This window comes from Alosa sapidissima, chromosome 9 (assembly GCF_018492685.1).
Source record: "Alosa sapidissima isolate fAloSap1 chromosome 9, fAloSap1.pri, whole genome shotgun sequence".
In the NCBI taxonomy this organism is placed as follows: Eukaryota; Metazoa; Chordata; class Actinopteri; order Clupeiformes; family Clupeidae; genus Alosa; species Alosa sapidissima.
The window spans coordinates 24,665,672-24,737,760 of NC_055965.1; the positions used below are offsets into that span (position 1 = coordinate 24,665,672).

Below are 72,089 nucleotides of genomic sequence, written 5' to 3' on the forward strand. Positions count from 1 at the left end.
TTTCAACTTCTGTCAGAAAGACGTTGAGATTGGTGTAGCAACGTAGCATAGGCTGTTGTTAAAGTTAGCGATATTGGACAGAAATATAGACATAATGAGTTCATTTGATGAAGAATACGTGCAGTTTGAGCCATCTTGATCGACAAAAGGTGAAGCAAATAGGCATACTTTATCAGTATAGCAAAGGCTATGTGAATAACTAAATAGTTGAATTAAATGCTCCTAAACTGGGCTGGTGCGTTTTGTCGAGTTCAGAGACAAAAGCAGTGTTTGACATGGTAATGCTTTCTTTTAAGAAACGTTCAGTTGCCTGATCAGTAGGCCTAGTCTGTGTCCACAGGGTTTAACATGTAATGTGAACACTGTTCACACAACTTTATTGGTTGGTTAAACACACTAGCACAATGCCACAATCTGTAAGTATCCTATGCTGCAGGTTAAAACTATTAAAACCAATTTTACAAATTAAATAGTCTACCCTACCCAAGTTTATTTATTAACTGGTTTGGTTCAACACATATTCAGACTTATCTTATTCAGACTCAATCTAATAGTCTACTATGAAGTGTCCTTTAGGCCTATGAAATCTTCAGAAATGTCTGATAACTTCAGGCATAAAGAAAGAAAGAAAGCTTTGAAGAAAACTCATGTAGATTACTGAGGAGGAGAGGAGGGCCAGGCTGAAGCATGTTGCCAAACAGTGCAAGTGGGCCCCTTCACACTTAGGCCCAAGCCAAAAAGAAGAAATAATAAGTATTTTTTTGTAAAAATTAGTCATTTTGTAGTTTGTTTTCTTTATAAATCTCTGGTTTTAGGCAACTTCATACTCCATAGAAGCTATGCACTATTGGCAACAATGTCACTCACTCGCGCTTGTTTTGCTATGAAACGGCCATTTCCCTCTTCGAGCGCCCCTCTCACCTTTTTCACCCCTGACCCGTTTTCATGCCTGTATGTATTATCATCTGATATTGTAGTTGCTGTCAAAAGTAAAGCACAAGTGATGCACTTTGTAACCGAATCATATACCTTTACCTGAATTAGAAAAAACAAAATGAAGTACTGTAACAAAAGCACATAATCTGGGATCAGGTCAGATTTTATTTGATTCAAAAAAATAAATGGGCTATGTTATAACTGTTGATTTTTTTTCTTTTTGTCTTCATCATGCAAATGTATAATGTAGAATTGTATCTCTAACAATGTGTGAGCTTTAGTACTCATAAAATGAACAACTGAATAAATGCTACTCCCTTACATGTATACTGGTGTCTGTTTTTCAGAAATAATCTGTAAAAATCCATGAGGTGCTGACTTCGGATTATTCCTTTTTAGCTGAAACAACATCTTTATCAACATAGTGGACACTTCACAATTACATAATGAAAGACTAAATATGTGGCTCTCCAGCAATCTCACGTTCACAGCAAATGACATGTACATGTCTGAACTTGACTTCTACTTCTGTGTGTTCATTCGGTTACACTTTACTTGACAGTGTCAACATAAGAGTGACATGACACTGTCATGAACGTGTCATAAACAAGTCATAATTGTTTATGACATAACACTTCTATTATTAAGTGACATTCGGTTTTTGTCATAACAAGTTAGGGTTAGGATTAGGGTTAGAGGTTAGGATTGGGGTTAGGATTCATGTGTCATGACAGTATCATGTCACTCTTATGTCGATACATGGGAAGGACAGACAGCATGGACGAAAGAAGAAGGGACATGTGTGTATAACTGCTGGCTCAGTTCAAGACTTCAGCAGCAGGTGTCAGATCTACTATTTCCCAGCAGAACAAATTATTTATATCCGTCAAAGTAGAGTAGAGAGCACAACCATTTGCATGTACAGTCTTACTTTTGTCCAAGACCAAACCTATATATTTAAATATTAGTTTTGCTAATGGACTTGTAGCTCCTAGTCTTACATTCCTTTCTCTGTAAACGAAAGACAAGAGGGCAGCATACTATTACAGCAGGATCTGGAAAACACCTGTAAAGGGCACATCAAGAGACCACGCCTAGTAAAAATGTGCACATTGCTGAGTTATCAAAGTCATCTCTCTTTTTCCCCATGTCCAAACCCAATTAATCTTATTTTAGTTATTGTACTGTGCATTATAAAATGCTGACTTAACACTCTGGTCTTGTCTCTGGTTCATCATTTTGAGTTTCATTTCTGTGGAAGTCAGTTGACTAATGCACAATACTTCTACTCAGTGATTTAACACAGTTGTTCAGTTGTTGAGAGAGGCAATATAATATAATCTTTGAAGTGTGTGTGTGTGTGTGTGTGTGTGTGTGTGTGTGTGTGTAAGAGGAAATTAAACTGAGACGGGAGGCTGAGAGGGAGGTGCTTGTGCATGTACAGGCAGTGGTGGAATGTAACGAAGTACAAATACGTAAATACAAATAAGTAAATATTCCACGTATTTGTACTTTACTTAAGTAGAATTTATAGTGCATACTTTTGACTTTTACTTCGTTACATTTTACAGCAATTATCTGTACTTTTACTCCGCTACATTTTTACAACACCATCGTTCCTTTTTACGATACATTTTATGATCAGATTTGTTTTCTCTCTGACATGCACAAGTGATGCACTTTGTAACCGAATCATATACCTTTACCTGAATTAGAAAAAACAAAATGAAGTACTGTAACAAAAGCACATAATCTGGGATCAGGTCAGATTTTATTTGATTCAAAAAAATGAATGGGCTATGTTATAACTGTTGATTTTTTTTCTTTTTGTCTTCATCATGCAAATGTATAATGTAGAATTGTATCTCTAACAATGTGTGAGCTTTAGTACTCATAAAATGAACAACTGAATAAATGCTACTCCCTTACATGTATACTGGTGTCTGTTTTTCAGAAATAATCTGTAAAAATCCATGAGGTGCTGACTTCGGATTATTCCTTTTTAGCTGAAACAACATCTTTATCAACATAGTGGACACTTCACAATTACATAATGAAAGACTAAATATGTGGCTCTCCAGCAATCTCACGTTCACAGCAAATGACATGTACATGTCTGAACTTGACTTCTACTTCTGTGTGTTCATTCGGTTACACTTTACTTGACAGTGTCAACATAAGAGTGACATGACACTGTCATGAACGTGTCATAAACAAGTCATAATTGTTTATGACATAACACTTCTATTATTAAGTGACATTCGGTTTTTGTCATAACAAGTTAGGGTTAGGATTAGGGTTAGAGGTTAGGATTGGGGTTAGGATTCATGTGTCATGACAGTATCATGTCACTCTTATGTCGATACATGGGAAGGACAGACAGCATGGACGAAAGAAGAAGGGACATGTGTGTATAACTGCTGGCTCAGTTCAAGACTTCAGCAGCAGGTGTCAGATCTACTATTTCCCAGCAGAACAAATTATTTATATCCGTCAAAGTAGAGTAGAGAGCACAACCATTTGCATGTACAGTCTTACTTTTGTCCAAGACCAAACCTATATATTTAAATATTAGTTTTGCTAATGGGCTTGTAGCTCTTAGTCTTACATTCCTTTCTCTGTAAACGAAAGACAAGAGGGCAGCATACTATTACAGCAGGATCTGGAAAACACCTGTAAAGGGCACATCAAGAGACCACGCCTAGTAAAAATGTGCACATTGCTGAGTTATCAAAGTCATCTCTCTTTTTCCCCATGTCCAAACCCAATTAATCTTATTTTAGTTATTGTACTGTGCATTATAAAATGCTGACTTAACACTCTGGTCTTGTCTCTGGTTCATCATTTTGAGTTTCATTTCTGTGGAAGTCAGTTGACTAATGCACAATACTTCTACTCAGTGATTTAACACAGTTGTTCAGTTGTTGAGAGAGGCAATATAATATAATCTTTGAAGTGTGTGTGTGTGTGTGTGTGTGTGTAAGAGGAAATTAAACTGAGACGGGAGGCTGAGAGGGAGGTGCTTGTGCATGTACAGGCAGTGGTGGAATGTAACGAAGTACAAATACGAAGTACAAATACTTCGTTACTGTACTTAAGTAAATATTCCACGTATTTGTACTTTACTTAAGTAGAATTTATAGTGCATACTTTTGACTTTTACTTCGTTACATTTTACAGCAATTATCTGTACTTTTACTCCGCTACATTTTTACAACACCATCGTTCCTTTTTACGATACATTTTATGATCAGATTTGTTTTCTCTCTGACAAACACGTTTGTTTTACCAGGGGGCGGGGTTGCTACCACAGGTTCTGGAGCGCTACGTGCCCAGCTTCTAAATCTTTGAAACATAAGCTTCTAGTCTAGACCAGGCAAAGCGTGAGCTTGTAGCCATCTGCATTCGGTAGGCTATGTTCACCAAACCCATGGCTACACTGGACATGCAACTGTGTTCTGTGCCTTTCTCTGTCTGTTATCTGCAGCGTTAGGGCCTCCTCTCCGATGAGATTGCTATCCGCGGATCAGCGAAGTTACAGGCTATGCCCATGCTTCTGTCACACGTCTGATCATTTGCGGCACAAATAAATGGTAGACTATTATAGAACCGCTGGCCGGAAAAAAAACGTAGCATTTTCCAGATTAGAAAATATTTCTTAATTGTGTGTGATCAAATAAAGAGGCATAGCCTACAATTGGGGGGGGGGGGGGGTAGAAATGTGAGCGCTCATTCAATGTCTATGTGCGTCTGCGCAAGTGAAACTGAACCTAATCATAAAGACACCTTTCTCAGCAACTTTTCTGTTCAATCAGCAGAATTGGCATTACGATCCACCCGACGTTTCCCTGGTCTACCCCGTTAAACTTCAGGCTCTCGTGTTTTGCTGAATGATATACTCAGCAGATCACCCTAGTAGATAACCAGAATTAGTCTCTAGAATTGTAGGTCAGAATGTAAACTGGGCCACAGATGGCACAATTGCATTAGCTTAAAACTATCTAGTCGAATATAGCCTAACCTAAAACTAGCTTAATTAAAATGCCACAGCCATACTATTTTTTCTTTTAGAATATAGATATTAAGAGAATAAATCATTATGCAAATACTTTTACTTTTAATACTTAAAGTACATTTAAAAGCAGGTACTTTTTACTTTTACTTAAGTAGGGTTGTCATTGTGGTACTTTTACTTTTACTAAAGTAAATATTTCTCTGTGTATTTGTACTTTTACTTAAGTACTGAGATTCAGTACTTCCTCCACCACTGTGTACAGGTAAAGTTGATGTGACTGAAAGGCATATGCCACAGAGATTCAGGAACTCACTGAAGATCAGTCGGAGAGAAGACACACGAAGATGAAAGACATCATGGTCTGGTTGATGCTGCTGTGGACAATGCCTCTGCTATCTGCAGGCAATCAATTAACACGTAAGAGAGAATTTTTTAACCTATTTTGTTGTTTGTTAATTTAATATGAACTATCATTATTATTATTATTATTATTAATGAGATAATTTGTCATGATATTTCCTTGATGCGTCTGTATGACATTGTCATAATACAGAAAGTAATTTATTTTTTTGTTGCAGGGGCAAAAGCAGGAGCAGCTGCAGGGGGTGTCAAGGGTATATACACAGGAGCAAAAGAGGGATACAGCCATGGGGGTGCACGTGGAGGAGCAGCGGGTGGAAGAGCTGGAGGAATAGCTGGAATAAAATCAGATGAAAAATGGGCTAACAGATGGGCTGGCGAAATTCTCGGAAGTGTCATTGATGACATCACAGGACTAGGTGGAACGATTGGAGAAACAGTGGGTGAATGTACTAGAAGGGAGACTGACAAACTTCTCAGAATTGTAGTAGGGACATGGAATGAAGGGGTTGCAGGATATGTGCAGGATGTTTCACTGGGAATGCTGTTATTGGAAAAGGAATTAAGGGGTTGCAGGATATGTGCAGGATGTTTCACTGGGAATGCTGTTATTGTTGTTATGATGAGACACCTCTGTCCAATTGTTCTCATCGCATTATTATTTGCAAATGATCGCAGTTTGTGTCACTGAACAATATCTTATATTTTTCTGTTTGGAAGAAATTTCAAACTTGAAAAAGTGCATCACATGAACCATTCATCATGAACCCTTTTCTTGAAATAGAAAAACAAAAACAAGTACTAACTAAAGCACATGGGATATGGGATCTGATTTGTTTTCATTAATAGAATAAGGCAGTGATTAAAGTTATAATTGTTGATTTTTTTATATTCATCATACAATTTAGAATCTTAGAATCTAAACGTGAGCTTAAAGCACTCCGGTTTTTACATTCGATTACTTGGACCCCATTATTCTCCATACAACCCCACACACCAGCCGTTGGTGCTGTTCAGGAAAATCCATTGTGACAAAATGAACCAACTTCTGTGTAGCCTAATAATTTGTGTCGCCAGTGTGTGGGGGCAAACAACATTTCCACTTGGGATGTGTAGCCATGTCGGGGCCAATGTGCGCACCCCTTAAGTCTACAGTACTTATGGAATTAACAACTGAATAAATGTGTCAGGTGCCAATGTGCGCACCCCTTAAGTCTACAGTACTTATGGAATTAACAACTTAATAAATGTATAGACTTCTCCCTTACATGCATACTGGTGTTTTTTTTTTTTTTCTTCAGAACTAATCTTAAAAAAGGGTCAATGAAGGGTTGACTTATTTAAAATAATTGAACCATATCTGTATTAGCTTCCTCCTATGGCTGAAACAACATACTGTTAAAAGTTGAAGAGAAATTTAAAGAGGATTACCGGTAACTGTCATGTGCGGAGACAATACGCGTGACTACCATATAGGTTGCACTCATCGAACTGCCGGTTTATTTCAGCGTGTACGTATGACATCACAGGGGTGCCACTACGGTGGCCCATACATTCACATATCACTACATTGCCCCCCCTTAAGTTGTTGAGGAATCTCTTGAATTACCTAGGACAACTGGTATAATTTCCAATAACATAGTGAAACCACAATAACTAGGATTTTGGGGTAGACTGCCCGCCATCCACAGCAACGTAGGGATTATTCTGCCCTCGATAGTTGCTGCTCTTATTACTCTCAACAGTTCGAACAGTCCATGGGTGTTTTACTTCGGCAACAGCCATACAGTCTTTTCCCACAGTTCCATGTCATAACCCAAGAGAGGATCATTTATAATAACTGTATGTCAGCAGAAAACAGTCGAATCAATCAATAACAATATCAAAACAATCATCAATAACAATATCAATACTGTCAACTTAGTAACATGTACAAACTGTGTCCTTTCACAAAAAAACCCACCTATTTTTTTTTCTTTTTCAAACAAGCGTAAAACGGCAGGCCTGAAAGTGTCTCTATACCTGTACGGGAGTCTAACCTCACGGCCTCTGGAAGTCACCTGTAGCCCACCGTGCGTTAGTGTATGTGGGGATCAGTGTTGGGAACGTTACTTAAAAAAAGTAATTAGTTATAGTTACTCACTACTTGTTCCAAAAAGTAACTGAGTTAGTAACTGAATTACTCTATGATCAGAGAAACTCGTTACCAGGGAAAGTAACTATTTGCGTTAGTTACAAAAAAAAAGTTGATATATGTCAAAGATTTTGGATTTTTTGGGCAGTTTTGAGCCGCCAGTTGAAATGAGTAGAACAGGTGTTTGTAGCAATATTTATTAGATAGATAGATAGATAGATGGAGAGATAGATACTTTATTGATCCCCAAGGGGAAATTCAAGATATTGCACATCGACAGACCTAGTTGACTTCAGCCTGTGTCATAGGTTTTTGTTGTGAGGCAGAAATATCTAGCTTTTGCTGCTTGGAGGACTTTGCTCCGAGTCCTTCTTTGCTAGTGGATGGCGAGCTATCATCTATGGTGGAGGTATCGGTGTTTTTGGCCACTAGCTTTAGATGCGTGTGCGAGATGCTTCATTAAATTAGAGATGCTTTATTAAATTCGCTCCTGGACATAATGTACACATTACATGCACATTCTTGCCTTGATGAATATGAAGTAGTGCTTATATCTCCACCTTGAAAAGGCCAACTTTTCGGATTGCTCCTGACCTCTGCTGTTTCTCGAATCTCTATTTTAGCGGTTGCGTGTGTGTGTGTGGCACGTGTGCTGGCAAGTGTGTAAAAACACTGGCTCTGATTGGCTATTATGAAACATGACTCTGCCTTAGCCAATCATAATCGCTTATGTCGTTATTAACCCACCTCCTCACTAGCTGTGAGCCAGGGTGCGTTTGGATTACGCAGTTTATTCAATCAGTGCATAGTAACACACTGCATTTAACGTCCAGTAACGTTAACGGCATTGTAACGACGGGAAAAGTAATTAGTTAGATTACCCCGTTAGTGAAAAAATAACGTTGTTACCTAACGCCGTTCTTTTAAACGGCGTTATTCCAAACACTGGTGGGGATGCATTCTCCATGGCGCGGTCTGGTCTGGTGGCTTGTCGCAGAGGGCAGAACTGGCTGCAGGGGACAGCTCACTTGGCAGTGGTGTAGGTCTATCGGCCTGCAGCTCCTGTTGGTCAGGCAGATCTGAAGCCTCTGGCACAGCCTGTAGGTGACGGCGATTGCGACGCAGCACTGCACCGCTGTCCATCTTCACCAGATAGGGGCTATTTGCACGGCAATGACTTTGGCAGGAGTTTTCCACCCCTTCTCCCCATCAATCTTGACTCTGACGTCCTCGACCCTGATGGAGTGGTGGAAGTGGACATGCGGAGTGGCGGCGGTCATAATAGAACTGGTAGGATGACTTCGCCTGTGCATCTCTTTCCTGAACCAGCTGTCTATCAACAGGGGCAGGCTGTAGCTTCTCTTCCCACATGGGAAGTGTAGTTCTGATACGTCTCCCAGTCATGAGCTGAGCTGGGCTCACACCGGTCGCTGCACTGGGGGTAGCTCTGCAGAGCAAGATGTGGATCGGGCTGTTTCAGGATGTGCTTGGCCGTCTGAACAGCCCGTTCTGCAGCACCGTTCGCCTGGGGATAGTGGGGACTAGTTGTGGTGTGGACAAAGCCATACTTCTCACTGAAGTCTTTGAACTCCCCAGATGTGAACTGTGTGCCGTTGTCAATCACCAGTTCAAGTGGTATTCCCCATCTCACGAACGTGCCTTTGAGCCTATTAATAACTTTAACACTTGATGTGGAGGAAAGATGAACTATTTCGAGGTCTCTTGAGTAATAGTCCGTGACTACTAGGTTATTCTGTTTCTCCAGTTCGCAGAGGTCCGCTGCAACGCGCTGCCATGGGCCCTCTGGTAGGGCTGTGGTGAGTAGTGGCTCACGCCGCTGAGTGGGTCTGTTTTCAATGCAGAATCGGCATGTCGAGACTTTCAGTGTTCTCACCACTGATGCGTGGCCACCAAACTGACATCCTTGCTCGCGCACGGCACCTGGTTAGGCCCTGGTCTCCTTCATGGATCCGCTCCAGCATGGCAGATCTTGGCACCGCTGGAATGACGATCCTATCCTGATAAAGCACTAGCCCATATATTTCGGAGAGGTGAGCCCTAGCAGAAAAATAAGGCTGTAGAGACGGAAGCACCCGTGACTTGGGTGGCCATCCATTCCTGATAAAGGCTATGATCTGTGGCAGCTCGCTGTCATGCCGAGTAGCCATGCGGATCTCTCTGAGTCTTTGCGATGAGCTCGTGTATCACATTTCTCTTCGGCACAAAGTGCTCGTGAAACTTTTCAATTACTATGTCATAGTTCATTTCAGGCCTTACTTCATCGTCGTCTACAAGGGTGTCAAATACAAACGACTCGTAGATAGCCTCTGCATCCTTTCCCATCGCATACAGAAGGGTGTTCACCTGTACTTCGCCACTGTCACGGTCCAGTTTCGTCGCCACTCGATAACAATCAAAACGACGGCACCACATCAGACATTCACCAGGACGGGTGAAATCGAACTTCTCAGTAGGTCCTAACTTTGCCATTCTCACTTATCGATTGGTAAATCGGTCACTTCTGACACCATGTCATGTGCGGAGACAATACGCGTGACTACCATATAGGTTGCACCAGACGGGCTCTGGTTGCACTCAACTGCCGGTTTATTTCAACGTGTACGTATGACATCACAGGGGTGCCACTACGGTGGCCCATACATTCACATATCACTACAGTAACCAATTTGGTTAAATCGGTTGACACCAGACCCTTAGGATGATTTCCAGGGAGGAAAATGTAATCTTGGTTAAAAAATTACTTATAACTCATTGCCATTACTTCGCAACTGAGCCAATAGCAGTTATGGGCAGCCAGTAATAACATTAGTCAAGTCAAGTCAAGTCAGTTCTATTGGTATAGCGCATCTAACATGCACAGAGTAGGGTAGACTGAGTACAGTTGACATGTGTACAGTTGAGACACCTTAAATATCTTGCTTGCACAGCAACCCCAAGTTGTGATTTTTGCTATGCACATGCGTATTAGTGCCCTCTTTGATCATGGCAAATTTGAACGACAAAAGTATCTCCCATCCAAGGATATCGGCACATGTTTTTTTCCAAAGTAAGAATTTCACTTCACCATGCACCTTCGACAATGAATAGCTCATTACACTTATGTTACTGTTAAACGTAACTGGTATCATTACAAACATTATTCTGTGTCCTAAAAACTGGCATATTTTATGGCATTGTGTCATGTAAGGTCGTTGCAAAATCTAGAGAAATGTGTGAGGTGGTCAGCGGGGTACAATTGAGACACACATTGGATTGTGTTAGGCTACTTGAACATTCCATTTGTAGGCTACTGTTCGCTATCTGTTCCTGTGTCACATTTTGTTCATGATGTATTCCTTTTAACCAACGCTAATTTAAATGAAATGAATGAATTTGAACTACACACACTTTGCAATTGCTATGTTTTTATTTATTAAACTTTCCAACTAACGGTTAGTTAACATACATCATTAAAGATGGGTGTCTCAACTGTACCAGGTGGGTGTCTCAACTGTACTCTATAGGGTACAGTTGAGACACAGTCAAGACAAAAAATGCACCTTATGTTTATGAGCTAATTGTGGAAAATATAAACTACTTATGGGTATTATTGATTTATAATATTTTAGTCTACAAGCTAAGGAAATGGCATGTGGAATGTTGTGTGGAAAATCACTTCTTTTCAGTATCTATTTTTTGTTTGATTTTGTGTGGGCAAAAAGTGTCTCAACTGTACTCAGTCTACCCTACAGAACATTAGCACGGCATGGCCGAAGGAAGTGGAGACAATTAGTCTGGAATGCTTTGGGTTGCACGCCACATACAAAAATGCGCTATATAAATGTATAGTGGCGCAGTTCAGAAAATCACCACTAGGCGACACCTGTGGTATACCTGTGGCTTAAAAGCGCCATCTTTAGGTCACTGGAAAAAGGTCACTGGATTTTATATGAGAAGGAGGCGCTGTTGTATAATTTGCTGTGAGATTTTTATCTCTCTTATCATAGCATATCTTATTGTAACTTTTTAGCAGAGCATTTGAATTTAAATGTATACACATAATTAGAAACAAAGTGAAACAATTAATCTACAGTAGCCTAAGTGTCAGGTCAGACATGTCCTTGTGCTATTGCTCGTCTAGGGATTAATATCTCTCAGCATGGTTTAAATTACGGTGGACTTACTTATCATCCCCAAAAGGGATGAAAATAATAGTTTGGGGGGTACTGAAAAAATGTAATAAAATGTAATGTTATCCAATATTGCATGTAATTAAATGCAGTATTACCATCACATACCAACAATTCAGGATATAATCTAATGAAATGCGATTTTCAAACCCTCACCATTGGGCTGTACCATTATCTGGTACGTTCAGACTGTGTTCGTTGCTATAATATAATACTGACAAATTAAAACAAATGCACAGTGTAGACTGCAAAAGCCTGATATGCGTATGGGTTAACAAGCGGTGGCCAACTGGCCATTTGTCTAATATTTCACTGCCTTTGTAACATAGTGATGGCCAACCTTATTAACTTCCTTTCTTCCACTCAGCGGCCACGACCATCGCTGCTGCTTAGCTTAAAAATCAGGCCTACAATCACATGCCATAGGAGGAGTTCCATAGATATACTGACATGGGGAAAGGTTTAATGAGGCGATTTATCATTTTGTGCATTAATGTCTTAACAAGAGGGAGTCCCCTCCATAATTGCAACGTTACCTGCAGTTTGTTTGAAACGCTACGTGAACATATAATAATAATAATCAATTGGACCTGAAATGTCTTTCCTCGTTGCCATTATTAGAGATCAGCCTTTCTTAAACATTGTGATCACCTCATAAAATCTGTACCTTCAAGAATTTATACACTCTAAAAAATGTTGGGTTAAAAATGACCCAAATATAACCCAGCCGCTGGTTAACTATTGGACCAACACCACATTGAGTTATCCTAACCCAATGGTCTGGGTACATTATTAAACCCAGCAGATTGGGTATGATTCTAACCCAAAACACTGGGTTATATCAACACAACGTTAGTTAAATTGGCACAATAGACTGGGTAAAGGTAACCAATGTGCTGGGTTATAACTATATAAATGTTGAGTAAAATTCACACAGTATATTGGGTATAGATTCAACCCAAACCACTGGGTTATATCAACAGAACTGCTAGTTAAAATAACCAGTTGTCGGGTTTTCTAAACCAAGTATTTGGGTTGCATTGAGAGAAAATGGGCAACAAATAGCCATGCAATGAAATAAAACAGTTCGACATAATTATTTATTTGACAGTTTACTTTATTTTTGAATGGATAGTGTGGTGATTTTATCTAGACATAATAACTTGTGTGTGTGCATACTGGTTTATTAGAAGCATGCTGGTTTATTAGAAAACATTCCATCTTATAGGATATTGTTTATGCAACTGTTATGCAACATTTACTGGAAGTCATGAGACTGAGCGGTCAGAGACTAAGAGTGAAACTGAGGAGGAATGGCAGTGAAAGTAAAACCAAACAGGGCTGAGAAGAAGTGGAGGGGTTTACAAGAAAAGGAGGCAGAACCAAAAGTGAAAGTACACATAGAACCAAAACACATACTCTGCCTGGCAACAGATTACACATAGGACCTGGTCACATGTGTTCTGCCTAGTAACACACATTTTTTAATGTTTAGATGAGAAGGGTTTTCCACCAATATCTCAAGTTCCAAAACGTTCTGATTGGCTAAAAAGGGATAGGAACGCCTCCCAGGCCCCTGAGAGCATAAAAGAAAGAGCTCAGACACACTCAGACAGGGTTGCCAGATTGGGCGGTTTCCCGCCCAATTGGGCGGTTTTGCAATCTATTTTGCGGGCAAAAATGGGTTTGGGCGGGTGTATAAAAATTGGGCTGGTTTCGGATCAGTTCGGCGGGTTTTTGTAGCCGAAACAAAGGCACTTCAGACCCTTCTTCCAGCGACCGTCTCTGGTCAGCAGGCAGCAGTCTCTCACTCACTCACTCACACACCCTCTGGCTGACGTGCCCCCCTAAACTCACAACAGACACTCAGCTCACGTCACCTTATGTATCGAAACATGCATTCTAGCCATATAAATGGCATAGTGCATGGTATTTCCATAACCGCGAGATATGCGCTTCACAATGACCGCAATTAGTTGTTAGATATTCACAGCAGACAGTAAAGCCCAGCAGTAATTTATCCAAATTAAAACATATTTCAAGTACCATTCATGATGTTGTCAAATATTGAAGTTGTGGGAAGTTTAAGCTGTATGTTTCTTTCGTCCCCCATGTCGTTTCATTTATCCCGGTCTGGAGGGACGAATGAAACAAAACGCATGTTCGATTTCTCCTTAAATAAATCCTGAATGGTTTTGTTCAGAGCTGAAAATGCAACTGTATTTGACAGAGGACCGATGTAGTTTGCTTGTGACAAAATATTAGCTTTCAGTGTTTTACGATGTCTTTGTAAATTACGTTTAATTAAAAAGTGTTTCAGTCCGGTTCTCCCCTACTCTGGCGCAGACCGCCATTCAAACACACAGCTCGCGGGGTTTTCAAACTTAGCTAGCTGACTGACAATGTCAATATGCCAAAGTGGGCAAAGAGCATTTTGTCATTACAGTCAATCTCTTCATGAATGTGCACACTGCTGAAAGATTACCTACGAGACAGGATGGACTTACCCCTTCTTTCAGGGTTGATGGAGGTGCGCAGGTCTTGCGCGAATGGCTTGACATAGGACTACGGCCCACGTTCCGTCCAGCCCGACAGTTGTTGAGGAAGTTTGACAAAGCCTAGGCCTACTAGAACTTTTTAATTATTTTTAGGCCTAATAACAATTGCTCAAAGCGATTTTCACGAAGGGCCTAGGGCCATAGGCCTATGTTTTTTGTGTAGAGATGGCCCATGCATGAACGTTCTGCTTCTGCAAAGAGCGCACTGACACCCCTGTTCGTTCAACGCGACTTTCAAGAAAACTAGGATTAACTGCCTGTCAGGTAGGCCTACTAATTGTTCTAAATTACAGGTGTCAAACTCAAGTTTGCCTTTAGCCTATATCTGGCGTATGAAAATATTTTTTGCGTGTAGTTGCCATGCATGGACGCACTGCTTCTGCAAAGAGCGCACTGACACTGTCCTAAATAGCCTATTCAGCGCGATTTTCATGAAAACTCTAGGCCTAACTGCCTGTCTCAGGGAATATATAGCGCCTAGGTAGGCTATTAATTAATTGTTCTAAATCACAGGTGTCAGACTCAAGTTTAACTCAAGCCTTTAGCCTACATTTGGGGTAGGCCTATGAAAATATTTTTTGTGTAGCCTACAGTTGGCCCACCAGTTATGAACGCACTGCATCTGCAAAGAGTCGACACTCTTCATATATCCACTCAATGTTTTTATGTTAGGCTAGCCTACTGAATGCTTTTGTTCCAAGCGTCTATTGACACTAAACAGACAGATTAATAGTCTATGTTTAGCCTACTGCATTATTTTCCGTAACATAAGCTTATAGAATAATAGTCTGACGTCCGTGTAGCCTACTTTTGCGTTCATTTGATTGAATATTGTTTCTGAAATTGGATAGGCTAAGTCGAAAAATGGGTCATTTTAAAGCTTGTTAATGATTTTAATGTGTTTAAATGAGAAACAAGCAAAAGCAAATTTGGGCGGTTTTTTGTGCATTCTCGCGGTTTTTGACGAGGTTTTGGGCTGGAAAACCTTGCTGGCATCTGGCAACACTGCACTCAGATCAGATCTCATCGGGGTAGCAGCTGCCACTCATCACTCTATTGCCTGACGGTCCAGTCCTGACGCTGTTTGGATTGTATTATCACTGCAATACGGTGAATAAAGGATCAACAGTCTTCAGCTTCTTTCGTCTTGGTGTTCTCCTTCGGGTCTTTGACATCAGAGTGCTAGTTGGATTGGAGGTTCGGGAAAGTGGATAGTTTTTCCACGACAATAGCCTACTCTAAAAGCAGCATCAGCATGTGATAAGTTACTTCCATGAAGACAGCTAGATTCCACGGTCCATTTGGGAGTCAGCCCTGTCAATCAAAGAAAGAAAAAGAGTAAATTAATCACTGCTATTGACAGAACTTTAGATCAAGACTTTCACAAACCATGATCAGTGAATGATGTTGACAAACTTTAAAAATTCGGAGACAAAATATTAGCGCAACACACTCGGAAACCATGACCACCTCATGGAGTTGTTTAACAGCAGACTGACAAACATACGTTCAGTAATATTAACGTTAGTGGCAGTGATAGTTCTACCGTTAGCTAGCTCATGTTAACACATTCAGTTAGTTAAATTCAAGTTGTCTGTAACGTTAATGTTACCACCAAAAACCACCCAGTAAGTTACATGGCTATAATATGAAGCTACCCTGAATGAATTAATATGTTGTTTGGCATGATGATTACCGTACGTAAAGAGACTACTTCGACTGTATACATTAGCTGACACACATGCTGCACTAACACGAAGCATTTGTTAGAGCTAGAAGCTAGCATACCAACCATCTGCTAACGTTAACCTAGCCAGCTGTTGGTATGCTAATTTTAGTTCTTTGTAAAAGTTTGTTTTGTTTCTGTTCAGCAGTTCATACCCAGTCAACACAGAACTATGTTTTAAAGAGTCTGTCTTTGTGTAGATTTAACATTAACATGAGCAGTAATTGTAAGACTGTAAATTAATGTTAGCTAACGTTAGCTGGCTTGAATGTCACAATTCTTAACCTGCTTAGGCTGAACGAAATTAGAATATCCATTCATATCACGAACTGGGTGTAGGCTACTTTTAAAATCCGTCTGAATAATAATAATAAAAAAGTTAAAAGCAGATACATACCTTCCAAAATCGCCTGATTTCCACTGCATGTTGAAAGCTGCTGGACTGCATGGACGGTTGAAAGAATAACGATTTCCCCCGAACTCTCAAATAACTATGCAGCTGTGTTAAAGTTACCCTGGTGCTGAGTAGTGTGCTCACGTCAGGTGGGGGAGAGGAGGGGCGCTGTCCTAAACTATCAACCCAACAAGCTGGGTTACAGAAAATAACCCAACATGAGTAAAAACAACCCCACACAATGACCCAACAGTTTCAACTCAGCGTTTGGGTTGAGAAAATAACCCAGCATTTTTTAGAGTGTATGTACGCATATTTAATAAGATATTGCCATCATTTGCATTTTTTTTAGGCAAAGTGTAATACAAAAAGTATTTCTCTTATCTGGTAGAAATGTATGGGGATATCTATAAAGGGTGGGGGGAGTCCCATTCACCTGTAGTGTGATAATAGTGTCATCTGTTGTGGTCATTTTCAGGACTTTCGTCCCGGGTAGAGATTTTGGCACACATCCCATGTTGTTCAATGGGGTCATATTAGTCTATCTATAACAGATATTCTCCGCTAAATGAAGTGCATAGAAATCTTACGCAGGACCTATAGACTATCAAGTAGCCTGGGGGAGACCGGGGACAGTTGCAACGCTTTTTGCATTTGGCTCTGTTACTCAGAGACGGTTTGGATTAGACAAACCAATTTTTTATACAATACACTTACATATGTCTGTTAATAGTCTAAACCATTTAAAGATAATTACAGAATCTACATTTTTCACAATTTGCATTTGAATGTAAGGAGTCAGATGTTGCAACTGACCCCGGGCCCGGGGACAGTTGCAACATTGTTTGGGGATGGTTGCAACATGTTAAAAATACAATATATTACAATATATGTCAGTGCAGCAAAATTATTATTTTTGTATGTAAATACAAGTTATGTAAGTTATAATAATATTACAGTGTTATTTATTCACCAGCTTTGATTAGATGACAATTATAGATTTGTCTATAGCAGATGTCAAATATTGAAATTGATATAAAATACAGTAGGACTTTAGTGACAGTTGTTGCAACTGTCCCCTTTCCTGTCAGCCATGATAAAACCTCGTGCTAGCTAAACAAGGGGACCTTGACACATGCTAACCATAGTAGCTTAAAGTTAACATATCACTCATTTAAATCATATAAGTTTGAGCTGAATCACAAAAACAGTGACAGCAGTTTAACAGAAACAAAGCTCAAGAAAATAAATACTTTCAAAAACAGTTTTTTCACAATAAATCCTGGAGCAGTTCAGGAATCTCCTTGCTTTTTCTCTGCTAAGGGGGGCATCCAACTGAGCATATGCAGTGTGAGTGTCATCACTCTACCTTGTTTCTGATTGGAGAAAATTGACATGTTGCAACCATCCCCTGTTGCAACTGTCCCCGCGGTCTCCCCTATATGAGGCAATCTCTCCAGCTAAAACCGCAAGTAGCCTAAACTGCAATCTGCCATGCAGACAAATAGCATACTGTCGTCCTCCACGGTAAGTTGAACAACGCTACTCAAAAAATGAAGGTATTATGTTAGGTAGCCGAAGTAAGCGGATAACAAAGTAACACATTTTGGTGTTGGCTAAATAGCTCTATTTCTAAAATCACTTGAGTTTCGCTAGTCATATTTTTTAACAAGCAACATGTATATCTGTTAGAAATGTGCACTGGAAGTTTGTTTGTAGGCCTACTGTTCTTGTACAATTCTAGCCTAACCTGCCCCATATGCGGGTAGTTGTAACACTCATGCAAAAGGCTGTTTTTAATTAAATGAATTTAATAAATGTATCTGAATGTGTATGATAGGATAGTATCTGACTATTTATGATACATACCAGTAAATTATGAACTAACAACAGATGTGTCTCGAATATTGACTTTATTTTCCATACGGAGATAACGAGCAACATGCGCCAATCAGGGTGTCCGCGGGGTTTTAAAAAGTATTAAAAAGTGATGAATCAAAATTGGCAAATCTAAGGCCATTAAAAGTGCTAAATGTGGTCTCAGAGGTATTATTTTTTCCAAATTAGGTATTATTTTTTCAGATGTCCTATTGTGATTGAAATTCTATCTGCTTAAGTTCGCGTTAGTTCGTTTAAATGTGGGCTTTAGCATATCTGGGCACATGATCAAAGATCTTTCGTCTCCGTCTCAACTTATGTTTGATGCTGACGTCATATTCAGTGGTCGTTCGGCATCATCTCAGAACACTGCGCGCTCGGCAGAAGTGGCTGGCTTAGCCTACGTTTTATTTTAGACTTGCTTCAAGGCATATCTTCAACGACTGGACAACCACCGTCGTCTTCATGGGCAAATGCAAGTTTTCTGATAGCTGGGTGGGCGACCCAGCGTTTAAGGACTGGCTCAGGCCTGTAGTAGGGAATAACAGGCATTGCACATTTTATGTAGTTTGTTTTATTTTTATTTACTTAGTGAAATAAATATGTGCAATATGTTGTCAACATCAGTGAGTCTCTAAATCTATTCTTTTTTGTATGTTATATAGGTCAAAATCTGTGTAAATAATAGAAAGGTCGCTGATTAACACTTGCACACTTGCAATTCAGTGTCGTGATGGTTTTAAAAACAATTCTGAAGGTATAAAAAAGGTATTAAAAAGTAGTAAATTGTATTACAAAGATGATACAAGATAAGTGTCAGTGAGCTGCAACCACAACTCAGTAACCTATAATCGAAAGACAAATACCACCTGTTGCTTTAGCTACGTGAAAACACGATACTGACTGAACATTTGTGGAACATCTTATAGTAATGTGGTTAAATGACTGATAGCGTCGGCGGGGGCGGGGTAGTGCACATATTAAATCATACCGTTACCGAGATAGATCACATGGGTGCTCTAAATTTGAATGAAACACCCACGTTGTTTTGGGGATGATCATCATTTGTTTTGTGTGTTCAGATGCCCTGTGTTAACAAAGTCATGGAGCCTCATGATAGATCATTTGACCACAAACACAACAGGAGGGTAGCGTGTCACCAAAGGGTGGAGGAGGAGTGTGCGCAGTCTAAAGGTTTCTGGCCAGACAAAATATGTTACATGAAGCCAGTGTACAGTAACTAATTTAGCCAACAGTTAACAGGATCTAGTGACAACTGTGTGAACTGTGTTATCATAACTTCCACTGTTTCAGTTAGATTGCTGGCATCTCACACTTTACAAACAGGCCTAGCCTACATATCTGAACAGTTGCTGTTTTCAGGTTTCAAAGAGATGATCAAATACAGCTCTGGGTGGCCTATATCAATGTCAAACATGACATTGTAAGCACAAATGATGACATAATACATTAGTCTGACCTCGGGGTCTATGTTGTTGATGTATTAACATAGGCTATTGTCAGTAGGCTAAATAAAAAAACAAAAACAAAAAAACATGTGGATTGAACAGCATTTAACACACAAGGGCTAACACAGAGGGTGGTGGATCTGTAACACCAGCATGTAGCCTACTATCACAATATATTCCTTTTACATCTATGTAGTGAAGACACTGACACAAACTTGACAAATTGGAAGTTTTAGTCATTTTTCTACTGCACCTGATGACTGTAGCATACAAATACTTTACAATTACTGTAAGATCAGCTCGCACTATTTATCAATGTTCAGAGATTGCTCAGTAAACCCATTTTATACACTTATTCAACTTTTTAGTTAAAAAGACATGGCATACAGAACACTGAAGTTAATCGTCTCATCAATAAACAAAAGCTATTGTTTGCTTTCCTTCGTCAATCAGGGCTGCCTGAACGAAAGCCAAATAATGAGCACAATCCCAGACGTCTTGATAAAGGCTCTAGATCGTCTTGGTTCATTTCACTTCAGAAGGTTCAAGCACAACCTGTGGAGTCATGGTCCCATCGCCAGGCAGAGACTGGAAGAGGCTACAGTGGAGGACACAGTGGACATGCTGGTGGAGGCTTACACCAAGCCTAACTGTGGCAGTGTGGTGTCCAACATCTTGAGGAACATGAACTTCAATCAGCTGGCTACAGACCTGGAGAGGGCCCTCAGATTTGGTAAGTTACTCTTACATAGTAGTAGGATGCTTTGGTAAATTACTCTTACACAGTAGTATGATGCTTTAGGGATGCAATTGGTTAAAGGAACCGTATGTAAGAAATGTATTTCAAATAATCATAAAATGGCCCTGATATGTCACTAGACATTAAGAAATCATGTTCATTTTAAATACTTATATCACTGACAACAGTAGTCCGGCCAGGATATTGTCATATAAAAAGTGAAGTTGCAGCCCTCAACTGATGTTGATGTTGTCATGTTGTGTTTTGGCCTGATGTGTCACCCTCCACCTATCTACTAATCACAAAGTTACAGTGGCGGACATTACTTGAGTACATTTACTCAATTACTGTACTTAAGTCGCTTTGTCATGTATCTGTACTTTACTTGACTATTTCAATTTTGTTAAACTTTTTACTTTTACTCCAGTACATTTTCTAGGCCAAATATTTTACTTTTTACTCCAATACATTTTGTGACAGCTGAAGTACAGCTGAAGTTCCTTTTGGAAAAAAGACTGTCCAAATACATGTGTACTTTCCATTAAGCGAGCTATAGGCTTTAAATAATGATCTTGCCTAAGCTATGTTATTGTTATATCCACTATTTACTGTACCTTGTTGACCCCTTTTCACAACATTGATGTTACCATAACTAGCCTCATGACGCCATCGAGCAAATGATGATAGACAATCTGACTATCAAACACATAAGAGAACGTCTTGATTTGGTCTGAAAGTGTAAAGCATTCAGCAAAGCAAAAAGTGGTTACTCTGAAGTATCTAAGATATCACATTAGTTTGTTTTTAGTTCTTTCTACATACAACAATTCTTAGTTGATTTTGTCCTTGAATGAAGGAGAAAGGCTCAATGAATGCCTATGTCTGTGCAGAATCATTTTAACAATAGCAAATGCAACTGTACTGTATTAGTCATAATACATTTCAGGACTTTTACTTTCGATACTTAAGTACATTTGAAGGCAAGTACTTTTGTACTTCCACTCAAGTGGAAATGTAAAAGGAGGACTTCTACTTTTACTAGAGTAACATTTAACCATGTGTATCTCTACTTTCACTCAAGTACAGAATTTGTGTACTTCGTCCACCACTGCAAAGTCAGTAGTGTTTTGGCATCCGGGTTGCCAGCTCTGCCAGTCAGAGGGGAGGGGAAACCCCGCTCTACAGTAATTTGAAAGTGATTGTAGTACCAGTTTTGGCCACAATCTTACATACAGTTCCTTTAAGTCTGCATCATTACACTTTCGACTGCATCACCTCAGAATTGATTTCTGATTCAGTCATATGAGAAACCCATATGGAACTTATCATTTTAAAGTTATTTTTTTATTTTTTAGGTCTATAGTTTACATACATTATTGAACAGTAACTGAAACACATGGCTACATAACCAGCACATGTAAACAAACCCAAAGCAATCATGAAAAAAGATTATCGCCTAAAGCAAAAAGTAAAATATTTTGGCAACAATTAATTGAGACCAAATTGAGCTATTGATGACATATAAGCTGACTCATGTAAACAATTTGACCCATTTAAAAAAAAGCAACTTTTGGTTTTCGGTTTTAAATATTGTAATCACTCATACAGTAATATGAGCACTGTTCATTTTGTGCTCAACATAATGTTTACGGAATGTGTCTATTCGTACCCCTGGTACGAATAGCCTTGGCCACACAACTGGGCTATTCACACCCTGTTACATAACAACAAAAACATGTTGCTCGCGTGCCCAAAAAAACATGGCCGACATTCGTTTTTTCGTCAGCAGAAAGTGAAGAATTCTGAACGGTTTCAGCACTAATATCTGTTCAAATTAAAGTTGAGATGGAAAAGTTGTGTTTATTTTCATAACCTTTGTTCAGTGAACACATACAACCGTCAGTTTGTTAGCTAACAGAAATTTCGTGAATTTGACGTTCAGGCCTATAAACTATAAGTTTACCTGCAAACCTCAACTTCACGTTGAAGCAGATAGTGCAGTGGTCACAGGTAAGGGCTGGCACGCGGGAGACCGGGGTTCGATTCCTGTGTGATGCATTTTGGGTGAGTGTGCATGTGTACCAACATCTCTGGAGAGAAGGCGCGCAATTTGAACAAGAAATCGGTTCTCAAACGGAAGTTTTGATTGCAACAATTAGCTAGTTCATGCACCAGGGTGTAAATAGCATGCAGTACTATAAACACCCGGGTACGAATAGCATCCACTTCTAACTGTACATTGATGCAAACAGCATACCTTATTCAGAGTGTCTATTACACAGCTGAGCTATTCACACTCAGTTATGTAACAACAAAAAAACATGTTGCTTGTTAAAAAAATAAATAAATAAATTTAAAAAAAATAAAAAAAAAAAAATATATATATATATATATGTATATATATATATATATATATATATATTATTACATTGTGTGATCAATATGCCAGATTAAATGCACAGGGGTGCAAATAGCATACACTGATATTTGTACCAGACGAGGTAGGCCTACTAATAGAACACATTGCTGTGTGCACCGGGGTAGAATAGCATACATTGATATTTGTACCAGACGGGGTACTAATAGGACACATTGCTGTGTGCACCGGGGTACGAATAGCATACATAGATATTTGTACCAGACAGGGATAGAACACATTGCTGTGTGCACCGGGGTACGAATAGAATTCACTTCTTATTGCACCAGGGTACGAATAGCATACACTGCTAATTGTACCAGGGGTGCAAATAGCCTTACCCTAATGTTTATGTGAAATATGTTGGACAAGCTGGATGAGAGCTTTAAAACTATTTGAGAACCATTTTTCTGTTTCTATTTAAAATTGATATAAATTTAGGGAGATATGTCAAGTTAAAGTTCACTTAGCTCAGCACTCTCTTAATAACAAAACACATGCAGTTTCAGTTCCATGGGTTTCTTACAAACAGAAACTGAATTCGCAATCCAAGTTGTATTCAAATCTGTGACAAATGCAATTCAAAATGATTTGGCACAAACATTTTCGTTTCGTTTGAGATCTCCGAAATTGCTATAGTTACAGATATTATGTTAAAGAAAGGGCAAACTTTATTGTATGTTAAATCACTTTAATCTTAATCTCATAATCTCCTTAAATTCAAATCAACATGGTGTATCGGGCTAATAGTATCTCCTTCTATTTCCACCCTGTCTATGTCTTTCTCTTCACGTCCTCTCCTCTCTTCTCTCTCAGGAAGTGGCGGGTTGTGTTCCTCAGCTTTCTCTCAGAGAGACTGTTTCAGCCTTGAGGATTCTGCTTCCTGTAGCAGTGTCCTGCAGCCATTAAGCTTTGACGTCCCAAGACATGTTACAGGTGATCTTGCCTGCTTGTGCATTATAAATGGAACAGAAAAACCTCAAAGTCGACAGTACCGCAAGATACGTTTCTGCTTTTCTTTCTTTGTATGTGTCATATCGGCCACTGAATGCTCAGATTTCCCTTGGATTAAGTAACGTCTATCTATCTATATATTTATCTATCTATATAGGTCTGTCTACAAAATACAGAGTACAGGGTTTGATGGTCAACATTTTTGACATAATAATTGACTGGGTCCTGGAGGATTCCTATCACCATAGAGTGGAGACACATGTATCATATGTTCCTCTCAATTTTTCACAATTCCACTAAGGTACTAGTGACCCAATCATAAATGTTAATTCATTTTTTGAATCCTCCTTTTTAAGACTGAACAACAGCAAAGCTATTGTCAGATTCAGCAAATATGTCCTCAATGTCCTGTGTTGGTGTCTTCTCTGTGTGTGCACTGGGAAAAAAAACTTGGTACTAAAACACAGTACTGGCTTTGTAGACGCAACAGTGGCTCTGACAGGACCATGCACTGTTCCAGCCAATCAACCGGTTATTTCAGGAGGGGAGGGGTTAAGTGTGTGATTGGCTGTTGAACTCAAATAGTAGGAACTTTTTGTTAGTATCATAAAGTGTGATCTTAAAGGAAAATTCCGGTATTTAGCACTTTGAGTCCCTTTTCTGGTTTGTTTTGGATGAACTAGAGTGGTGGACACCGAAAATTTTGATGATTGGTCCTGTCTCAACTTTTCTGACTCGTTTTGAATCGCCTTTGACTAGTCAGAGTGGCTGCCTACAGGCATGCTCAAACATGTCCTAAAACAACCCTTAACATTCGTTTTCAAAACTGTGCAACTCACCGAGTGGTTAGTGTTCGTTGATTATTAAAATCAAATATATCGGCGCAATGTATGATTTCCAGCCGTCTTATTTGCTATTGTGGAACTATTTTTTCAGACACCTCACAACTGCGTATAAACTTCCGCTCAATATTTGAGCCTGAAGCATAGACGGTGGTGCAGTAATATCAACGTGCAATGAGTCTTCAACAGAAATCAATGGGATTTTACAAAATGCCAAATAAAACACGACAGAAACTGTATTTCGCTACGCTACTTGTTTTGGAACATCAACGAACACCACCAACCACTCGGTGAGTTGCACAGTTTTGAAAACGAAACGAAAGGGTTGTTTTGGGACATGTTTGAGCATGCCTGTAGGCAGCCACTCTGACTAGTCAAAGGCGATTCAAAACGAGTCAGAAAAGTCGAGACAGGACCAATCGTCAAAATTTCGGTGTCCACCACTCTAGTTCATCCAAAACAAACCAGAAAAGGGACTCAAAGTGCTAAATACCGGAATTTTCCTTTAAGCATGTCAATAACAAGCACACACATATCTTTGGCCATCTCACCAACATAGGGGCTCCTGAGTTGAGGATTGTGATGGTGGGCAAAACCGGAGCCGGCAAGAGCGCCACCGGAAACACCATCCTGGGCGGCAGCGGAGGCCATTTCCTCGTCGAATTCTCTCCCGAGTCGGTGACGGCAACCTGTGAGCGGAAGAACGGCGAGGTGTGTGGTCGGCCGGTCGCCGTGGTCGACACTCCTGGCCTGTTCGACACGGCACTGCCCACCAGTGAGGTGAAGAACGAGATCCAGAGGTGTGTGGAGATGTCCGTCCCGGGGCCGCACGCCTTCCTGCTGGTCATCAGCCTTACAAACAGGTTCACGGCAGAGGAGAGGAGCACGGTCAAATGGGTTCAGGAGAACTTTGGGCCAGGAGCATCCAGATACACCATTGTGCTTTTTACCAGCGGCGACCGCTTGAAGGGCACCATTGAAAATTTTCTTGCCTGCAGTGCCCCGCTGACGGAACTCGTTTGTAGTTGTGACAACCGATACCACGTGCTCAATAACGAGGAGACGTTCGATCGGAGTCAGGTGGCTGCCCTGCTGGAGAAGATTGAAGCCATGGTAAGAGATAACGGAGGGAGGTACTACACCAACGAAATGTACAAAGAGGCCCAGAGGAGGATGAGGGAGAAGGAGAAGGAGAAAAAGAGACAGATGGACAAAATACAAGAGGGGATCAAGTCCAAACAAAATTGGAAAGACTTTATGGATTCCACAAAAAACCTTGGGGTGTTTTTTATCGATAAAGCGAAAGAGGAGGGAATGAATGATGGGACAGCAGCCTTGTTCAGCAGCGGGTTTGCTTTGGCCGACCGTGTGGTAGAGGACTGCGACAAAGAGATAGAGAAATTGAGGAAAAAGGAAAAACTTTTAAAGTAAAGTGGAAAAATTGATAAATTTGTCCACAAAGCTGATGAAAAGGGAACAGAATTAGCTAATTACTATAACTAACTAATGATAACAATATTATTGTTAATAATAATAACTATATTACTATAACTATAACTAATATTATGGACTATTAGGCGAGGATCACATCAGCCAGTGGCAAGCAGCAGCGGCAAACGTAACGCAACGCTCAGACCATAATAAGTTATATCTCGTTCCTAAGCAGGAGTGTGCGGTCCATATGGGCAGGTGGGGCAGCGAACTACCTGAAGCATCCTCCACAAAAAATAGTTCCTCAGTAAATCATTGCTCCAAGTCTACTTTTAATAATGTGATTGTCACATTAATTATCTATAGTTTCTGTAGGCTTTCCAACTATTTTTGGTCTATTGACATCAACTTTTGGATGATGGTGGCGATTCTCGTTGAGTTTAATGTGTCATGCAATGTTGGGGCAGGGCACCTCGACGATCGCATTCCTCAATAAATTATCGCATAACCCTGGCGGCTTCAATAAGGATTGCAATCTGCGCTAAAAGACGCCTGTATGGTCGTAAAGTAGTCTGCCCCATGGTCATATTCTAGAACTAGCCTACTCAAATTATTCCGCCAGTTATAAATTAGGCCTATCGTTTCATTTCAAGATGCAGAAATGGCGAGTAGTGTTGCACCTGTTAACTGTGTTGAGTTTCTGTTTAAAAAAACTATTTGAGAGGTTGAAATTAGAAGATACGTTAGCTAACCCTGGTGTCTTCCTTGGTTTAGTAGCTAGCTTCTAGTGGATTTAATAGCATCTTTTGACAGCGCAAAAACGAGAAGGCAACGGTGTTCAAAGGTATGGCATAGGCTGCTGCATTCAGAATGAGCTATCAATATAGCCTAGTTTCTACAGCGAGTGGTCAGACAATTATCCATAACACCCAACTGTCTTGAGTTGCAGTTATAAAACCCAACTACTTAAAAATATTAGATAGTTAGCAGGCCAGACAGAACACAAAAAAAAAATAGTTTTGTTTACCCATAGCAACAACGTTGCTATGCTTCGCTGGTTTAACGTGATGAGAATGGGGCAAACTTAACTGATGGGTTACTGATCTACAATTCTGACTGTGACATGATTTAAGCATACCGCAAAGTCCTTTAAAATATGTCATTTTAATGTAGCCCAAAATGATAGGCTATTAAAAAAAGTCAGACTTTCTGCCCTACCAAAATGTATGGTCACCGCACGCTACAGTTCCTAAGCAACACAAACGGTTTGTCAATTGAATACACTCGCGTTGTTAAACCAAGTTCAACGCTCAGCTTGTTCAACGCTAGTGTTACGCCAGTGTTGCCACCGTTAGGCTGCCGAACCATAGAGAACAATAGGAAACCTGTCGCTTGCCGCTGGCTAATGTGATCCCCGCCTTATGACTAGATTACTGAGAGAGCGACATCGAAAAATTTAACAAAAAGAATAGCTCAAAATTATACCCACGACATGTTACCTCGAACCTAAACACATGAGATTGGGGGAAAAGAGTGGTTTTTTTTTTCAGAACTGTTTTTCAGATTGGGCTGAAAAGTTTGGAAAGTTTTGGCTACACTGAAATCTCAACTGAAGCAGTAAGTAGTGTATACAGATCAAAAAGTGTTGAAAAAAAGTTGAAGTAGAAGTACAGTTGTAGGCTTTTTGTGTTTATTCAGATGAAGGACAGTGAAGAGTGACAGGAAGCGAGTGGGAGAGCGAGATAAGGGTTTTATCAGGAAATTACTGCGGGACTGCGGGATCCACTTCAGTTGCATGTCCAGGTGTACCCTGGCCATTTCATTGACATTTCCTGACTAAATGAATCCATGTGCCACAACCATTGTTCACGGTAGAGTTGTCTAGGTTTAATCATGTGGAATGGCTGAATCCAAAACTGTTATTTTACAAGTTTCTAAATTCAGTGTCAACCACTATACAGTATACAGTATATAAAAGTACAGATATATAGTATACACTACTTTATGATTTCTATAGAAGTTCTATGATAGTGTTTCTCAGTGGGGGGAGGGGGTGGGGTTGAAAACATAACCTTCTTGGTGGAGGATCTGTTACAGATATGGGGGAATGCAAAAGTGTTATTTCATGTTACGTTTTAGCTTATTAGAGTTTTTTAGATACTTTAGCGTCAGACTGATCAATCAGGTCATTATTTTGAACTTATTATTGATTAAATCTTCACTCTTTTACAAAGCTGTAGAAGTACAATTGTGGGCTTTTTATGTTTATTCAGATGAAGGACAGTGAAGAATGACAGGAAGCGAGTGGGAGAGCGAGATTAGGGTGTTAACAGGAAATGACCGCAGGAGGGACCTCTGTGGGCACATGACCCAGACTTTGCTACGTGTGCTGCAGACACGTGTGCATCAGCTCCCCCTGTTTTTTTATAAAATGTCCCCGGCAGTGGTGTAGTCTACATGATATTATCATTTGAGGTTGATTACAGTATACCCACTACAGCTAACTAGACTACACCACTGGTCTCCGGCACATACATACATGATTAAACCTAGACAACTCTACCGTGCACAATGATTGTGGCACATGGACTCATTTTGTCAGGAAATGCCAATGTAACAGCCAGGATACACCCGGACATGCAACGGAAGTGGAACGTTCCTGGAGCATATGCTGCAACATTTAGCTTCCACTTAGAGTCAATGTAACAGGCCGATGTAAGCAATTTTTTTTCTCGGCTTGAGGTGCTACTCAAAAAAGATCTTCAGGGTTGGCAGGTCTGTATAGATATATATTATATACTACTTTATGACTTCTATAGTAGTTCTGTGGTAGTACAAAGTAGTAGTTTTTCTCAGTGGGGGGAGTGTTTGGGGTTGAAAACATAACCTCCTTGGTGGAGGATCTGTTACAGATATAGGGGAAATGCAAAAGTGTTGTTTTATGTCATGTTTCAGTTTATTGGAGTTCTTATAGTGTCAGTGCTGTCAGACTCATCAATCAGGTAATTATTTTGAACTCATTATTGTTTACTTCACTATTTTACACAGCTGGCTGGCTTTCTTGACACGCACACACACATTTGCTGCTCATTTGGCAATGCTATAAATGGCACCTACTGCTGTTACTGCTTTTGTTCATAGTATATTTACTATATTTGCTCATGTATGCCTTGATTCAATAAAACTGGTTTTCCATGATTTTGCTGACTGACAAATGCCTTTTTTTGATTAAAAAGAGTTGTGTTTTTGGGGAGAGAAAAAATGTTGGAGATTTATTCATTGGGGTGGGCTTGATCACTTTAATAGAGTGCAGCCTGTATCAACTTTACAATAGAAATAAATAACTACAGTTATGTCCTGTGACTTATAACTTCATCACAGGGAAAGAGCAAATAAGGACAACAGTGATTGGACTACATTGTAGTCACGACAACATCCTGTTTCCACAGCAGTGGACCTCCACCCAGCTACATTTCAGCCCACACAGTCTACTCTACATATAGTATGCCAACCTGGTGCCCATGCACCATCTAGTGGTAACATCACAAACTACCCAAATAAATAATGAGCTAAAACTACTCATCCATTTATAAAATGAACTAAACATAAACTAAAACTAAAGAATAACTGACAACACATGCATTATTTTTTAATCATCATATACATTCATATATTAAAGGTACGGTCCATCATCACAAGACTTTACGCCAAGCAGACCTCTTACTGTGTGTATGTATACACACTACTAAAAAATTAAGGGAACACTTACAGTTTTCCACAATTGTTAAAACACATTTTTTGAAACCTTCCACCCTTTTCTCCATTCTGAAACTACATTCACAGAATGTCTGACAGTTCTTACAAAATAAAACACTCGACTCAAAAGTTTTACTTGTGTTCAGAACCAAACAGTGTCAGAGTGCCGATCCAGTGTATGATTGTTGAGCAGTATATATATGCCGATCCAGTGTATGATTTTTGAGCAGTATATACAGTAGCATACAGACTGAAACTTAGACTATACAGTATATATGTATATAATACAGTATATACAGACCTGTCAACCTGTACGCATTTTCACATCAAACTACGGCGATCTTTTACTTAAAACTACGCAGAAACTAGCAAACATCCAACTTCTCCGGAAAGCTCCCTGGAGCATGTGAGTTAGAATCTTCACAGATCTATTTCATATGTTCAAGGGTGAGAGAAAGAGTGCCATTTTATGTACGAACACATATGTTTTCTTTCAAAGAATAATGTCTAATAATAATGTTTTTCTCATTTCCGTGTTCCATTCTGAACAAATTACAACCATAACTACTTATTGGAGTTCTAATAGTGTCAGTGCTGTCAGACTCATCAATCAGGTAATTATTTTGAACTCATTATTGTTTAACTCTTCACTATTTTACACAGCTGGCTGGCTTCTTGACACGCACACACACTATATATACCAAACACAGTGTAGCCACATTATATAAAGTCAAGGCCTCTGTGAAATAGAAGAATGTTTGATTGTATTCTACCCTGAATAGTGGGAAACTTTCTTACTGTCTATGGAAATAAATTAGCCACTTAGGGCCCAGTTGGACCCGGAAACAGAATTATCACCACATTATTGCATCACAACAAACCGGACAGTGTTAGCTAAACTGCTTTGTCAGTCAGATCTGGACTTACCTTTTCTAAGATAGTGAGGGTTAAACTGCATTGTCAGTCAAAGCTGGATTTACCTGTTCCATGATAGCTGCTTGAACAGCTGGGTTGTTCGACATTGGATTCTGGTCGTATCTTCACTCTGAAGATTTTCTTATGCACAACACCTTATATACACACACACACACATCCTTGTAATATTGTGGCTGATTCCAATGCCAGTTCTGGAATGTCGCCTCCTTGGAATAATGACCCTCACCACCCAATGACCACTGCCAGCTTTCGTACAGGCCTATCCAGAAGTCGCCCCCATAACCTTTATCAGTGGCGGCCTTGGTCAGTCGTTCCATGTCCTCTGGGCTGGTGGCAGTGGCGAGAGTGCCGGACCTCTCCCTGCAGTATGCTTGGGCCTCTGCCCATTGCTTACTAATTGACACAAACGAGTACTGATGGGGATGGCATGACACCATCACGTAGTGTCCTGTATGGAAAATCAGTAGCAAAAATGTTGCGGTCTGTTTGACAATAGTTTAAGAAGAAGAGTATGCATAAACATTTACATGTATTCATTTAGCAGACACTTTTATGCAAAGTGACTTACAAACAAGAGCTATCCTCCCCATAGTAATGGTACGATCCAGTTATCCAAGAGTTATTCTCCCCAGAGTAACTCAAGTTAATGGTACAATCCAGTTAAAGCGTGAGCTTGTAGCCATCTGCATTCGGTAGGCTATATTTACCAGACCCATGGCTACACTAGACATGCAAATGCCCCGAGCATATGCTTGTCTTTCTCTGTCTATTATCTGCAGCATTAGGGCCTCCTCCCCGATGAGATTGCTAGTACGCAGAGCAGCGAAGTTACAGGCTATGCTCACGCATCTGTCAAATGTCTGATCATTTGCGGCACAAATGAATGGTAGACTATTATAGAACCGCTGGCAGAAAAAAACGAAACAATTTCCAGATTAGGAAATATTACGGAATTGTGTGTAATCAAATAAAGAGGCATAGCCTAAAATTGGGGGTAGTAATGTAAGCGCTCGTTCAATGTCTATGCGCGTCTGCGCAAGTGAAACTGAACCTTATCATAAAGACACCTTTCTCAACAACTTTTCTGTTCAATCGGGACCAGCAGAATTGGCATTAGGATCCATAGCCCCTAGCCTCCGGACGTTTCCCTTGTCTACCACGTTAAACTTCAGGCTCTCGTGTTTTGCTGAATGATATTAAATTAACTCAGCAGATCACCCTAGTAGATAACCAGAATTACATTCTCCAGAATTGTAAGTCAGAATGTAAACTGGGCCACAGATGGTAAGCACAATTACATTAGCTTAAAACTATCTAGCCTAGTATAACCTAAAACTAGCTTAATTAAAATGTCACAGCCCATAATTACTTTTTTTTATTAGAATATAGATATTAAGTGAATAAATCATTATGCAAATACTTTTAATTTTAATACTTAAAGTACATTTAAATGTACTTTTTACTTTGACTTTTACTTGGGTTGTCATTGTGGTACTTTTACTAAAGTAAATATTTCTTTGCTTATTTGTACTTTTACTTAAGTACCGAGTTTCAGTACTTCTTCCACCACTGGAAACCTCAAACACAATGCAATCTCGCAGAGATCTATTCAGGTGACGCTACATCTATTTAAAGCAGAGGTTGGGACAAGGGTTGTTTTACTTGTATGTACTTATTTACATTTTACAGTGGCACAACATTTTTGGCGAACAGGTTTGCAAAATTCTCTATTTTGGGTCTAACCATTTTGCCCAAGGAAAATAAATCAGTATCTTCACCTTATGAACCAACGCTATCCTATAGCTGGCTAAGTTTCTCAAGATACAAAAAGGTCAAACTTTTCTTCTGGTCTTATCTATGGTGATTATTTGATTATGTTGATTGATCATGTGACATCTATCTGATAGTAGAAAGACGAAGGAAGTGTGGACCTCCATGTTCTGGCAATGTGTCTCAGACCTGTTTGTCCCTCTTCTCTTCTGGCTCTCTAACTCCCACTCTACATCTCTCTTTCTTTCCCCTTACTGTACTTCACTTGTGAGGTATATCATCGCCAGTCATCAACTATCCATGTGTTAGCCCTCCTCTCACCCATCTCACCTGAAGCCCCATCCTCGACTGCCCTATTGTCCCCCTATCTGGATTCCTGGCCCGTACAGCCTAGCGACCCACCACCTGCCTATGACAATTCTGCCCGGATCCCTGGCTTGTCTGCTGACCCACATGCCCCTTGACAACTCCCTTCCCCTGGACAAATCCAACACTGGACTATTTGAACTTTCTGTCACTAAATCAGGATTAATGAATTATCAAACCAGATACGTAATCACCCCACCTCTTGTAACTTTCAGCTCAAGTGCTTTTTAACACCATGTCTTATTCTCTACACCTGACTATCATATGCATTTGTCATGTATACAGACCTTACTGTCCTGTATTGACCCTAGGCAGATGGGTCAGGCCCTTGAGTCGTGGATCTGCTCGAGGTTTCTTCCTATATGTATCTCCAATTCTAGGGAGTTTTTGCTCGCCCCTGTTACCCATGGGCCTCTCGCTTACTTTCTTTTCTTCCTTTCTTTCTTTCTTTTTCTCTCTGATTGCCTACATTCTGTAAAGCACCATGATACATGTGTAATGTTTTGGCGCTCTATAAGCACAATAAATTAAATTAAATTAACTGTCCTCTGTACAAAACTACTAATGCAAATATGTAGATTTCTGTAGTCCCCCAGCAAATGCAAATCTGTATGAACCCGTTTGTTTGTTTAAGGAACAGCAGTCAGGTAAGTGCACATATTGTTTAGAACAATAGTCCAGTAGTCTGATGTTACAAAAATGCCATTACCAAACTGTCCACACTGTTATGTCCAGTGAAACTAATTATTCATTTCCGATTGGACAAGAGGCACTCCATGGATCTCATCACTACATTTTGCACTGAAACTATCTGATGTTAACATACCATTAATTCAAACCTAAACAACAGATATTTCATAATATCCTATTGCCAAAATATTATTATTATTAGTTCTGCACACACAGTTCAGTCTGCATACTGTTCTTTGTACATGAACTGACAACACATCTTGCTGATTTGGAAGGCAAATGAAAAATTCTCTGGAACTTCCTTTCATGCAGCAGACACATTAATTATGTGTGGCAAGCTGAGGTATAATATAGGGTAGTAATAACCTATGCACAATGTATCTACGGCACCCTGGGAGTCTATGGAGTGAGGATTGTCTCAAAATGATTTAAATATATATAAAAGGATATATGTACATATACATACATTTATAAATATCCAAATACAAATATAAAAATGTGACATACAAATAAATAAACAAATTTATATAAATAAACGTGTCTTTGTAAATATATTTTCGAAATTTGAAAATAAATATGCTTCACCTACAGGCCAGTTGGTGTATAGTAACATAAATTAATTTACATTACATTACATTACATTACATTTGGTTGACGCTTTTTTAACCAAAGCGACTAACAACATGGTAAACACTAAGTTTTAGAACAATTCTCACAATTTTAGGACGGTTTAAAAAAACATTAGAGTACAGTAAGAATAAGTGCGTCGTTGAGTGCTGTTTTTGACAGTTACTTGTCAGTTTAAAACGGCTGGTGAGTGCTAGGATCAGTAAGACTTGTTGTAAGTGTTGCTAGTGATGGGGACGAGACCGCCTATGCCGAGTCCGAGTCAAGACCGAGTCTTTGAAGGGTCGAGACCGAGTCGAGACCGAGTCCGTTGGTTTTGAAATACAGTCGAGTCCGAGTCAAGACCGAGTCTTTGAGGAAGCAAGTCCGAGTCGAGACCGAGTCCTTTAGGAGTCGAGACCGAGTCGAGACCAAGACCATAAATTATTTAATATCACCCCAGTTAATAATCAACAGTTAGGCTTACAGACTAAGCTAGATTGGGAATTGTTTAGAGGAGCAGTTTTAACGTCTTAATATGGTCTATGTTTTCACGATCGTTAAAAAAATCCCTACCACATGCATCATCTTCTGCCTATTTTTCTAAATTGCTTCAACAGTGCTGCTCTGTCATCAACATGTTAAGCCCTCCCTGACTTTTTTTTTATCATAGTTAAGACATGCAGAGCAAATTAAAATTTTCTAGTGGTATAAATTAGTAGGCTTAGCTACTTTATAACATTTTCCAATATTTTCCAATTTTAAACATTTTGACAATACACTAGAATTCAGTATCTTTTAAAACTTTATTCCCCCATAACACACATAAACATTACACCCCCCTCCCCTTCCACAAACACACACCCAAATACACACACACACACACATCACACTATGTCACACTGCTGTTAACAAATATTCTATGTTATTAAACCCACCCCCAGTCCCCAAAACATGAACATGTACAGTGGGGAGAATAAGTATTTGAACCCATGCTAAAGTTGACTAAAAAGAGGAATATAAAATATATTCCTCTTTTTAGTCAACTGTAGCATGGGTTCAAATACTTATTCTTCCCACTGTATATCTTTTAAACACACGGCAGGCAAGAACAAACTGCGCCTGAGATGGGACCGATGTGGTCTCATAATGAACACTCTAAAAACAAGTGCAACAGGCACTGAAGACAGGTCTTGGTCCCCCTCCCCATTACTGGCCACTAAACCATTTCCTCAAATCCCCACTCCCACCCAACACCCTTTTGCAACCAAACCATTTAGCACCCCACATCCCCTGGACTCACACAGACACACACTCTTCATTTTACTCTTCCCCGTCAAGAATTTCGTAGTTGCACTTTAGAAAAATCAGAGATGAGAGCAAGCTGTGCCTGAGGCGGGACCGATGTGGTCTCCTAATAAAACCACCTCGACTAAAAACACGTTCAACGGGTGCTGAAGACGCCGGCACAGCCAACAGTTTCATGGCCAGCATGTGGATTTGGGGAAAACGCTCTTGGTGTTTGGCCCAAAAGTAAAGAGCATTCTCAATGTCTGTGTCTTCAACAGTATTTTGCAACCTGCGTAGCAACACATGTTTGCTGCCCTGTGCTGCGCTTTTTGAGAGATTTGTACCTCGACAGCATGCGACCACATTTCTTTGGTGGGGAGTCTTCATCCTCTTCCAATGTGCCGTCCAAGTCATCTTGTTCTCCTCCGTATCTCTCAGCACATTTCTCAACCTCTGCAACCAGTGTTTCTGTGAGACATGAGGGCATGAGCACGTCATATCAAATGTTATGTAAACTAGAGATTATGATCACGCTGTGTTATGTTAAACATGTTAAATGTAATCTTGGAATAACAACACTGTTGTAGGTTATTACCCTTGCACTCTGTGGTAAAATGTAATACACCCAGTTTAAAATGTTCTGGTAAGCAAATATGATACGAATTTACAGTAAGTTTTCATACATCAGTTTATGTACTAACCTTTCAGTGATTTTTTCAGGTCCTCTCTCTATCGCCTCTGGTATGCTGCACCCTGCTTGCACGTCACATCGAGATCCACCCAATTTAGGCCAAACTGTGGGTCCAGCATTGTGGAAAGGGTGTAGATTTTGTTGTTGAATGGCTCCTCCTTCCCAGTTTTCCCAGCCATGTCAAACTGTTCAAAAATCCCCTGGAAGCGTTTTTTCAGTGATCCGTGTAGTGCCCTTGCGATGGGTCTACACAGGATATGAGTTGTTTCACATTTTATTAAATGGGTGTTCAGGTCAAGAACAGTCGGCACAATGATGCTGATAGTTACGACTTTTTCCCCCTCTGTTAAGTTAGTAGCCTCAGCAAAAGGAGTAAGAATTGAGGTTAAGTCTCTGAGTTGGTTCCACTCACGTGGCGTGAAAACAACTTCTGAAAAGTCGTTAAGGCACATTTCGGTCAATGTTTTGTGATCCAGAGAAGTCAGTGCTTGTAGCTGTTTAAATGTACTATTCCATCTGGTGTTGTTCGCTGCAGGTACAGTTTTTGTTGTTCCACATGTGCTTTCAAATGTGTCTTTGAAAGCCGAGCTGGTGTGCAAGAGGGTAGAAAAGCGAGATGCTTTAGCAATGGCAAGACTAATTGATTTGACCTCTTTCATTCCATCTGAGACAACTAATTGAAGAGAATGGGCAAAACAAGAAAGCCTCTCCCCTGATAGCCCAAGTTCTGTGTCCTCATCAGTGTCCTCCCATAACTCCTCATCATCAAGGTCATCCTCGCTTTCTGTGTCAGAGGCTTGCTGCAGGGGCATTTGCACTTTGAAAGCGCATTTCATGTTGGCTGCATTGTCTGTTATAATATAACAAACTTTTTGCGCGATGCCATATTCTTCAAGTATTTCCTCAAAAGCAGCAGAAATCCTCTCACCGCTGTGCCGTCCTGTAAACCGTCGGCATTCAAGCAGGTACGGTTCAAGCACACAGGATCCATTAGAGCAGTGTACTGCATGCGCAGTGACGCCAAGAAAGGACCGCAGTCTGCGGTCAGACCAGATACCAACGGTTACAGAGACAGATGGTTGACTCTGCAATCTTTCAACAATAGTCTGCTTCACTTAGATAGTGCTTCTCGAGATGGGGGTGTATTTTGAGTCCATGACTTTCAGAAATGTTCTAAAGTAACAATTCTCCACCAAAGCCAGAGGCAGTGCACAGTCAATTACCAAGTCCTTAATGATGGATGCATTAATTGCTTGCTGCCGAGGGGATTTAGAACTGTAGACCGAAACATTGGAGAAGCATGCAGATACTGATGGTTGTGCAACGTCAGTTTGGTCTTGTGCTGCCTTGTACTCCAGGAACCTGTAAGAGAGAGGCAACATCCACAAATTATTATATATCTATTATATATCAGCATGTTTTAAAATTCATAATGTTCTCTATTATAAACTATTAATTGCAAAACTATATATGTATAATTTATACGTTTTAAAGGCATAAGCTCTCTTACTGTCTGTTGGAACTAGGTCACCTTCATTTCTAATCCAAAATAGCCTAGGCCTAGCCTAACACATGCAAGGTGATTTCCACATTCCTGATGTGAAAGAAAATGACCAAGGACAGCCTATTATTAATATTCAAAATTTGTAATATTTAAATTTGTAACCACCTGTAGCGACCTAGCCAGCCCACAACTCCTTTCACTGCAGAGCGATCTTAATGGTGGAAATTATATTAGGCTACCTACTCGAAATTATCAGCCTATGTCTACATACTGCTGAATGTTGTAACAAAGGCTTTACTGTATGTAACAATATTAATGTAGATTAACAATTAAACAAGATGCAGATGTTGTAGATCTTGACTAATTTTAATAATCAACAAAATGTATGTGGACATTAGAGGAAGCAGTCTCTCTTGTTGTCTTACACACAAGCACTAAAATAACCTCCCTATGTAGCCTAATAATATATAATTCAAGTAATATTCAACTCCACACGACACTGAGTGCCCTAATCAAGACAACTAAAGTGTGTAGCTCAGACGAACAACTAGCTAATGTATTTTGCCCTTGCTCTTGTGTGTGTGGCTACAAGCTCGGCACATAGATAACGTTTCCCAAGAAATTCTCCGAAATTCTCTTCAAAGCTTTACTTAAGACTCACTGTAAAACTGTATAGCAGATAAACAAAATATATCTTGGTATTCGTTTCCTGAGTGCATTTACGAGACACGTTAAGTCGTTAACATTGAATAGAAACTGATTGGTTAGCTTAAAGCTAACGCCTATGGAGAAATCCATATAGATGCTAACGGTTAGCATTCACAAACGAACTAATTGAGTAGCTAAATGGCCACTTGAAATTAAACATTCAACACTTTTCACTGATAAAATAGAATGTCCCTGACACCATCTAAGAGAAATTAGTTTATGGTATTGTCCTGCTTAAGCCTTTCCCTTAACTGTGTTAATGAGACAACTTACAGTTCACATCTCTGCTCTCAAGTTGGACTAGGCTACTTGGTCAAGTAGGCTAGTACAGTAGATACTGTAGCTATGGATAGCTCTGGGCGTCAGAAAAAGACACCAGTGGTGGGCTCGTGGCTTTTTTGGGGGGGGTTATTTTACCAACAACCATCAAACCATCAAAATACCATCTATTCTATGTCATTATAATGTAAAACTAAAACTAACAGCTTTATGTCAAACACACTTTATACTCATGCATGGTTAGGTGAAAGCACAATATGTTAACGAGCATAGCATAGCTCAACAAATACGTTAACGTTAATGCACTCACCTGTTAGGATGACTTCTTCTGATATGGCGATGGAAGTTTGAAGTTGTGCCCAAAGTTTCCGTTATTGAGGTGTTGCAGAATTGGCACCGCTCAGTGTGCTTTTTTTTAAAATCTTTTCCCGTGAAGGTTTTGTGGTTTTGGTATGCAAATTTAATGATGGCAGACTCATTGCTCATCTTGCCGCTATTATCACACCACAGCAACTGAACTGAAGTGAAGTCACTGACACTCCCATGGTCAAATTTGATGTTGCAAAGATACTGCAGTCAGAGCTGCAGTATCTTTGCATTGCACCATGGGATGTCATTTTCAAATAATGCCCGCCAACATGGCATTTTATTATTATTGTTGTTGTTATGCGTTGTGTGGGTTTTTTATATGAATATAAAAAATGCGTTGGTCTCGAGGACTCGGCCTGAAATTACGAGTCCTTCTCCTCCCACTGTGGTCCGAGTCCGAGTCAAGACCGAGTCTTTGAAGGAACAAGTCCGAGTCGAGTCCGAGAAAGCAGAAATCGGTCTCGAGACCGGTCTCGAGTCCGAGACCGGACTCGAGTACTACATCACTGAGTGTTGCTATGAGAGTAGATGTTCTCTAAAGAGCTGGGTCTTCAGGAGTTTTTTGAAAGTGGAAAAGGATGTCCCTGCCCTTGTAGGAACTGGCAGTGTGTTCCACCAACGAGGAACAACAGATGAGAAAAGTTTGGATTGGCTTGAGCGTACCGGTGGTAGAGCTAGACGTCGTTCGTCAGAGGAGCACAGCGGTCTGGAGGTAGCGTATGTCTGTATGAGGGCATTCAAGTAGGTGGGAGCAGAATCGGAGACTACTTTGTAGGCAAGTGTTAGACTTGAATTTGATGCGGGCCGCCATAGGTAGCCAGTGTAGCTGGATGAGCAGCGGGGTAACATGTGCCCTTTTGGGTTGGTTGTAGACCAGGCACGCCGCCGCGTTCTGGATCATTTGAAGTGGTTTCACTGCGCAGGCTGGGAGACCTGTCAGGAGGGCATTGCAGTAGTCGAGTCGTGAGATGACTATTGCCTGAACCAGAAGTTGGGTAGCATCTTGAGTCAAGTAAGTCCTGATTTTCCGTATGTTGTAGAGTGCGAAACGGCATGACCGGGCGACTGAGGCAACATGATCTGAGAAGTTTAGTTGGTTGTCGAGAACAACTCCTAGATTTCTTGCAGTCCTGGTCGGTGAAACAGACAGGGAGTCAAATTTGATGTTGATGTCGTGGTGTATGGTAGGTTTAGCTGGGATGACCAGCAGTTCAGTCTTTGAGAGGTTCAGCTGGAGGTGGTGTGCCTTCATCCATGTAGCTATGTCTGAAAGGCAATCCGAGATCCGTGCTGAAACCAGGGGGTCGTCAGGTGGAAAGGACAGATAGAGCTGTGTGTCGTCTGCATAGCAGTGGTATGAGAAGCCGTGCGAACGGATAATCTGTCCCAAGGAGGTGGTGTAGATAGCAAAGAGGAGGGGGCCCAGCACTGAGCCCTGGGGGACCCCTGTGGTGAGATGGTGAGGTGCAGATAGCTGACCAAGCCATGATACGTTAAACGAGCGTCCTGTGAGGTTATCTATATACAATTTATTGTGTGGCCCCCCATGAACGGAATTCCACGAAACTTGGCGTGCATTCAGAGGGTGTCATAATGATCCTACACTTCCAATTTCGTGCAGTTTTGACTATGTTAGGTCACAGATACCTGTGATTACAACACCTCATTTTTACTTTTTTGTGTTTAACTAGGTGGCGCTATACATGAAATGAGTGGTTATGGAATGGGTTGACATGGCCCTTTGAGGGGGGGCTACAGATCAAAACGAAAACAGGAGGTTCCATGCTATCCATGTGGGGTTACATGCACCAAGTTTCGTGTACATCCTTGACGGAAATTTGGACATGCGAAAAAGAATCTGACTAAACCTATATGACCGCCGCTTCGCTGCGCGGCAGTCATAATAAGATGGATGTTGCTGTTGGCGAACAGTGTGACACGAGTTAAGCTTTTATTAAGTTGGCAAACGTTTGAACTAGCCAACTAGCTCCGCTGGTGGGAAACGCATGGGACTCATAGCGCTCCCGCTGTCCTATTGCGTGCAAAGGGAATTTGAAAGACAACTGATTATCCCGCCCCTCAGACTGAGCACTGCAAACGGTGAGTGCCCAGACCCTACATTTTAACGTGGGTCTGGCTCGTCAGGCTATCAGTTCAGTGTATCTAGGAACAGAGTCACGGCAGAGTCAGTGCCCCCCCAAAAATGGAAAATGTAAGACTCATTTCAAAGTGTACCCTTGTTTATAAGAGTACAAATAATGATAGGCCTAGTCTTGCACGCTGCACTGTTTGTAACAGTGTTAGCATTGCCCATGGTGGGTTAAATGATTGCAAAAAACATGTTGAGGTGAGTTTAACTAGTGTCCATTCATGTGCATATTATTCAGGCCTATACTAGATGGCTAGTTGCCAAGGCTACATGAAAAGACCAAACTGCAAGATCTACATATTTTATTTTCACAATTACTATCTATAGGCCTTCCTTATTTCGTGTACCAACTAGACATTATTGAACAAACATATTAATCTGTATTTCAGTATCTAAGTAGGCTAAAGTTTTTTTTACCTCCTTCTTCCACACAACTTAGTCTAGTCAGTAGGTCTCTTAGCTGTCCACTTTCATCAGGCCATATATAATATTTTATACTGTTTGTAGAAAATTATACATCCCAACCCTACAGTCTATGCTGGCAGCAAGTAGAAAGTAGAAGTAAAACATATTTAAATATCGCAAGTTATATCGTTATCGCAGTACTCAATATTGTTATCACATATTGCATGTTTTCCTAATTTCGTGCAGCCCTAGTTCACATCAAGACGCTTCATGACGATTGTGTGTCAAAAGAATGCAAAGGACTCATTTGCCTAATTCCTCTGGCCACTGGAACATGCCAGGCAATATAATGGATATGTAAATAAAGAAGACTTCATTAAATGTTTTTTTTCACTTGACACTTTTCAATGTGATTTTTCAATTTTATTATAATAATTTTATTGTTCCACACTGATGTCCTTACACCTTGTAGGTTCTTGACAGCTAGGTAATCTTCAGGAATATAGAATGATGACATGGAAGGCACAAAATGTATTGACGGGGCTCACTGGGACCACCTGGAAAGAGATGAAAAGTATGCATGTCAAATTACATTCACAAAGTAAAGACCACTCACTCCAAACAGTTTGTTCACGTCTGATTTGTGTCATTCACACATTCCCAATACATTACATAAATCACCTAGCTCAGGGAGGATAATAGGCACAGAGATAGTGGGCCGGGCCAACTTCTCCTCCAGGGCCACCTGGCGAGCCAGCAGTCATATACTGATACTCATAGTATAATGATAGTCATGATACTCTGTGTTCCTCTTTGATGCCTCCCTTATCAGGCCACACAGCTCCCTCAGCAGGCCCAGCTTCTCCCTCTCCTGCTGCACCAGGTCCTGGCGTGACTGTCACCAGGAGTGACTGTCATGAGAGGGTTCCTGGAATAGGGAAGGTGGTTGTGTCGAGGTCCCTGGCTGTTCTTCATCGATGCCCCCCATAACATTGACCCCCCCCAGGGATGTCCAATGATGCCGTTGTCCCCAGGATACCCAGGGCCATCTCCTCCTCAGGGCTAAGGGGAGGTGCAGAGCTGCTGCCTCCACTTGTTGCCGCTATTTGCTGCCTGATAGTGGCTGCCTTATTTTTTTTTTTGCTAGACTGGCAAAGTCCTGCCACTTTTTCCTTAGATCAGCTACAGATCGCATGGTCCCCGTCACAGCGGCCATCTTCTCAGATATTTGTGCCCACACCTTCTATTTTTGCAGGTTGGATTGGGCACCTTTGAATCTGTCAAAGTTAACTCCTTTGCGCGCCTCAATTTCCTCAATGAGGAGACGCAGCTCCTCGGGCCTGAAACTTTGCTTATGTTCTCTCCATTTCTATCCGTTCTTTCTTTTCAACATCATCCGTGTTGATTGTGCCCATTATATAGACATTCCACGTGAGCAATTACAATGAAGGTTAATTAAATCACCTACATTTCATCCCAAAATAATATTTTCATTTACCATGATGTTGTGAAAGGATGTGATGACGGAGAAATGCATTAATGTCAGAAGGAATGTACTGTGTTATTTAAAACACTTTCTTCCGCCTATGAACAGAGTCGCGATATATTCAGCACTACTTCGGTGGACATTTCCCCTTCAGAGCAGTTCAAGGGAACAATCACAGAAAGGAGTGGGGACAGCAAGACGATGACGACACACCGAAGCGGTTATGAGCTACGTACAGACGCATTTGATAGACATTCATAGCGCCCAATAAACGGCTCAAGGCATTCGTAAACTACGTTTCAAATACGAGAAAATTAACGTGTAGTTCCCAGACCCCATCTTACACCAATAAGTAAAACTAATTTACCAATTATAAGTATGTTAAATTAGTCTGTTAGTTTAATTATGGTCTCCGGCACTGTTGTTTCTTGTCCAGCTGTGCCCCATTAGCCTTGTTACTCCTGTGTACTTAAACCATCTGTCTTTTCCTCTTTGTCCGTGTTAGCCACGATGTCCACTTGGAAACTTAAAAACACAAGTATAAACGTATTATTTTGAGTGTAGCCTACATTTTTTCTGCTATGCCTTTATTTTTGTCTGTATATGTACGGTATGTTGTGTTGTGAATTTTGGTGCTCCAACTGATGAACGGCCGGTGAGGCCTGATATGCTGGAGCGCTTGTTGATTAGACAGGATACAGGTGTCATTAATTGAGGCAACTTGCCTATTTAAGACTAGGAAGTATCTGATTTTTAGCATGATAAGTGCAAATGACTAGTTTCCATTCACTGTCAAAGATTAGTTTAGATTAGATTCAACCTCATTTCCATTGAAGTACAAAGACAACAAAATGCAGTTTGCGTCTAACTAAGTACAAATAAGCAGAACAGACAGGTGCATTGAGGTGATACTTTAGACTTTACAAACTATAATACTGTGAATGGATCAAAATACTTACTTTGTTTGGTCTGCCATTTCTTTTGTGATACCCTGACAGATGAATGTACATTGTGGGCCAGGCTCCCTGCAAATCCGTCTGCCAAGTCCATGGCCTCTCCCTCAGTCAGACAGCTGAAATATTTTTTTTTTATGGCTGCTGCAGTACAACTGGAGGCAGGTTTGCCCTTCTTCCCTAGAAAGATAATGACTAATAATAACTTAGCATAACTCACATATGTTATCAACAAAATGCTAACAAATAACAACACCTAACCTAACAGAATTGTCCTGGAGACGACCAGTGAGTTACGTTTTTCCCTAAATGTCCATTAACTTTAGCAGCCGGAGTTTGCAACATGTGCTTGCAGCTAAATCAGCACTTCTCTGTCTCTGCTGACTTGTGCTTGAAAACTGTAAGGACTCTATTTTTGAATCTATCTATCTGGTCTGATCTATAGCTTTAAAGTTAAAAAAGAGTCCCTATCTTTGTAGAATTTTGGCAGCACAGTGGTAATTTGATTTTTGGATTATTTGATTTGATTGTTTTATATTGTCAGGTACACCGTTTCTTGAAAAAAAAAAAAAAATTGTTAAACAATATCAAGAGGGGGTTGAATTTCAGGGGCAACTGTATAATGGGATTAGGAATATAATTGGCACTACAGACATTTCATGAAAACCTACCCCAATAAGGCTCCGGAAGTCGTTGGCAGACATGTTTTCGACATTATCCTCCATTGTACTTCTTCTGGAATAATTTTGTACATTTTTTTTGGGTCCTGGACCGCTAGGCAACCAGGGACTGTGATAGTGCCTTCTTCCTCAAGGTTTTCTTAGGCGTTTCCCTGGTCTTCTTCCTTCTTGCTCTGACTGTCCTCAAGGTTTTCCTGGGACTTTCCCTGATGTTCTTCCTTGTCGTTCTGACTGTCATTAACTTTTTATCTCCCTTCATCTCCTAACATCTCTTCCTTTCCTTTGTCTTCTTCCATGTCTTCTCCCCATAAACATTTGTACCAATGTTACAATTGTACTGATTCTCCCCCACTCTCTTTCATAATGCTGCCACGCCTCTGCGTGAAAAATTGTTTTCTGATCAATCAATGTCAACCAATTCAGCACCTTCAGGGTGGACAGTGCCTTGTACGTCGGACGTAAGGCGCTTTTTGTAAGACTCTTAAGGGATATTTCGGGAACCACGACTATGAAGTCTTCGTAGCTCGCCAAGAGTAAACATGATCGGGAAACCGGCCCCAGGTCAGTAATGCACCTTCTTGTTGGCTTGCCAACCACCCTACAACCCTAACAAAACATACAGAATAAGAAAAAGGTAGCTCAGGTAGCAACATGGGTCACTGCAAAAAAAAGCACAAAAAATAACAAGAAACAAGTGAGATCCTGGAGAGGAAATACAGCTTCATGAAATGGCTCCATGTGGCATGGTCCTTAAACAGGTTAATTAACACAAACTTATGTCCTTGCTGCAAGGTAGGCCACCAACTCCACAACAGAAACTTCATGTGGCCAGTCATATCACCCATCTGATGTGTCCCCCTGAACCAACTGAGAATTTTAGTAATATTACCCGAGTCACGTGCAAATGAGACAAAGACAATTAGAGGGGAGGAGCAAAAAGGTGAGTGAGACAAACACTGGAAGACAACGAGGAAGACAAACCCAGGACCTAAAAAGTTAAAAATTAAAATACCAGAGAAAATTCCCAAAAAAAGGAACCAACAAATTCAGGATGCCTTGGACATTTTCTATTAACAATTCCATAAACACAGCTCCTGCTGTGCAAATTGCAGCTTCACAGACTGTAAGACCCCGTTTACACGAGCATGTGTATTTTTTATAAACGAAGACATTTCCCTACGTTTGAGCCTTTCATTTAGACGCAAACGGAGAATTCGCCCTGTAAAACGGTTATCCAAAAAAACTCCGGCATCTGGAACCGATCCATTGAAGTGTTGCTTCAGAAGGCTGGGCCTAATCAAAAAATGCTTGCATATGATTAAATAAGCCACTTGTCCGTCATCTATTGACGTGCTACTTCAACCACTCACATCGAAGCCAACCCGTGACGCTAATAACTTCGCTTCTACGCTATGTCACATCTATGAAACTCCCGCCCTGCGTCCTGATTGGCTGAACCATAAAGTCGGTTGCAGAAATCACTCTCAATGGAAGAGGTCCCAGATGGATGTGAGTGAAGCTAGGCGGAGTTAAGCGGAACGACATTCATCTGGCTATTGTCAGGTTAGGTAAACGGAGTTTTGGGCAACCAACGTCACACTATGCGACAGAAGTACACGAAATGTGCGGTGTACTTGCGACCAATGTTTACATTTACATGTTCTCACGTGCGACTTCACATTTTGGGGCTGAGGTGATCATGGATGTGCTCAGAATAGCCATCGCGTTTATGTTGGTGCAGACCCTTTTTGTCTGTTTGCATTTGCAAATTCAACAACAACTTGCTTTACCGCTGCTATCCGAAGAAGAGAGTACACTTCCGTTTCCGGTGGCTCGGGCAACTTTTCAGGATTCTGATTGGTTAATGTGAGCTTGAGCTTATCGTTAGACTGCCACTGTGGTTTGGCGTGCTCATGACAGCATGTATGTACACGGGTTCGTGTAAACACATTTTTTTTAAAAAAAACGGTCTCGTGTAAATGCAGTTTTATTTGCAAACGTAGATGGCCAGATATTCGTTTAGGAAAATACCCTGCTTCGTGTAAACGTAGTCTAAGGCAGCTATTTTTTCATCAAACGTCAAAAAACACGCAAAAGCGTTGACAGAAACCCATTGCAGCAATGTCTGACACAGGAACACAGAAGTCCAGTTTAGACAAGCCACATATTTAAAGAGGTGTAAGCTTGCTATGTGCCTGTACAAGGATGTGAGCAATGACTACAGGCGCTTAGGGAAAACACCACCTGAGGAGATCAATGCTGGAAACATCACCAGGGGCCTCATGTACAAAGACTTGCGTGGATTTCATACTAAAACATTGCGTACGCACAAAAATATCCGGATGTATCAAACCGTGCGTAAGCAAGATTTCACGCACATTCTCTTTGTACATCGTAATCAACTTCAGATAGAGAGCACATGCACGAGCCCAAAACTCCACCCCTTCTCCTCCCTCAATTTTAATATGCTAATTAGTATAAATAGGCCTGCAGTAGTGCTCTCTACTGGAGAAAGACTGGAAAAATGGAGAAAGTTCGAGATAGAGGTGTTGCTATCGGAGGTGGAGGCAAAAAAAAAAGTTTTATTTGGTTCTCTGTCCTCCAGAATCAGCAGTAAAACAAAAAAGTGGGAGTGGGAGAATGTGACCAAGGCAGTGAATGCTGTGGGGTCGTAAAACCGCACCATTGCCGACATATTCAGTATATGGGGGCACATAGTTGCAAATACAAGACAACGTAAGTTCATTGAAACAGAACTCTTCTGTTAAATACTTTTTGCATTTCCTAATATTGTCGATTGGTGCAGTCAAATGAAGTATCCCATTTGGCAAATGATAAGAGAACAAAGGCAAAGGGTCCGCCGGCCGAGAAACATTTATATGTCCCCAAGTGAAGATGAGCGTAGGCGTAAGCTGCGCCTATCCAGTTTTGATTTGCACGAACCTGATTGCCTTTGTGCGGGTACATTGTGAAACGTGGTAACTGATCAATCTGGGTGTTTGTAACCATAAATTCACTTTCCCTCGGGGGATCATACTCCCCGGGGGTGGCGTAGTTGAAAGTACTTATTGGTTTCTGCCACTTACTACACAATGACTAGGGATCTTGCAGGGTCACTAATTACAAGACTGCAACTAGATTCCTTTAAATTATTACCCATGGTGCAATAGATAAACAGGAACTGAAATGATAGCCTACTAAACTCAGTCATATTTTCGTGTTTCTGCAGCATTTTCATGCGTGACATCCCTAACCGATATAGAGTTGTTCTGTCACGTGGAAGAGCCGACTAAATATGTATAAGAAATGACAAATATTATAAGAATAACAAATAATCATATAGGCTACAGCTGTCGCCTACTTTGCCCCTTCCTGTTTGGTGTTGGAGAGAGGTCACTATTGGTTTTTATAGTTCACGTCACTATTTGCATGAGCCACGACTAGAAAGACTTGCGATAATATCAAACATGTTTGATATTGTCGTAACGGCAAAACTAGAAAAGGACTGACTCCGACTGACTTAAAACCGCTAAGATTGGCACCTTACACTTAACGATCTAGTTGACAGGAGCGCGCCGCGATTCCAGTACAACTCCCATGATTTCTGTCCGACTTTGGAAAATTAGTCGCCGACTGTGAAAACAGACCAAAATCGTACAATGTAAGGCCGCCATTAGGGGGCTTAAGCCGGGTTTTCTCTGTCCTGCTACCTGTTACTCTGTGCTGTGTGCATGTCAGTCTGCACAGTCTGCTGACGACACACCTGCTCCTGATGAGTGAAGTCAGCTGATTGAATCAGTCCCTGTAGTATCCAATTACTATCATTAAAAAGAAGAAAGAAAAAAAACCCTGGAGAGTCAGCCTTCATGTTGCCACCAATATATGACCTCTTCACTGAGGCACTTTAGCATCTCATCCTGTGAACTTTTCCATTTGGTAACAATCGCCGGTTCTATATACATCCGGGCATATCGACGAAATGTATCATAAAGGAAGACTTGGAGATGCATAACCTTGAAGACCTGATGGCAGACAGATGACAAAGGATACCTAAAGAAGGTTTAGGTAATAGAATTTCCTGCTACTGCCGTTTAAGCAGGTGCTATAGATTTAAAAGTGTTTCATGCCTGATTGAACATCTCTGAGCAAGTTCACTTACTCTTTGAATCTTGATGAACGAGGCTCCACTGACGCACACTGCCACAGAAAGCTGGATATTCCCGGCTGGTGTATTGTTTAGCAGAGGTTGGCTTTTCCAACTACCAACCAAAGTTCTGGAGAGCTCACAATAGCAGCAATGCTGCAGCACCAATAAGAATGTCCCAAGCTGTCGGGTTTGAACAGTACATGGACGCTGGCACGTAGGACACTTTTCAAACAGCTCCATAATGCAGGTCTCATGCACGATATATTTTCGGACCTTGTGAGTGGTAGAAGATGCCGTATCTCTGGAAAAAAAAACAGCCACATGCTATTAGCCATGATGCCTGACACCGGACAACAGAGGTCATTCTGTGCCAAATCAACAGATTTTTTAAACATTTCCTGCCTGACCATCTTGGATTTGCTTCATACTTTAGGTCATTAATGTTATTACACTCAGCAACTACTGTGCAAAAGTGTACGTTTGTATCTACTTTATTTTATGAGATATCAAAGCATAAAAAACAGGCTCATGAGTCTGATAAAATGCTGTTTTTTATTACTAAGTTCCTTCTGTACTACTGTATTTGAAGCTGCAGGTGTCAGTCATCAGAATCGTTAGCATAGATAAATTGATATGAGAAGCAGCTGCCATTGAAACGTCAACACTGAGCTTTTAAATGATAATTCTACACACCTCAAGCACGTGTTGACTCTTCATAAACAAACCTCAAAGCAAAAGTGAAATTTTGTGAATTCAATTCTTTTTTTAGGCTATGTGATGACAAAATTTTACTGTAGGCCGTTCTCCATCACCATGCTTACATTTTCAAAATCAAAAACTGGTTTATGTTCTTTCTGGATTTAAATGACAGGTCAATGAGGGTCCACATTCCACGTGCAGCAATGTGGGGGCCTAGCAGTGCACTAGCAGGAATGGTGGTGTCATGGCATGAGCAAGCTAGTGTTAACAAACCACACACAGCGCAACACTGGCTTGATTGGCTGTGCTAGAGTGTTCTCGTCTTCTGCTACTCTTTCGTCTTATTAGCACCTCTACTGGAGTGGTAGTATATCGGTCAAACTATGATGAGCCTGTACGACTCTGGGCCTCATAACCGTGGCTGCCACACAAGTCAAACAGTTCGCTAGGTTCTTCTGGGCCTCGTAACCGTGGCTGCCACACGAGTCAGACAGTTTGCTAGGTTCTTGTCAAGTTCCAGTAATCAACCGATCACATAAGCACACAGCTGACTACTTAACAAGACCGAATGTAACCGTGGTCAGTGCTTGAGTGTAGTGTCGGTCAATATGAGTGTATGTCAGCTAATTTCAGAAACACCGAATGGAACAGACACTAGTGTCCAGGACACTGCACGTGTGTTTTACCAGATGGTTCTATGGGCTGCCATAGACTCCCATGGCAGGATAAATATAATAAGAATACATAGAAACACAATGGGGTCCTGCACCTTTGGTGCTAGGCCTCCAGATATGTGACCAGTTAACACATTTTTGCTAAACAGTGTAGATACTGTTTAGAGATCCTGTGTTGTAAATAGGTTATTTTTGAAAGAAATATGCAGACATTAGTGCAAATTAAAGACTTTATTCAAAGAAAGATTGCTTTAAATAAAGCAAACAACAACAAAAAATCATGCAGGAACTTATAGTCCTACAGTTGTGTGATGGTTCACGAGAATGTCATTTTTGCCGGGATTTTGCCAAGAGGAGGATAATTTGATGTTTCCCAACCTGACAGCCAGTCTGTGGGGGAAAAAAAAACTTTTTAAGAAATATTATTTTTGGCAGTCTTTAAGTAGCAAGACATATATCAATGAGTTATTGAATACAACATAGAAATGATTTGCAATTTACAATGGAATTGGAAGTGTTCAGGGAACATGGGAGGGTTGTGTTAAATAGGCTAACATAGATGGAAATATAGAACTTACTTTTTTTGCTGAAAAAATATAAACTGACTTATGTAGGTTGGGAGCAAAACTTTTCTTAAGAGGACTCAAGGCGCAGCTCTACTTCATGCTTTTTGGTTGGGAGCAAATGAAACCTGTTTCTCAACAGAGTGGTCTGTAAAGTGGATTGGAAATATTTGGTCCGTTTGTCTCTGCTGTCGGTGATTTGTGTTGTGAATGTATCCTTCTACTTCCAGTTTGGTGTGTTTGGCATTGATTCTGAGGAAAAAGAACACATAGGACCAACAGAATTAGTGAAGATAAATGTGTTGGGTTACTAATGATTGATCATTACAGTTCTAGTGACATTTGCCATAATTGTAGGCTGTGTTCATGTGTATTAACATAAAATGTGTAGTAGTTTTATGTATTTGCTATTGTGTCTTGATGAAGCAATATAAATATCTAGAATACTTCAAGAGTTTACCTTGTTGATTGTTTGCTTCAAATGCTTGCTTCATATATCTTGTTGCAGAAGTCTTTACAGCTGTTTAAATAGTTTTTTGGAGTCAGCTGGGTTGTGACCCAGGTGTGACTACTGATTGCTATTGTTCTTGATTGATTGCAGTGTTGCCAGAGGGGTATTTCACAAAACTTAAATAAGAGATTAAGCTGGGATTTTTTTGGTTATCCAGAGAGGTATTTCGCTAGCCTGACGAGCCAGACCCACATTAAAATGTAGGGTCTGGGCACTCACCGTTCGCAGTGCTCAGTCCGAGGGGCGGGATAATCAGTTGTCTTTCAAATTCCCTCTGCACGCAATAGGACAGCGGCAGCGCTATGAGTCCCATGCGTTTCCGACCAGCGGAGCTAGTTGGCTAGTTCAAATGTTTGCCAACGTAATAAACGCTTAACTCGTGTCACACTGTTCGCCAACAGCAACATCCATCTTATTTGTTTTCAAGTAGCAGGGAATTCAAGCCAAACCGTTCATCTGCCATCAATCATTATGTTAAGCCCACCTAACGACTCTATACACGATTTCATTGGCCTGATTGAGTTTCGATTTCTGGAGCTCACAAGCCAACGGAGAGTTGCTAGACTAGCCCTGGCAGCAAAAGTAATTTGCTGCCGCTAGGGGCGCGTCTAGATTTAGGCTAGTATTTCGCAAAGGCAGAATTAAGACATCCCAGATAAGTGATAAAGCGAGGTTTGACATAGCGATGTCTGGTCATCCTAGCTCAACTCGTTTCACTAATGCCAATCCAGGATGAGTAGGAGCGACTATGTCAAGCCAGGTGTAAGTAATTCAGGATGTGGGCGCATTCTCGTTTCTGCTCCAAGTATCCACATTTGGAATAAAAAAGATGCGGAAAATAGCGTCATTCACACAAAGTCAACAACCGCTTTTGATATAGACTAACAATGAAGTAATGAACAATAGCCATGCAAATAAATCACTGTTTTACACCCTTTACGAGGCTCAACGTATCTCCACACTTCATTGGTAGGCTTCCGAGGGCCCCACAAAACTTAAATAAGAGATTAAGATGGGATTTTTTTGGTTATCCTGGATGAATTTAGCCTTGACTTTCACAAAAGAGCCTAGTTAATTAGTTAGGCTTAGTTAATTCCAATGGTAATTATGTTGACTTATTGGTTTAGCTAGCTGTCATTCAAATCAGACCTCTGCATGAGTTTTTAAGTAGCTTTATATGTATTTGCTTGCAAAAAACAACAGATTGTCTGCCTACTACCATATGGTTATCATTTCTCATTGAGATGGGGTCTGGGAACTACATGTACATTTTCTCGTGTTTGAAATGTGGTTTACGAATGCCTAGACCCGTTTATTGGGCGCTACGGATGTCTATCAAATGCGTCTGTACGTAGCTCATAACCACTTCAGTGTATCGTCATCGTCTTGATGCCCCCCCCCCCCCCTCCATTCTGTGATTGGTTCCTTCATTGAAGTGAAAACGAAGTCCATGGAATCCAGGCTGCCTAGCAGCGTGGAAAAAAAAGTACACGTAAGGCAGCATTAGATTACTGTAGTAATTGATTGGAAATGGAGGGGCAATTTTTTTAAAGCCAACATAAAGGTGTACATAGTTCTACATGTGCATCTTTGCAGTAGCAAGCACTTTCTTAATGACGTTGCGTGCTGAGATAAGGAAGCAATCACACGTGGGTGCATACGTAAATTTGCATTCAGTTGGTCATGATTCCTTGTTAAAAAACGGGAAACATTACCTCATTGTTAGTGTATCAAATGTGGTTGTTCACTTTGTGTGAATGACGCTATTTTCTGCATTTTTTAAAAAAATTCCAACCATGGGCTCTTTGGAGCAGAAACGAGAACGTGCAAACATCCTGAATTACTTACATCTGGCTTGACATAGTCACTCCTACTCATCCTGGATTGCCGTGTGGGCCCTTAAATTTGAGGGGCGAAGACCTGGAAAGTCCTTGAATTTGACATTGAGGAAAGGGTGGGAACCATGTGACTGTTTTGATGTAAGTAGCATGAATACAGAGCAGGAACAAAACATATCCTCCTTACATTTCTGTACTGATCCAGTAGTGCTACCACACAATTATAATTGAGTGTGTCCCTTAACCCTTTAACTGGCACACCTTGAAAAAAGTATTTTTTTTGTTTTATCTTGCTCTATTAGGCTGTAGTATGACAAATCAATTTTTTTTTTTCAAATTACCCCCCATTTTTTTTTCGAGCCACTACCAAACAGTTGAAGTGCCTGTTGATGGTATCTGACTTTGGTATGGGTTTGTTGTGTTTTACTGAAAAAAAGAGACATTTTATTCTAAAAACATTTAAATCAAATAATCTGCAATCATACGTTCAAATTACATGAGGCAACAGGTATGTCATGACATCATACCTCTTCCACCAGCCTGCAGTGGGACAATGTACAGCGGGCACCGCTCTGACTCCACCAGCCTCCTGAGGAAGGTCACGCTGTACCCACAGGTGGGAATTGGTACTCGTGTAATTTTTTTGGCGCGGTCACTCCGGCCAAAACGGAAACCTCCGGAGTCTCGCAGGGGAGGAAATGCAGAGTAGAGGGTCTCCATTACAAAATGGTGGTCTCCATCCCATTCTACGAAGACCACCACTTTCTTTCCAATACCGCACAAGGCGTAGAAGTGTGCCTCATCCAAACCGGGCACCGTGTCAATGTCTTTCGGGTTCGGGGAGGCACAAAAAAACACATGGCTCCAGGATCCCTTTTTTTTCCTTGCTTCAACTGTTGCCCTCCATCCTCCTGCTGTCCGGGTCGGGGGCGGAATAACCTGGCCAGGTTTGCCTGGATCAGGTCCTCTGTGATGCGGGGCTGATGGACAGTGGCTGAGGTGGAGGCAGAGGGGACAGAGGCTGAGGTGAAGGAGCACGACGTAACATTCGTGCAAAAAAGCCTTTCTGAAGATTCAGCTATGTGTATGTTCTGATACATTCATCACCTTCTTTGTTTTCAAGTAGCAGGGAATTCAAGCCAAACCGTTGCAACTCTGCCATCAATCATTATGTTAAGCCTGCCTAACGACTCTATACATGATTTGATTGGGCTGATAGAAGTTTAATTTTTCGAGCTCACAAGCCAACGGAGAGTTGCTAGACTAGCCCTGGAAGCAAATGTAATTTGCTGCTGCTAGGGTGCGTCTAGATTTCTAGGCTAGCATTTGTTGGTTTGTGAATATGAACTGTAGCTGTGGAAAGAAACATTAGGCATTTGAGATCAAATATTATTTGTGAAATAATTTCAAATTCGTTCATGCATTTACAAGAGAGTTGACTTGAGTCCTTCATTGAGCCAATACACTGTCAGATTGTACAGATAACTACACAGGCCGTTCATGCCAGTATTGCATCAGAGACACAGTAGGGAGGTGTGTGTCGAGCTCAAAAATGTCTTACCCATATCCCTGGTCTGCTTGGGCCTGGCAAGACACAATGTGCCCATCTAAATCGCACAACGGTATCAATGCACTGCATGACGGGCACTGCTCCAGGACGGGACTTGACTGCAATTGCAAAATTTAAATCAAATAATCTGCAATCATACGTTCAAATTACATGAGGCATCAGGTACGTCATGACATCATACCTCTTCCACTGGGGGATATAATGTCAGCCCCCGCTGCAGTGGGACAATGTACAGCGGGCACCGCTTAGACTCCACCAGCCTCCTGAGGAAGGTCACGCTGTACCCACAGGTGGGAATTGGTACTTGTGTAATTTTTTTGGCGCGGTCACTCCGGCCAAAACTGAAACCTCCGGAGTCTCGCAGAGGAGGAAATGCAGAGTAGAGGGTCTCCATTACAAAATGGTGGTCTCCATCCCATTCTACGAAGACCACCACTTTCTTTCCAATACCGCACAAGGCGTAGAAGTGTGCCTCATCCAAACCGGGCACCATGTCAATGTCTTTCGGGTTCGGGGAGGCACAAAAAAACACATGGCTCCAGGATCCCTTTTTTCCCCCTTGCTTCAACTGTTGCCCTCCATCCTCCTGCTGTCTGGGACCGGGGGTGGAATAACCTGGCCAGGTTTGCCTGGATCAGGTCCTCTGTGATGCGGGGCTGATGGACAGTGGCTGAGGTGGAGGCAGAGGGGACAGAGGCTGAGGTGAAGGAGCACGACGTAACAGAGGGGTGGGATGCTGTGAAGGTTGATGCGGTGGTGGTGGTTGATGCGGTCCTGGGAGATTCCACAATATAATCTCCTTGAAAAGAATGCAGGGTGTATCCCTCCCTGCACAACACATACTGCCAGCATCTAGCCAAGGAGCCTATACGCCCCATTATCCACAGCTGAAAAAGCACCACACAAACATTAGCGTTGAAGGAAAAAGGAAATTTCCATGTCATTACATATTGGCACATTATCGATCCGTCGGACACTAACTTCATGTAAGCATTTGTGTTACATAATAACAAAATAAATCTAAATATTTGTCTGTATTTATAGTCCTTGTTATTTGTAAATGATGGAGACAATGGCTATCAATGTCCATATCAATAGGCCTACATATAGCCTATTTAAGTGAAATGCTCATACCACGGGACACCAGAGCCAGGTTGCTGCTGTCATCGGGACCCCTAAATATACACTGTCCCGTATCCCGACAGCAAGAAGGCGCAAAAATTCCCTGTCATCCACTGCACCCTCTTCTGAACCATTGTCATCGACAAAGACAATGTTAAGGCAGTGTTCTGGAGAGAACCTGGCCTGCGAAAGGCTCTTAACCCTCTAGGCGCCACGGTCGAGTTTACTCGACAAGATGCGGTACTGAATAAAACGGACGATTTAGTCAAATAGGGTGTCATATTTTGTTCGACCTCCACTCCACTAGATGGCAGACATGTCATACGTCATCCCAGAGTCTAAAAAACGACATGCTTTAAACAAAACTTTCTAGCTACAGCGCATTGAATCAGTGCGTGAAATACCGGAGCTAGTGTGCGTGTGAGCCACTTTGTCAGAGCGATATTGTCAACGTCAGTGAGTATTTGCATTAGATTATCGTCTAATGGCATCAAAAAAGTTTACCTGAAATGAAGTGTTGGGTCTTCTATTCGCGGACCCTGATTCTGAAGGGGAATATCTGCCTTCAGAAAATGACGGTGATTCGTTTAGTGAGGCTTCAGATGCGTCCCTGCCTTGCAATGATGCAGCTGGACAAAGTGAGAGTTTACTCCATAGTTTAGCTTACACCAAGCACAAACGTTGAATCGTTTGCCCAATGTCACTGGTGGGAATAATGTTTCACGGGTTCGGAGTGTTCATCGGGAAGTTAGCAGGGTGTTAGTGGTGTGGCGAACGAGGCTGGAGGTAGCCTAATATCCATAGCGCTAGCTTCTGTCTTCTGAACGTGTGCTTCTCCGCAATCGCGGCGACAGTAACGTGGTGGAGCCTTTGTCTAATGCCACTGGGTATGTTAGACGAGGTCGAAGTGCTCATAGGACAGTTAGGGGGAAACGTAGAGGCAGTGTGGGGAGTCGCAATGAGAATGACCGTAGGCCTAGTCCGAGCTGCGCAAATTCTCTCCACTCGACGCGAGCGCGAGGCAGATCTGGCCATGCTGCTCGCAACAGGAGCAGAGGTGGTGACACGGGGCAGGAGAGCCATTAGGCCATGCATAGTCTATCACAAGATGATGGGAATGCCGGCCCTGTATGGATAGGATATGGATATGGACAGTCATTATCTCTACAGCAAAAGGCCTGCTACATAAAAAAAAAAAAAAAAAAATTGTCAGCCATTTATTAGTAATGATTTACACTGTTGATTATCTATTTCCCTGACCATTTAGGACATGTGTTCTTTTTTGTGTGTTCATGTCCTTGTGATGTGTGTGTCTTTGTCAGCTAAGAAAAAAACAACAAAAAGAAAACCAATACTAACATTGTCTCTTGTCTTGTCTCGTCATCTCACTCCTGATCTGTGCCTTGCCGTGGCAAGTGAGCTTTTGAACTAAACAGGTCTTGTCTACTTGTGTTTGTGTGTCATCTGAATAATATATATGTGCCCCATACATGGAATCAGAGTGCCTACTGTATGTAGTAAATGGAAAATCTCTACAGCAAAAGGCCAGCCTACCGCTACATGCATTTGGTTTGTTTCTGCCATTTATTAGTAATGATTTATACAGTTTGTTTACTACTTACTATTTACCTGAGCATTCAGTATTGTCCAATATAGCATACAGAAGGTGAGGGACATTTTGGGGGAAAAGAAGTGGTGCATTTTATCATTCAAACATGCAACTTTTCATGAAAATTCTATAATCCAAGATGGCCGCCACCATATGACGTCATAATATGCAAATTAGATATAAACATTTAATCTCTACATAAACGTTGGGTCATCCTTAATATTTCTCTAATTTACAGAAAGTCTCTATCTCTTATCACTTTTAAGATATAGCCTTTTGAAATGAAGATGTCAAAATTGAACGTTTAGAAAAAAAAAACTGGCGCCTAAAGGGTTATGGCACTCTCTAGCACACGGTCACGAATTACATTGATTGTGTTTGATGGTATGGCCCCTGTATTGATATTGGTCTGTAAACCAGACAGGATGGTCCTGACATCAATGGGTCTACCAAATAAAAAATAAAAAAATACAGAATTATCAGAAAAATGATGTGCTTTTCTAAAATTCATATTACAGCTGCAAGTTGTTCAAATCGATGTACATAACAAATGCATGTCTTAAAATTCAGAAGTTGTCCTTTAAATTATGTTTTTTTTTTTTCAAATTCAAAAAAAAAAATTAAATAAACAAATTGTAAGAGCACATTGTTTGAACAGTCTCTGAAACATTTCTTAAACAAATAAACTGAAACTTCATTATATACCTGGTGCAACAGCACCATTTTTTAGCGTGTCAGAACATAAACAACATTTTATGTAAGTGTATTATGTGGATTTTTAGATGACCGAATGTGTGATCTAAATGTACGTGTCAGCAAAAAGAAGTGTGTGTGTGTGTGTTAGTTTCAGTGTGTGAGACTTTGCTTTCAAAATTGGTGATGATTCACAAATCATTTCTGTGTGGTATTCCGACACAAAAAGACATCACACTTGTCACACTTCCACCGAGATACACGCTTTGGGCAGAGTTGGCAGCGCCCACGGACGTCAGAGTGAAGAGGCCAGTGTCCTGTGTTGTCGTAACGCACTTCTGGAGGTGGCTGTGTAGGTCTGCGTCTCTGTGGTGTCTGAGGAGGTGAGAAGGACTGTGGTCTCCGGACTTTTCGTGGTTTGTTTGTTTGTTTCAAACTGTACGCAACAGCCAGACGGAGGCTCTTGAGAGGCATTGGTTACTCTTGAAGTCCCTCTTGTACACTAGCCAGGAATTTCAGACACACAGATCAAGTGCATACCCAAAGAGTCGGTAGCCTTTTCTGGTGTTTTGTACAAGTGTACAAGCATGTCTGACAAATCGATGCCTCCCATATGCTCATTGTAGGCCGGGATGAGTGAAGGGCATGGCACAGTGATCTTTGTGCGGGAATCCTTGCTCCATCTTTGAACATTTGAAACCGGATTCACCCCATAGGCAGTGCTCAGGAGATTCACACACTTGTTGTCATACCACTTTACAGCCAGCAGGCCATCATTAGACACAGTCGAATGCTCCACGACCTTGTTCCTTCAGGGGCTTGTCCAGCTTCAGTGGAGCTCTTCCTCTTCGATTTTCACGGACAGTGCCAATGCACTGAATGCCAAGAGTTGAACGCAGGTTCTGGAACAAGCTGAAACTTGTGAAAAAAATGTCACAAAACAAGACAGTAAGTCGTGGTCGTGCGATGGTTTTGCACAAAGTTGTGACTAGTCTTTACCCCAGGGCGTTCTTTAATTCCTCCTCACTCAGCTCCACGTTGAAAAAAGTGGATGCTCCTTGGTACAAGAGAAAGTCATGAATAATGCCACTGGAGCTGACTCGGCAGAACAATTTAAACCCCCACTTGTCAGACTTATTGGCAATGTATTGCCGAAGATTACCGGCTCTTGTACCTTTGTCGGCAACCATGACTTCGTCAATGCTCTGCTTGTAGGATGCCGGAATGAGTAGGCATTGCTGACGAAGCATATCAAAAAGGGGGCAATTCTTGTAAAACCTGTCAGGATTGTTGTTGCACTGTGAGTTGTCATTAAAATGAATGTACCGCCTGACTAACCTGAATCGCTTTACAGACATGATACTGTATCTGCCACCAAGTCAAACCGTGACTCCAGCCGCCAGTAGTCTTCAATTGCTGGGAAATTGAAGACATCCATGTATAGGTGTATGGCCAGGAAGTTACCTATCTCTTGTTTGGGCTTGTGTGGGCTTGTTTTAATGGGATCACCAATCTCCTGAGCTGTATAGAGATTTGTCTGGTATGTTATGTGGTCAAGCATTTCATCAGTGAAGAGAGATTTGAAGTACTGCAGGGGTGTCTTCACAGAAACAGGGGCCTCAAATTGTTGTTCAGGCACCTTAAAACTGTCAATGTCCTTATGCCTCCAGCCTTTCCCATGTTGGCCTCTATTTGTATCAACCTGTACACAAGGGCCAGGCCTATCTTCCATGTTCTTGTTCTTCTCTTGTGAGGTGGCTGTGATGCACAGGCTTCCTCCTCATCCTCCTTCCTGTGTTATCATCCTTTACACCACCAGACGGCACTTGAATTACATTGAATTGCATAGATAGCTAGGATATTCAATATAATCTATGCTTATGCATGCTTTTTAAGCATACATATGCTGTGTTAACAGTAGTAGTATACATTTTAAAACAGTATATAATGGTTAGACGTTATATCTCCATTTCTAGAAAAAAACAGCGATTTTGATGAAAACTAGCCACTGTTTAGCTTGAGATTTCTCAGGAACAGAGGCGTGTAGAAATACACGGTTTGCACCCACCGAGAGCTTAAAGTCTCACCTTTTAATTGAGCTATTGTATGTGTTCATAGCTATAATACAGAATATGCTGTGGCTGTACAAAAATCATCAACAATGGTCTAGATTGCTGGCACTCTAGGAGAAAGCTCCCGAAAACAGCTTGGCATTCAATGAGTTAAGATGTTGTACTCAAGTGGTAGATATGGCTCCATATTTTTAAATTTAAAATAGTTTGATTTTTTGGTAAGATATGGTGTCTTAAAGTGTCCTCTACCAAACGGTTGAGCAGGCAGTTAAAGAGCTGGCTCCACCACACCCTCATCATGAGTATGGTGCACTGCAAGACCAACTAGAAGAAGCTCACAAGATTATCTGTGAACAAGATCAAGTAATTCCTGGGCTTCAACTAAAACAGTTTAATGTGTTTTGATTCCAGGGTGATACTACGCAAATAACATTGTACACAGGGTTCCCTTTTCTCTCTTTTTCTACCTTTCTGGCTGCACAAATCACACTGCCATTTTCTGGCTTTCGGTTCTCTCTTCAGCCCCAACACACTATGGGCATTCAGCATTGTTACGGCCAACCATGGGGTTTTGGTCAGCACTCCCACAGGAGCAGTGGTGTGTGTGTTTTCATGCAATTTGCTGGTTGTGGGACAAGCGTCCAGGTTCCTGAACAAGAGTTCCGGTAGGATGAGCTGCAACCAAAACTGTTTCAGGTTCGGCATGCATGAAATGGAATATTGTGGGTCAGGGAACATGGTAGACACAATAGTACCTTGGGGCAACCACACAATAAAATCACAAAACACCACACCAGTCACATACATATGGTGCTGGATTTGAGTCCAGTACTTGTGGTGTTGCTTGACAGCCATGTTCCGACCAATAATGCTAATGTGAGTGACCATGTCTTCCACCGTCAAGTGCCTGATTTTGAAAGGGCACTTGATTTCCACGACACCCTTACCATGACGGCAGCAATGAATCATGCCATCTGGTGATGTGGCCAGGTATGGTTGATCTGGCAACACAACCAACCCTGAAGGCAGCACTGTTACAGTACCAGAGTGTGACGTGGTGAACTGTTTGTTGGCATACAGCTGTCTTGCTTCGTCTTCTTGGTATCTCCCCCCAGATAATGGCCTCAGTGTTGAGATGGTGTGGTGGATCATCACAAATATCAGCAAACAGTTATTGTGCGCACATCCCACCTTCTGGCAGGTGCAGGACAAAAGAAAACTATACTCAATTGAAAAAATATAATGTCCGCAACACTGCTTTTGACTCCCAATTATTTAATGCAGCGTTTCGACCCTGCTGGGTCTTCTTCCGGCCTGATCAGTGTCTGGTCTACTGTAAATGCACAAATGCACTGTGTTGTAACACTGGCATCTGATAATGTGTTTTGTGTTTATAGTCTGGGAGAGTCTTGTTCACACATTGGAGGGCTCCTCTACAAAGCAGAGCTCATTGTCAGAACGGTCGGGCCAAGTGAGCCGACCTGTACGGATGTGCTCTGCACATGGAACGAGAGCAGCGTAAAAGGTGTGCAAGCAGGTTATTTGTGATGATCCAGTTGAAAAAATATAATGTCCGCAAGCAATCGCAGATCAGTCTGGCAACTTTCCGATAGAGAAAATTTGGAGCAGTTCACCAAACGAACGGCCAGTCAGTGTTGGTTTTAGGCGGGTTTAGGTGTGACGCAACGAACAACATGACGGCATCCACAGATGAGATGAGCATAGCTATTGTGCAAGTTTTATTCAAATTAGAAAGTATTCCTGGGTAAGCTGTGAAGCTACGAGTCTCAGCCTTGCAGCTAGGAGGAATGAACGACACAGACATACTCCACGGCCGATTCCAGTTCATAATGGAGGAATATACTTTCTTCAGAAGTGTAGGGCCTACCGTGAATACTTGATGGGAATTGTCGTTGATTAGGTTCATGTCACATACAAATGGTAAGTTAAACATTTTTAACATTAGTTACATTACCTAACGAAGGCATTAGAAGAACACTTTGTTCATCTAATTGGTTGATTTGGCCCGTCGATAACCAACATAGGTGGTGATAGACAGATGGTTTATCCAATCAGCTAACCAGTATTTCCGCCCCCTCCCAAAAGTTCTCCAACAGAATGTTCCCAGATGGACATGCAGAGCAAATGTGAAGCATCCATCTGGCGGAGTCAGGTTAACAATACCCAGCTTTGCAGTCACAATGAGCTGTGACTGTCTCCTGCATTGCTTATAGCAACCCAGGGGTGATGTGGAGGATCATTTACTCTGAATGAACAGCATCACACAAGGTTTCTGAACCCAGCCTGATTCCAACAGCCCGTATTCACAAAGAATTTTAAGGGTAGGGGTGTTACGGTTCTCCAAATCCTCGATTCGATTTAATTTTTGATTTTAAAGTCATGATTCGATTTGATTTTCTATCTTTTTTTTTTAATATTACTGTTAATGCATTCCTTATATGTTATTGTTTTTTTTTTGGCCTTTTCCATTTCGGGGGGCTTTTATTTTGAAACCACTTTTTATTTTGAAACTGTTTCAACCGCGAGGTGTAATGTAAACAGAACAAATATTAGGCTAAACAGAGACATGAACATAGTGAAATGAAACAACATAGAACGATAATTTGATCGTTTCAGCACACTCCGAAGAGACCCAAGGTTAGTGTTCATGGAATATGTAGGCTACTTATCAATGTGCATTTTAAGCTTTAAAGTAATTTTGAACTGTAACTAGATCATCTTTTCACTTGCTAAGTTGAGTAGGCTAAGTTAGTGTTAATTGATGTGAATGAACGACAAAATACTTCCACACCGGTGACTTCAAAGTAGCAAGAGGGGCTTCGATATTGGTAGGTTGATGTGTATATTTTAACTGGCTGCAGCCTAAAATTAGTGTTGACGTTGCAGTTCAGCATGTGCATGTGCGTTTGTGCATCTTGGCATACATGCTTGCCATGACATTGGGTGTGTGGCTGCATCATCAATTCTACTTTTGAGTTTGAAGTTTGAGATTGAGATGTAATTTCAATCGATTTCGATATAAAATCAAAATCGTGACACCCCTAGCTAAAAGTAGCTCCTAACGAACAAATTTAGGATAAACTCCTAAAAATAATGGGCGTGTCACTCGTAGCTTTAGGACTCCTAATTTTTTTGACTAAGAGTAATTCACAAAGCCTTTTAGCCCTAAACGTAGCACCTAAGTCTGGGACCGCTTAGAAGAAGTGAAGAGGACTCCTAACTCACTAAAATCTATAAATAAATGAATAAATAACCAATAATAATAATACTAAATAAAAATAAATAATAGAGGAAGAAAAGAAGGACAGGAGTGGAGTGGGGGACTGGAGTAGGGGGTTAGGTGGGGGGAGTAAGGGTTAGCCTAAGGGATGGGGCTGGGGTTAGCCTGTTGGGTGGGGCTCAGGTTAGCCTATGGGTTGGTGTTAGGCTAAAGGGTTAAGATGAGGGGTTGGGTTTAGGCCAAGGGGCTGGTTAGGGTTAGGATAAGGGGTGGGGGGCTGGCCTTAGGGATTGAGGTTAGCCTGAGGGTTGGGGTTAGGTTAGGGGAACATGATATTTGGTGGAGTGGGTGACTGTGAGTGCACTGGCCGATTGGATCCAACCACACCAACAAGGAGGGGAATAAGGGTAGGAAAAGGTCAACTGTCTATAAATAAGAAAAATAAATAATTAATGAAGGGTTAAGGTAAGGGGTTGGGTTTAGGCCAAGGGGCTGGTTAGGATAAGGGGTGGGGGGCTGGAGTCGGCCTTGGGGGTTGAGGTTAGCCTGAGGGTGGGGGCAATGGTTAGCCTTAGGTGGGGTTGGGGTTAGGCTAAGGGGCCGGGCTTGGAATTTAGCCAAGTGGCTGGAGGTTAGGTTAAGGGGTAGGGGTTAGGTTAGGGGAGGTTGGGGTTAGGCTAAGGGCTTGGGGGTTAGGCTAAGGGGTGGGGGATGGGTTGGAATTTAGACAAGAGGTTAGGTTAAGGGATAGGGGTTGGGGTTAGGCCAAGCAGCTGGGTGGGGTTAGGGTTAGGGACTGGGGCTAAAAGAAAAAACAAAAGGTAAGTGCAAGAATGGGGCTGGGGGTAAGGAATTGACTTAAACCAGGAAAAGTGCTATAAGTGCTAAAAATCAAAAGTGTAAAATTCATGAAAACAACCTTTGAAATCAACACGACACTGCAAAATAAAAGGTAACCACATCTAAGTTGTGTAAAGGATAAAAAGTAAAAAGTCCTGGGTAGTCTAGGGGGAGTGGAAGAACTGGGGTGGAGAACTGAAGAGACTAAAAAGAGGGGGGAGGGGGAAGGGGGTAATAACAAAGTAATGATGGATTAATAACATAGTAATAATAAGTATTTTATAAATAAATAAGACAGGACCTGGGAAAAGAGGGGAAAGGAAAAATGTAGCTTTATTGAGAACCAGAAGAAACAGAGGAGTGGATTAATTGAGACCAAGGGGGAAGAAAGTGTGAAGTTTATTGATCCAGCTCCGTTCTGCTCGTTGCCTCTGTGCTCGGGTCCAGCCGGGGTTGCTCTCGAGACCACAAATGCCAAGGTGTGCAGTGCTGTGTTGCTGGAAATGTGTGACTGTGGGTGGTGCATAGATGCTGTGACATTTATTGCATGTGATGATGTAGACAGCATTTGTGGTGTCTAGTGAGAGGGGTGTGTTAGGGGCAGAAAGGTGTGAGTGAAGGTTAGTGATGAAGTGTTGTGGTTTGAAGAAGGAGTCCTGTGGTGATGGCTTGAGTGGGGGCTTCCTGGAGAAATGTGATCTAATGAGGAGGTCTTGAAGGTTTTTGTTTTTACGGAAGGCTGAGATGAGTTTGTTATGTTGGAAGTGAGTGTGGGAGGACTGAAAGTGGGTGAAGTGTTGTTTGAGAGTGTGGTGCAAATGTGTGGTGGGTTGTGAAAAGGTAGTGACTAGTGGAATGAAAGGTGTGGCAGTGGGGTTGGGGTCAGGAGTGGGGTTGGGGGGGGGGGGGCATTATGGTGGGAGAAGAATTAGTGTCAGAGCGAGTGGGAGCAAGAAGGGTCAGGGTGTCTGTTTTAATTTTCCTGAGGAATCTCTTTGAATATCCACGGGGGCGGAGGGCTCTAAAGAGAATTTCTATCGCTTCCTGGAGGTCTGTGGGAAAAGTGCAGATACGGTGGAAACAAATGATTTGTGATTTAATGATGCCTCGGAAAGTGTTTGGGGTGGTAACTGGATTTATGCAAAAGTGCGTGCATATCAGTGGGTTTGAAGAAAATTTTAGTACTGAGGGAACTATGTGTTGGAGTGGATGGTGTAAGAAAAAGTGTGGTGTCCAGGAAATTGACAGAGTGAGGGTCGATTGTGGATTTCAGTTTAATTGTAGTGTGGTGTGTGTTGAGTATGTTCATAAAGTCAGTGAATTGGTCTAGTGTGTGAGTCCAGGCGCCGATGATATCATCCAGGAAGCGATAGAAAAAGAGGGGTTTCAGGGGACATTTGGCTAATGCTTCTTGCTCCCACTCGCTCATAAAAATGTTGGCATATGCAGGGGCGAATCTCTGGCCCATGGCAGTTCCATGGATTTGTAGAAACAGTTTGTCGTCAAATTCAAAGTCATTATGGGTTAAGCAGATTTCTAAAAGTTGAAGTAAAGTATTGTCTGGGCGTGTGGGATCTGGAAATTGATTAAACTTGTGCTGTACTGCTTGAAGGCCTGAGATGGTGTCTATGTTTGTATAAAGACTGTCAACATCCATGGTGAACAGGTAAGTATGGTTGGGAACTGCCATGGGCCGGATTTTATGTATGAAATCATATGCGTCTTGTATGTATGTGGGGTGTTTAGTGGAGAGGGGATTAACCCTCTAGGCGCCACAGGCGACTATAGTCGACAAGACGCGGTACTGAATAAAACGGCCGATTTAGTCAAATAGGGTGTCATATTTCGTTCGACTTCCACTCCACTAGATGGCAGACATGTCATACGTCATCCCCGAGTCGAAAAAAGGACACTCTTTAAACAAAAGTTTCTAGCTACAGCGCATTGAATCAGTGCTTGAAATACCGGAGCTAGTGTGCGTGTGAGCCACTTTGTCAGAGCGATATTGTCAACGTCAGCGAGTATTTGCATTAGATTATCGTCTAATGGCATCAAAAAAGTTTACCTGAAATGAAGTGTTGGGTCTTCTATTCGCGGACCCTGATTCTGAAGGGGAATATCTGCCTTCAGAAAATGACGGTGATTCGTTTAGTGAGGCTTCAGATGCGTCCCTGCCTTGCAATGATGCAGCTGGACAAAGTGAGAGTTTACTCCATAGTTTAGCTTACACCAAGCACAAACGTTGAATCGTTTGCCCAATGTCACTGGTGGGAATAATGTTTCACGGGTTCGGAGTGTTCATCGGGAAGTTAGCAGGGTGTTAGTGGTGTGGCGAACGAGGCTGGAGGTAGCCTAATATCCATAGCGCTAGCTTCTGTCTTCTGAACGTGTGCCTCTCCACAATCGCGGCGACAGTAACGTGGTGGAGCCTTTGTCTAATGCCACTGGGTATGTTAGACGAGGTCGAAGTGCTCATAGGACAGTTAGGGGGAAACGTAGTGGCAGTGTGGGGAGTCGCAATGAGAATGACAGTAGGCCTAGTCCGAGCTGCGCAAATTCTCCACTCGGCGCGCGCGAGGCAGATCTGGCCATGCTGCTCGCATGGTGGAGGTGATGACACGCTCTCTCCCTCTCCCACACACACACACACACACACACATTAGGTCATGCATAGTCTATCACAAGATGATGGGAATGCTGGCCCTGTATGGATAGGGATAGGGAGTCATTATCTCTACAGCAAAAGGCCTGCTACTTAAAAAAAAAAGTCAGCCATTTATTAGTAATGATTTACACTGTTGATTTGCTATCTATTTCCCTAATCATTTAGGACATACACTATGTGTTCCTTTTTGTGTGTTCATGTCCTTGTGATGTGTGTGTGTCTTTGTCAGCTAAGAAAAAAAAACAAAAAAACATCAACAAAAAGAAAAAAATACTAACATTGTCTCTTGTCTTGTCTCGTCATCTCACTCCTGATGTGTGCCTTGTCGTGGCAAATGAGCTTTTGAACTAAACAGGTCTTGTCTACTTGTGTTTGTGTGTCATCTGAATAATATATATGTGCCCCATACATGGAATCAGAGTGCCTACTGTATGTAGTAAATGGAAAATCTCTACAGCAAAAGGCCAGTCTACCGCTACATGCATTTGGTTTGTTTCTGCCATTTATTAGTAATGATTTACACAGTTTGTTTACTACTTACTATTTACCTGAGCATTCAGTATTGTCCAATATAGCATACAGAAGGTGAGGGACATTTTGGGGGAAAAGAAGTGGTGCATTTTATCATTCAAACATGCAACTTTTCATGAAAATTCTATAATCCAAGATGGCCGCCACCATATGACGTCATAATATGCAAATTAGATATAAACATTTAATCCCTACATAAACTTGGGTCATCCTTAATATTTCTCTAATTTACAGAAAGTCTGTATCTCTTATCACTTTTAAGATATAGCCTTTTGAAATGAAGATGTCAAAATCGAACGTTTCGAGAAAAAAAAACCTCTGGCGCCTAAAGGGTTAACTACTTATAGATTCCAGCTTGTTCATTGTCATTCCTTGCCTTTGTGTACCTCTCTTAGTTAGCGTGTTCAATACTTTCCCTGTGAAAAATAAATAAAGCAAGCACTCAACTTTAATTTTGAGGCAATTAAAAAGTAAAAGAAACTGTTGAGTGCTTGCTTTATTTATTTTTTAAGTCTTTGATTTATTATCAAGAAAGTTTAAGCACCCAGTTGAGGTACTATAGGGTGTTGAGCGTGCTTCCTCATTTCTACAATACTTTCCCTGTGCCATTCCACTTTTTTTTACACATGACTCTACTTATGGACATTAATGTTTGGATTTTTTTTTTATATGTGTGGGTTATGTAAGTTAATACTAATGTCTGGTGAAAATGTTATGCAAATAGCTTCATTGGAAGTATACTTATTGAAAAAAAAATATTGACATGTTCAATACTTATTTTTTCCCGCTGTATTTTGAGAACAACTCAGTTTTGAAATATTATTCTGCTGTGATGTTGTAAATAAATGTACACAATACTGTGTAAATGGCTGTTTCAATAAAAGTGTGATAATGAGCTGAAGGAATCTTAGGCCGGTAGATAAATGTAAAACTTAACACCTAAACATAATTGAGAAAATAAACATATCTGATGAAAACACATTTTTTTAATGCTGAAAATTAGAGTTGCTTTGTTAATAACTGAGTATGGAAATGTCATCATGTTATCATCACTTTTACATGAAATGGCCTGTTTATACAAATGTTTAAAATAAATACTTGAATATCTGGAGTGAATAATTATAGGGCCCTCTGTATACCTGCACAAAAATAAAGTTCATGATTTAATCTTTGTTTGAGGCCTCATACATGTAAAGCCGGCCTTACATTGTACGATTTTGGTGTGATTTCACAGTCTGCGACTATATTTCCAAAAGTCAGACATGTTTGATATTATCGCAAATCTTAAAAAAAAAAAACATAGTATGTGACTTAAAACTGTATGTCTTGTCTTTAGATGTGAGAGGGTCTGAGACTGTAGTGTTTCAAAAATATTTTCCAAATCGTACAAGGCTGGATTTAGAAGACATGTCATCATACTTTTATTATATGAGCTTGATTTCAGAAACGCATACGTAGATACAGACAAAAAATGAATTGTGAAATAAATAGTACAAACTCCAAGCAGGAAAAGCTGAAAGATAAAAATGGAAACCTGACACCTTCTAATGGATCACTTTTCATTTCACACCTCCACCCCACCCCCACTTAACCTCCTCCACCCTACCTCCAGACTCTTCACCAACGTTTGCGAATTTGATCGGACCTCTGTACTCAACTGTGTTGAAATGCAGTGTTCTCAGTGGCGGATCTTGATATGGGCAACAAGAGCTTGAAAGTGATTGAAAGTGCTGACAATACTAGTAACAAAACAATTCCAACATTGCACATTATTTAAAGGAACCGTATGTAAGATTGTGGCCAAAACTTGTACTGCAATCACTTTCAAATTACTGTAGAGTGGTGTATCCCCTCCCCCTGACTGGCAGAGCTGGCAACCCGGATGCCGAAACACTATTGACTTTGAGATAAGTAGATGGGTGGAGGGTGGCGCATCAGGCCAAAACACAACATGACAACATTAACATCAGTTGAGGGTTGCAACTTCACTTTTTAAATGACAATATCCTGGTCGGACTACTGTTGTCAGTGATAAAGGTATATGAAATTAAAATGATTTCTTAATGTCTAGTGACATATCAGGGCAAGTCAAGTTTATTTATTTAGCACATCTCATACAAAAAAAGTCATTCAATATGCTTTGCATAAACAAAAGCAAATAGTAATAGCAAATAGAATATAGAAGGGCTTTAGTCAAAGAATAGTTTAAAAAGTAAAGATCATAAGAAAAAAGAAAACACACAAGGTAATAGAAAATGGCAATAGTTTTAAACATGTAAAAAAAAGTAATAATAAAAGTAGTAAGACATAAAAACATGATTAAAAGACACAAATGAGTTGCTATACATGATAGAACCGCCACTGATTGTGCTTCCCTACTTGCTACATCTGCGTCTGTCTAATTCCATGTCCACCTGACTGACCCCCTCTCATCAATTTAATTCCCATCTTTGCTTTGCCTTATATTTAGAGCTGGGACTTGTACGCGTCTGCGTTTAAATGTTTTATTTTCTGTACCTGTATAATAATCCCACGTCCACCTGTGCTGCTGCTGAAAATGTTTTTGATTTTTAATAAATTACAATCATGATTTATCATTCACAACACAAAATCATCATTTATCATTAAACTTAATTCAAATGATTAAGTTCCATTGTAGGAGGTGCCACTGTGCCACTCTCATTTTTTCTTATTCTCCTGCAGCAACTCCAGAACTGCTGTCGCACCTGGATAGGCAGGATGAAAAAGGTATAGCGAGATCTGGACATTGCCAACCCCATGATACAGTATGTTACATAATTTACACTGTAAGTCACGTAGCAATATAAACCAAACTTCCAAGACTGTACTGCCAAGAGTAATTTGAATAATTATTTACAGGTGAAAGTAATCGATTTCCTCAAATCTACAAACAATAACTGGTATTAATCTTGTAAACAAAATAAAGGCCCCCTATTTTTTTTCTGTTTTACCTTAAATAAAAGTTCCCAAAACTGGCACATAAACTACTAATAGGACACTTCTACCGCACTATGAGTCTTATTGCTTGTAACAGGAAGTTGTTTGGGTAAACACTGGAATCAATCATTCGGAGACCTCCTTCTACATGCTGCTGTCGGTGCATTCCCTCTATATTGTGTATCAGAGGTACGTTCATACGCTGTTGCAAAAAATGCATATTAAGTGTGTTTATTATTGCACTTCTTAACTGTAGGGGGACCCCGAGAACAAATATTTGTTAGTGGTGCTTTAATTTAAACAGTGGACATGGTGCATTGTCTATCAACAAGCACAGTTCCCACTCATGAACTATAGCTATCATGTGACAAATTGGTATTGAGCTGATTCATCAATGATTCTTTCAGGTTGTGATCCTCCCCGGTGGCATATTTCAAACATGTCATCAACATGCATTTAAGGTCTTCTTCATGGAGTTAAATTAGCTAATTGAGTTTGCCTGGTTATCAAGTTAGTTTTAGTTAGACATAAAGGAGAAATCCAGCGATTTTTCACAGATATGCATTTCTCAACGTCACCGAGTACTGTTGGTACAAAACAAAAGAAGAAAACAATGTTTTACCTAGCTCAAGTTGCTGCAGCCAAGTTAGAACTCCCAGGCAGCTATGGTTTGCTTTATGGTATGCTTTGGGGGCATGTTCATGAGCCCCCATGTTCATGCCCCCAGAGTGTAGCGCTGTAGCTGCCTGGCTACTTTAGCTGTTGGCTGCAGCAACTAGAGCTAGGTAAAACTGATTGTTTCCGGGGTGTTTTGTGCCGACAGTACCCGTGACCTTGAGAAATGGACATCTATGAAAAATCAACAACATTATTCAAATTAGGGCCCAAAGTGTTACCTCCTCATTAAGAATACAGTGTAGCAGGAAGATGAAGGTTCCCTGTTGGCTGTTGAGCGCAATGAAGAGCACATCCAGTGCCTGGCTGCTTCGAGTGAAGAATCCCAGTATCCAAGGCAAGCCAATGATAACAGACTGGACCAGGGTTTTAAACACCAACATCCTACAGAGAAGGGAGGCCACTTGTTTGATGCTGATGTTCTCTCACAGAGTGTGAGATATGATTTTGCAACATTATTTCTCCAATGTTAATGTTAAAATTAAACAATTTCCGTTTCACAAAGTGATATCTGATGTTGTGCCCGTTCACACATCTGCTTGCCATGTTGCACTAACAAAATCCTCTCTGGACTCCCAGTGTGTGAAGCACCTGGTGAGCTGCCTTACCTGATTAATTTACGGTGTGCTGGGCTGTGCTGCATCCGTGACACGGCAGTGTGAAGGAGGATGATGATGATGAAGAAGAGGACAACGTTTGTCTAGTTTGGGTAACAAGTGACACATGCATAAATGCACACTTAAATAACATGAATGCTCCGTTTTATTTGAATCTCACTCACACATTCAAGGAACCTGCCAACGTTTAGGGAAATGTTATCTTAATGTTAATGTTAATGGTAGGGTTAATGTTCTAATGCCATCTACCACTGAGACATACTATACCCTTCTTTTCTCTGTGTGTGCAACCCAGTAGCCTAAACCAGTCCAGGGTTCGAATTAGCATTAAGCTCGGTAGTGCCCGGCCCCCTTAGTTCTGGCCAGGGCATTGCTAGTTCCATT

The 72,089-nt window shown here is 41.0% G+C and overlaps 3 protein-coding genes and 2 long non-coding RNA genes across 9 annotated transcripts in view; 3 read left to right on the plus strand and 2 right to left on the minus strand.

The window, feature by feature from the left end:
* The first annotated feature begins 941 nt into the window (after nucleotides 1-941).
* Nucleotides 942-26,164, plus strand: LOC121719479 (GTPase IMAP family member 9-like). 3 transcript variants are annotated; one of them, XM_042105169.1, is made up of 6 exons: nucleotides 942-1,139; nucleotides 17,790-17,840; nucleotides 20,114-20,393; nucleotides 23,632-23,751; nucleotides 24,251-24,325; nucleotides 25,171-26,164. In XM_042105169.1, exons 1-6 carry the CDS (start codon nucleotides 1,122-1,124, stop codon nucleotides 26,040-26,042), a joined length of 1,416 nt encoding a protein of 471 aa, XP_041961103.1. In that variant the 5' UTR covers nucleotides 942-1,121; the 3' UTR covers nucleotides 26,043-26,164. The 3 variants fall into 3 exon arrangements, with proteins under 3 accessions (XP_041961103.1, XP_041961104.1, XP_041961105.1); XM_042105170.1 differs by lacking the exon at nucleotides 24,251-24,325 and having other exon boundaries at nucleotides 25,171-26,162; XM_042105171.1 differs by lacking the exons at nucleotides 23,632-23,751; nucleotides 24,251-24,325 and having other exon boundaries at nucleotides 25,171-26,163.
* LOC121719716 lies at nucleotides 5,220-6,578 on the plus strand. The gene is made up of 2 exons (XR_006034332.1): nucleotides 5,220-5,368; nucleotides 5,530-6,578. It is a non-coding gene; the product is annotated as an uncharacterized LOC121719716 (long non-coding RNA).
* A 31-nt stretch (nucleotides 26,165-26,195) lies between the features above and the next one.
* LOC121719713 lies at nucleotides 26,196-29,237 on the plus strand. Its single transcript, XR_006034329.1, has 2 exons — nucleotides 26,196-28,817; nucleotides 28,998-29,237. It is a non-coding gene; the product is annotated as an uncharacterized LOC121719713 (long non-coding RNA).
* Nucleotides 29,238-35,019: 5,782 nt separating this feature from the next.
* Nucleotides 35,020-39,159, minus strand: LOC121719632. 3 transcript variants are annotated; one of them, XR_006034277.1, is made up of 3 exons: nucleotides 38,949-39,159; nucleotides 36,158-37,509; nucleotides 35,020-35,924 (listed from the first exon to the last, which is right to left on the minus strand). XR_006034277.1 is itself a non-coding variant. In XM_042105429.1 (2 exons), exon 1 carries the CDS (start codon nucleotides 36,981-36,983, stop codon nucleotides 36,186-36,188), a length of 798 nt encoding a protein of 265 aa, XP_041961363.1. In that variant the 5' UTR covers nucleotides 36,984-37,239; the 3' UTR covers nucleotides 35,020-35,924; nucleotides 36,158-36,185. The 3 variants fall into 3 exon arrangements, 1 of the variants encoding a protein (XP_041961363.1); XR_006034278.1 differs by lacking the exon at nucleotides 38,949-39,159 and adding an exon at nucleotides 38,633-38,887; XM_042105429.1 differs by lacking the exon at nucleotides 38,949-39,159 and having other exon boundaries at nucleotides 36,158-37,239.
* A 30,838-nt stretch (nucleotides 39,160-69,997) lies between these two features.
* Nucleotides 69,998-72,089, minus strand: part of LOC121719410 (adhesion G protein-coupled receptor E3-like) — an 18,466-nt gene continuing 16,374 nt past the window's right edge. Inside the window, exons 20-22 of the mRNA XM_042105014.1 lie at nucleotides 71,697-71,788; nucleotides 71,310-71,472; nucleotides 69,998-70,181 (exon numbers count right to left, since the gene is read on the minus strand). Of these exons, the coding sequence (XP_041960948.1) occupies nucleotides 70,086-70,181; nucleotides 71,310-71,472; nucleotides 71,697-71,788 (351 nt within the window). The 3' untranslated portion in view covers nucleotides 69,998-70,085. The remainder of the gene's footprint in view (nucleotides 70,182-71,309; nucleotides 71,473-71,696; nucleotides 71,789-72,089) is intronic.

What these genes read in the sequence shown, in the direction of transcription:
- LOC121719479 (XM_042105169.1), top strand. An exon ending in CGTCCCAAGACATGTTACAG is followed by an intron (nt 23,752 to 24,250) that starts GTGATCTTGCCT and finishes CTGGCTTTGTAG; the next exon opens with ACGCAACAGTGGCTCTGACA. An exon ending in TTCAGGAGGGGAGGGGTTAA is followed by an intron (nt 24,326 to 25,170) that starts GTGTGTGATTGG and finishes TCACCAACATAG; the next exon opens with GGGCTCCTGAGTTGAGGATT.
- LOC121719632 (XM_042105429.1), bottom strand. Translation starts at nt 36,983, where the DNA reads ATGAAATGCGCTTTCAAAGTGCAAATGCCCCTGCAGCAAGCCTCTGAC.